The following is a 72,089-nucleotide window of genomic DNA, read 5'->3' on the forward strand; positions in this document are numbered from 1 at the left end:
GTCCGCCCGGAGAGCGGAAGGTCCGAGGTTCGACCCTCGGTCGCGTCATACCAAAAGACGTTAAAAGATGGTACTTGTTGTTACCCTGTTTGGCGCTCGGCATTAAGGACTGGTCAGCTCGGAGTCAGTTTAATGTGTCTGAGTGCATGTTAAACTGCGGCATGGTATCTCAGTCGGCTAGCAGTATAAACTCGGCATCAGTCCTGACTGCCACACACGCACACGTGCATGACGGTCGCTTTATTAGTGCATTGATATTGGAGACGACATAAACCCATTTCACCTCATCTGGTTCAGATGTAGGAAAGGAGTAAGTCGTTGGTTTTTGTTACAACACGTTTGTTTGTTGACAGATTAAACAGGCAGATTTGTAAATGTAGGACAGGTTGTGTCGTTAGTGTTTGTGACATCAAGTTTGATGGTTAACAGATTACACAGGCAGATTGTAAATGTAGGACAGGTTGTGTCGTTAGTGTTTGTGACATCAAGTTTGATGGTTAACAGATTACACAAGCATATTGTAAATGTAGGACAGGTTGTGTCGTTAGTGTTTGTGACATCAAGTTTGATGGTTAACAGATTACACAGGAAGATTGTAAATGTAGGACAGGTTGTGTCGTTAGTGTTTGTGACATCAAGTTTGATGGTTAATAGATTATTCAGGCAAATTGTAAATGTAGGACATGTTTTGTCGTTAGTGTTTGTGACATCAAGTTTGATGGTTAACAGATTACACAGGCAGATTGTAAATGTAGGACAGGTTGTGTCGTTAGTGTTTGTGACATCAAGTTTGTTTGTTGACAGATTGTACCGGCAGATGTGTAGAGTGTAGGAAAGGGGTGTGTCAGTGGTGCTTGGAACAGTGGTACAACCACTCCTGTGAGTATGAGTGTGGTCACTGCAACACCGGGGGATGCAACTGGAGGACAGGGTACTGCAAGACCAGCTGTTCCCCGGAACACTGCGGCCAAGGTTGTTCGTGCAAAGAGGAAATATCGGGTAAACATGAATATCAGTACAATGAGTGAGCTGTATTGGGACATGGTAGCCCAGTCTTAAAGGCGACGGAATAAGCTGTGCGTGGTTGCTCCCCTTTGCGGTGGCAGAATCATACGTTCATATAGGGGAGTCGCTCTGATTAAGATCCTTGGTATGCTAGCACCATTGCCATGCTGGTGGGTTTCATCAAAACTGCGAACTTTTCAAACCTGCATCACTTCGGTCTTTTATAATTACAAAAATGTGTTCGAAGCGGCGAAAATAAAAGTGACAAAACCCTTTCCGTATCCGTAAGAAACATTTGCCCAAACAGAGTCCAGTGTACGATTACAGTGATGATACCAGGTCTTCGCGAAAAGGTGAGCGTATCCCTATCGGTGGTACCCGTCATTAACACAGGAAAAGGCAAGGCTATTGTTCACCTGAAAAAAACCCACAGGAACACATGGTACAAGTCAAAATACGGAATTGTACCGGACATAATTCTTGTTACTGATGCGTCATATTTGTCTACATAAAAACCTGTTGAAAGCTTACTGAGTTAAATTCTGTAGCCTTGATCAAACCCCTGTACTCCCTTACTCTAAGCTATTGTGCGGTTATTTTTATGTCAATCCAATTTCGGGTGTCAGAAGCTTGTGATAATAATGGATAAACTATACGTGTTAAATACGTTTAAAGGGGTGACCAAAGGTTGTTTGACCAAATAGTTCATCTGTTTTCGTCTCGCCTAATTTCCTGGTTCGATTCCTTACATGGTAAATCATATGACTTACATTTATGTTATATGCTATCACTCACTCTCTCCCTCATTGATATTTCTTCATGTTGTTTATAGTTGAATCTATTACACAAATATAAAACCAGCAATGATTATATCAGCAACTGATAGTAAAACAGATAATGTCAATCAAATAAATTATACCAGAGAATAATTATGAAATATTTTCATTTCAGATGCAAACTATCGAAAGAATATAAGTGACAGCATTCCAAATAATATCATCGTTGCATTTGTCATCGGAATCGTATTTCTAGTATTCATTGTGTTCATATTCTGTGGATATAACAAATGCCCAGAAAAAGACGATGTGACGCCGAGGACTAATCGCAATACCACAAGAACAGCGCGTCGTACAACCTCAAGTACAACAGGCAGTCCCTCTGTCATGTCGTGCCCTAGCAACGGTCGTAGTGACGTCACTTCCCCTTTGTATCCTTACGCTCCTGGTTCACAAAGCACATACCGGAGTAATATGGCTTCGGACGTCATGTGTCAACCGTTTGGAACAGCGGGAAGACACACCACTATGACGTTTTCGTCTGATAACCCTCCTCCTCCATACGGGTCTCTTTCCCCAGCTGGAATCCCCCCTCCCACCTCGGAAGGATCAGCACCGCCCACCTACGAATCTCTTTTTCCTGCTAAGAACTTACCAGACCCAAGGTGATCTTAATCTGACTCTGAATGCTTGTCCTCGGAATGTGCTTAACGCTGATTGGTGCAGCTGCAGCTATTCGGATCATCTCGGCGTATACCGCTACCTACTTAATACCTTGGTAGCTGTGGAGTAGTGATGTATTCACTGTAATCCATTTTCCGCCAGATCCCGCCTCATAAAGTTCGTATACATTGTTGACCAATTTTGAAAATTTCCTATTGTATGCTTAACAGGAAATTATGTATACATTTTGTAGATGACCCTTCATCTACAATATGTATACATCATTTCTGTTTATACAGAATACACTTTGCAAAATTTACATCTTGTTACCATTGCCGCCAGATTGTGTTGTGTAATGTGATAGTCACGTGAACGAAACCATGGCTTCCTACCAGTGCTGGCTGAGCTGGGATTCAGGCAATGGGGCTTCAGGTGCACATGCTTCTCATAACCGACATGGGGTTAACGAGATAATGCTGACAATGAACATTTTGTACATTTACGTAATATGTATTGCATTTTTATATGCACAGTTCTACCGATACTACATTTATTGTTCCGAAAGCTGGATTTATATTTGAATCTTACACATTTCGTTGATTAACGTGTATTCTGTAGTTGCGTGATATCGTAAATCGTATGTGATGTATGACAAGTGTGCCATTGTTTAAATTACGTACTTTTACACCTTCCGATGATCTTTACAATCTGAACAATCGTTGAAACTGTTTGTTTCTAGATATGGAAATACAACATTTACATCAGTGTTAGACTGCTAATATACCATGAATACACATAGCGATAGTTGAACTGGTGGGGTAGCAAGATACTTAATAGGAAAGAAACACTCTTGTGGTCATCAATGGGGTGGTTGTCATATCGTTTGGTTGTGGTTTCTGATTTTGTATTTTCAGAACTATTGTATGATATTTGTTTTCATACCATCATAAGTGTGCGTGACACCGAGGGTTTGGGTATTATTTTACAGAAAGAGACATTGTTTTAATTCCCTTGATGTTTTCCATATTCTATTACCAAAGTTAATGTCAAGCTTAGGCTATTGTGGTTATGTCCGAAATAAACATGTAACAGTGATGTCTTGATATACAGCTGTGATATATATCACATATGTTGTGTCTGATACAAATCAGCAATATTGATTTTTATCACATATATGGTACCTGATAAACATAATCAATATTGATGTTTATCACACGTATTGCATGTGTACATTGTGTTTGACGTGCATCAACACACATGATGCAATACAGATGCTTAGTATATGGTGTATATGCTATGCAGCAACACGCCTCATGTGTTTCACATACAGTACATATGCAGGGCATATGTTGTGTTTGATGTGCATTAACACACATGATGTGTTTCATTATCAGTACAGATGCAGAGCATATGTTGCTTATTGTTCTATCTTGCCGTTGGTATATATCACAAACCTACCAAGCTATACATGACCATTCGTTATGAGATCATATGTCTGTACACTTTCCTATCGCGAACACATACATCGCCAATGCTGCCCACGTTCCATCAAGCGTGGTGTTCCTGTAAACTATAATTATCATACCTCGTCTTCGAAAATTATGGTCAGGGTACTGTAGGTATCAGGTAGCAAACGTTGATCTTAGAAGATCCGTGTCACTGTCACTACTCGTGTGATGTACCGTGTAAGATCTCCAATTCAACAGTACTGTATCCTGCATTAATGAGTATAACATAAAATGAATATTTGAGTTGGTGCTATTCCACACACAAGGACTACATATGTCCACGGCCTGCTCCTGGCATAAACCAGAAGGCGGCATTCTAACAAATGTACACCAATCATCCCATTACAACTTCCTATACTTCCCACATTATGAAAGCATAGTCACGTAGTATAAGCATCTGTTTGTTATTATGATTGTGCATTCTCCAAGATTTACGACGCATGTCCATATGAAATTACCCAATGTCTTCATGCTCTTATGTTCAAAACTGTACTTTCCAGGAACGTTGGTATCCCATGTGCTGTGTTCAATGTCTTCCTTCGAATACCAAGCAAGCTGAATGTCAGAGTGGCGTACTCCCACAATGCAGACATGTTTATTGATTCTAAGATGATCCATAGACTTTGTGTTTACGAAATGAATCTGCACATCGGGCATATGCGCATGAACGGCGTACCTTTATTCATAAACCATATTATCGAACTCCCATGTCTGTGTAAAGTCACAGCAAAAAAAGTGAAGGTTTCCGTCTTCCGGAAACCTTCCGGATAGCTTCCCATTTTGGATCCGGCCCGGATACCTTCTGGAAACCTTCCGGAAATCTTTCAGATACCTTCAGCAACCTTCAAATTTCTTGGTATTTTCCGGAATTTTTTTGTATGTGTTTCACAATTAAATGAACAAAATGCACCCCCCAAATATTGACATTTTTTTAAAGGTTTCCGGAAGGTATCCGGAAGACGGAAACCTACACTTTTTTGCTGTGCGTCTATGACTCTCTCCCTGGTGTCACTCGTTCAATACATTCATTATTTCACACCCTCACTTACTCATCATTACCGGCATTTTCTTACCGTACGATATACATGTACGTTACGTCAGTCGCTTGGTGGGTTGGAGTGAACACGATAATACATGTACAGGCAATGGTACACACTATGCGTGTTAATGTAGACTTGTCAATTTCGCCTACCCGTTTTCCTCATTGAATGTGCCAATGAATAATATTTCAAACAAGAAACAACAACAATCATATACTCAAGTTTTTTTGTTTGATGTTTTTATTGTTTACTACTGGTGTTTGAATGGTTTTGTTTATATCTATTGTTTATTTGTCGTTATTTTGGGGATATCCATATTTCCCTTTTTGTTATAATCAGTCAGTGATGTCTACGATCTGTTCTCATTCTGACGAGGGACCAATGTGCACAAAATGATCGATATGATTAAATTGACGTTGCTTAATTATTTATTGTATTTTTAAACGCACTTTTTACATTTATCTTTTGAAATAAAATATTACCAATATTCGTATGCGGTGTTGACTCCCTTTGATTATAAAAAAAATAATGTTATTATATGCTAATTACAGAGAACATAACTCATAATGTTTGACGATGTATTTGAAATGTATTCATATACGTGTTCACAAAACATATTCAACATCGCAGGAAAGATGCTACAAGTATTTAGTTGAAATAATATCCATATGTAGGTGTCTCACATGCAATCACTGACTATACAAAATACCACGAGACACTATTTCATGTTACACCGGTTTTATTATTAAATTCGACTAGCATGTTTCTAAAAATACACATGATGTTATGTTGTGGGTGCTGTTATATCAATATAAAGGAGCATCCCATAGAAGAAACAAACATGTTGTATATAAAGACAAATTAGGAAACTTCCGGGCAAAAGAAAGTATACACTTGAAAATTGGATTTGACCTAAACGTTGCAAGTGTTACTATGATGATGACCGTTGCCCGTTGTGCGACACTCATCGATATGATGCGTGTAATATCGGCTAAAAACAAATTAATTTTTAACACACCACCATCGAATAACCATTTCTTGTTTGTTTCATGTTTAGCCACCATCAAATTGACTTGTTTTTGCCCAGGAGGTTATTATTAATCATTCCAATATATCTTGTAAATTGCAATGTGAACAAATCCTTTTAGAGCTGCAATGTACTGTCGATGATGCGCGCCGGCGAGGATATGGCAAAGTGCATCATATCGCCTTCTGTTTGTCCTAAGCGTTGAATTACCCTACATTATACATTGCAGAATCAAAATGGTAAAAAAAATTCATATCTTATTTACGTTCGAAATATTTGTTAATGCTATACGTGTCCTCTTGTCCGACGCGAAGACACATTGGCAACCATCTTCCACAATAATTTACGCTTAAGTAAGATATTTTGGATATAAACATTATGTTTTTAGATATTGGTATATCGGAAGTGTCAATAGTGATGAAACCTCGATTCAGTAAATATAACACATTAAAAACACATTATGATAATGTTTATTCATTTTGTAAATACAAAAACATCTATACGGGTAGGTCATTTACCGCAGCACTGAGATCCTGGCGTATTGACACACCTGAGAAATATACACATCACTCGTGAAAGCTATGACGCCATGAAACAATTGATCAAGTAACATGCTTCCATGACAACAGAGCTTGCCAGTCTAGCAGAATGCTGCACAATTTCAACTCAAGCAACATGCAATACACAAGAGTACGATATTAATGTCGACATTCCAAATGCCTTTTCGTTCAAATTCGGATCTGATACTTATCAAGAAAATACGCAGTGAAAAGACGAGAAGTTACCCGGCTTCAAATAATGAGATTACAACATACTTACAGTGTGAGATAGAACGCCACAATTAGTTTAGTTAAATAGAAAGCAACTACTCAGGTACAGGGTTTGCAATTATGATAAAAGCATTTAAAAGCATAACTTTTACATTAATTTTGAGATATTTTGCAAAAAGCGAATGTTTTCAACACATCTACGTGACACATTATTCAGAGAGTTGGGTTTAACTCCGCTTTTAACAGCATTCCAATTATATCACGGCGTGTCAGCTTAATGTGGGAGGAAAGCCCGAAGTAATGCAGGTCTCAGACGTTTACCACTTCGGTGAAACTCACGAGCACAGGTTTGGTGCTGACAAACCTAGAAACATAATCGGGGCAAACCGGGATTCGAACCCACAATCATAGGTTTCTGGCGTGCCCAAGGGACGCAACTCTGCACAACGAATCGCGGCGCCTTAGACGACTTGGCCACCCGTGCCCCCACATTCAATAACAGGTTCTGATCCTGTTCGGACGTGCACAAGACAAAACATTAAGAATTTCATGTTAACGAGAAACATGTAAATTCTTTACAAATTAATAATTAAAACATACTCTGCACAGCGAATCGCGGCGCCTTAGACGACCCGTGTCCCCTACACATTATTCAGAATCAGTTTCCTTACACGTTGCATCAATTGAGTCTATTGTACGATCCCGACTGTATCATAAGCATGTGTTCATGTTGTGATATGGTCGTAGAAAGAACATGCTCGGTTGCACCTTCAAAGTTGCAAAAGGTAGACACCAAAGGCTGTTTTGTCACTGATGCGTCAAATTTGGAAATGTCCTTTACATGTCAAATGTCAACAAGCAGACTTTTTGAAAGCTTTAATTAGGCCTTGTAACAACAACTTTTTAGCAAGAGTCGTATACGTATGCCGATCTTTGAAATCTTTGTAGAAAGACCATGCCCGTTGGTACCTCAAAACCTGACATCAAAGGCTGGAGTTGTTGAACTATTCTCGACATGAAGGGAAAGTTGACTATTGGAAAGTTGAAGTCATACAGACTTGTGGATATCTGGTGTAACTCTGAATCGTGATGCTAAATATGGAATCTAGACATGAAATAGATGAGGCGGTTTCAATGTTCTCTTCTATTGCTACTTCAGGTGTGTAAATCAGTGGAAGGGAATGGGCTATTTGACCAATATTAAATGACATCAGATCTTCCATATTTCTGATGTTTTAGTTACACTTCTTGGCCAAAGTCCCGTGTTTTGATTTTGCCAATGCGATCAGAAATACCGATTCATATTCATTCTTTCCTAAATGTCCTATACCCAAATTTCATATAGCTGGTATCTGTGAGGATTTCATTTCATATATTGTTTTCTCAGCAAACTTTAGATGACAGATTTAAAAAAAAATATTTTTGACAAATTGTCCTGAACCTCTGAAGATAGAGGTATATCTTTAATCACCGCGTTTAATGACAAATGTACAATTGATCAAGGAATTACTTAACCAAAATTTGTCCTGTGGGATAATGGTGTACAGAGTTGACAAACCAATAATTCAACTCAATTGAACTTGATTCTTTTCTGACAAGTCTTTGAGTTTTTGAAAATCTACTTATCTACAAACACGGTCTGTGAATATTAAGAAAATTATGAACGGATTCACTGAAAATCAGTGATAGCATCTGGTGTTTGCGAAAAGAGAAAACATGTTCTGCCCAACATAAGATTAACAATCAGTTTACCGTAAACAGAAACCAATGTATTATATGGTTTCTGGCGATAAAGAAGCCTGTCAATAAATTTAAAGGTGCAAATTTCTCTCTTTAAACAGAAATATCAACTTTTGTAAAATAACTTTTTTCGTACCGAACTTCTTGCTCATCAGGTTTTCAAGAACTTCTTATTTAACAGGGATAAAGTTAAAATTAGGTGTTTTAATGAGATCTTATTTGCCATCGAGATGATGTTATATTAGTGTGCGTCAATTACACACATCCTTGCGTTAAAACAGTACTTGAGTGTTCCAAAGAGGCATATGCCTGTCCTCAGTATTACGATAGAACCAGTCCTTCCCACTACATAACGTGGCGGGGGCACGGGTGGCGCAGTCGTCTAAGGCGCGGCAATACGCTGTGCAGAGTTGCGTCCCTTGGGCACGCCAGAAACCTATGATTGTGGGTTCGAATCCAGGTTCGACCCAATTATGTTTCTAGGTTTCTCAGCAACATACCCGTGCTCGTAGGTTTCGCCGAAGTTGTAAACGTCCGAGACCTGCGTCACGTCGGGCTTTCCTCCCACATTCAGCTGACTCGCCGTGATATAATTGGAATACTGTTAAAAGCGGCGTTAAACCCAACTCACTCACTCACATCACATGACACGCCCATAATTGTTGCAGGCATGTCTAGTATCAATTAAGGGTTTGCAAAAATAAATGTGACTGTACAAGGATCAGTTGATGTATCTACCAGACAACTGACAAGATTACAATTAGTTTCAATTTCCTTGAGTAAAGTGGTTCAATGTGCCATCGATCGCGAATGCATTATTCAGGTCGAATGGTTGATCGAATTTTCAATATGCATTTGTGGATAACATGTTTGTGCTGCTTGTCATTGTCACACTTGTAATATAATGCACATTGGTGTAAAGCTCGGCGTATTTGCATTGTCAAAGTAGTGCTGATCATTTATGCATGAAGGCACGGTGCCACTGAGTGCATGTACAATGCAATTAAGGGCATAGTGAAGATAGGTGAACAATGGTCTGTAGTGAGGGAGTGAATGGTTTGCCCTTGCATCTGTTCATGACGGGGGCCACCGGTGGCGCAGGATATGTACACATTTTGCATAAGTTATTGTATTTCGTTTAGTTATTTCCGACTGTGCTTTAGGAGTAAACGTAACTCGCGTTTGAATATAATACTGGTGTGATGGTAACTATTTCAGCTTTTTCATTTGTTTAGAATCGATTTCTTTTTGTAACAACTTCAAACATACTTATACCTTTTGTTCAAGTGTTTGTTCGGGTGAACAATTGCTCTTTCAGTTGTGTGTGATGGGTGTTGCTGGCGGAACAGGATAATTATGCTCACCTTTTCGCGAACACCTGGTGTCACCACAATTTGATATTGATTCATTAACACAATTGACTCCACATTGGACAGACATTTCTTATGTTTATGGAAAAGAAGACCAGCATTTCATATATTGTTTTCTCAGTAAACTTCAGATGACAGAAACGGCTTTTTTCACAGAAATTAGCAAGTTTTAAGCTGTCACAGAGGCTTGTTCATAATCAGGTTTGGACCACACAGACAATCGGTTGACAGCATGAGCATCAACGCAGTAATCGGGACGTGGTGACACTCAGTAAGTATGTGGACTCTGACTGTATTCTGCCCTGTAATCTGGTTAGGACCCGTTTTGTTTGGATTGTGTGTATTTCGTGTTGCAGATATGCGAGTGAGTGACCACGTTGGATTTTACGCCGCTTTTAGCACTATTCCAGCAATATCACTGCGGGGTATGCGAGCTGTAATACACCGAGCTAGTACATTGACGGTTTAACGTCGCGTTCAAGGTTATGGTACGGATGTGGACGCGTGCGCTTGTGTGTGTGTCTGCTTGTGCTAGTCCCGACTAATACCGCTTTTATAGTGATAACCCTCTGAAATACCATGCTGCAGTTTGAACATGAATGCACCACAAAGACTAATCACTAAGAGGATACGGAATCCTTGCTTTATTCAATTACTGCTGGACGCCAGGTTGGGTAACAACGTGTACCATGTTTAAACGTCATTTGTTATGGGGCGGCCGGGGGTCGAACCCCGACCTTCCGATCTCCGAGCAGACGCTCTAACCCCTAGATCATGCCCATGTGTTGTCATTACAGCAAATGTGACATCATCTTTATGAGAGCGAGTTTATGGTCGATGTTAGTTAACGGCAATACCACCAAAGAGGTATTCATACCTGGTGACAGAGTGTGAATTAGGTATACAGTATCCAGACGGGTTAGCTTTTTGTCGGGTGAAAGTTCAAAGTAGCAGAGGACACTGACGTTTACACTGACACTTGACGCACCAAACGAGCACGGGCACAATGCTCACAAGTCAAGGTTCATGATCAGGGCGTCCGCCCACCCCAGCCCCCTCCCTCCCATTAGCGGATCCAGGGCCAAAGCTACATTGATGCCTTCTCTCATTAAAAACACCGAAGGCTTTCCATTACGCGCAGAAGACCAAAACATATATATTCAGCTGAAATCAATGCTAAAATTGAAGGTAATGTTAGTGAACAACTTATAGTAGTGACGGCAACAATTCTTCACCGTTTCAAATGGATGAGATTAATAACTGTCGCGCGTGTATTCATCCTTAATGGACGTATGCTTATTCAATCAGAGTTTGCACAACCAGAAACACAGATTTATAGACCTTTCAATGCAGCAATCACAACATGGTGGAAATCGATAGCCAATCCCAACACCCGCACACAGACGCCACAAACAATATACAATCAAACAGTGTATGGTAAATTCTGTGGCATGCAAGTAATCTGCTTTAGGAATAATGACAAGTAATGGTAGACGTGAATAAACATTAACTACCGTTGTTCGCATGAACAGATACACATCAATCCGGTGTGAGTGAACAACTCAGTGGCTTGTAGTCCAGGTATCAAGGTACGTATCTTTACATCAGTTTGGAAACCGTTATACGCTCTACCTTCATGTGATTAGTAGCGACCCAGATTTGCCTCGAACCCTTGGTCTGTAAGCAGAATACTCATTTTCGTGGATACTCACTTTTTCTTGAACACTATTGATAGCGATTCCTAAACACATGCTTATGATGTAGTCGGAATCGTACAACTGACTCTGCTTTTTGTAGAGATTGCTATGATTATGGTTTGTCGCTTTTATTTATGTGCACTTAATGGTGAACGTCTACGCCATGATATGGATGGGCAAAACACATGACGGGGTTGCACCTTACTTAGCCTATTGCTTATGGATTCTGTTCGTCACTGGCACACGGGGGAAACGTCTCCGGCAATTGGCGTAGTGTGACATTCCCTCCCGTGTGTCCAGCAGTGATTAGGGTGATGCAGTAATGTGAGTCCCAACTATCTAGCAGCTTCAAACATACTTTGTCATCACCAGCTACTTACCTGAGGGTACGTGGAATACATAACTTGCTCGAAACCAATATACGTTTCCATGGCAATGCGATTGAAGTTGAGGTTTATGGGCCTGGACACCCACGAAACTGCTGAGCTATATTCTCGGGTACAATACACGTTCCTATGAAAATATAATTGTTTCACTTTGGTAGCATAATTTAATTTTTTGGGAACAAAATTTCAAATATTTTCCTGCATATTTCAATCCATATTTTTCTTTCGACATTTTGAGTCTTTTCTCGTAATGGTGATCATTTTCTCGCAATTTGAATTATTTAGATTTTTTGCTCATTTCTTTCTTAGAAAGTAATCGACATTACGAGAAAAATACCAGAAATTTTTAAAAAAAATTAATAATTATGCCACCATATAAGCACCTTTGACCGTACCATCCTTATGCAACGTATGCTCTTTATTATGACTCAGACACTAATTGCACAAGACTGCAATGCTGTGGAACTAAGAATGATTTCGATTTTGTAACACACCCATGGGTACTATGTCCTGTAGGCCTTTGGCCTCATCAGCATCATGAAAAATGATTGATTGATTGATTGATTGACTGAAATATCATGACATATTCACTCACCTAGTGCAAGACCACGACCTCAGCTGTTGGCAGGAGTTAAACTCATCTATGCAGGACTTCAAACATGGCACCATGGACTGTCTCAGTGTCTTGTAGCCTGGTAGTGCTAACCCAGGTCTACATCACCATCTCCCGTGGTAAGATAGTACACTTGATACGTGTATAGCAGCTTCCTAATACGAGTTACGTTAAGCGAAAATGAATACTACGAAATACAGAAAGCGTTGTTAACCCGAATTGATTTAACTCGGTATACTGTTTTGAATTTGTTTGTTTTTTAACGCTACACTCAGCAATGTTCTAGCTATATGATGGCGGTCTGTAAATAATCCAGTCTGGACCAGACAATCCAGTGACTAGCATCACAACATCGATATACACGTGCATCAACCAAGTCAGCGAGCCTGTCCATCCGATCTCGTTAGTCGCCTTTTACGACAAACATTGGTTGCTAAAGACCTATTCTTCGGGGGGCTCGATATATAGTAGTGACTGTATTATTTAAGGCTATTTATAAACCCATCACCTTATACATGTAACTCTATTGTGTTCAAGGTTTTGCTTTTGGAATATTTTATTACACGTTAGATTTGGCATGTTACCGCTGGAAATTGAGAAGAGAAGGCATCGCAAAGAAGTGGTAGATTCTGTAAACTATTTAATAATGGTGACATAGAGTGTGAATTTCACATTTTGCTTGTATGTATCCGATAATTTACTATAAGAAATAGTACATTCCTTTGAAGTATTGGAAATGTTCTGATCCATATAAATTTATTCTGTTGATGGCGTCTAAGAATAATGATTTAATGTATGTATAAGCTAGCTTTGCATATCCACGCTTCGTGTAACTATAGAATGTCATTGTTATAGTAAACGTAGAACGAGACTGTTAAATGAATGAAATATGCCAAGGCCCGTGTACCTGATGAATATATATTTTGTTGGTATGCCTGGATCAATAAATTTGATTTACTTGATTAAAAGGCGAAGGGGTAGCTTAAGATAATGAGTCCGATAGTAGCCCGGATTCGATCTGGTACAATGGGTACAATCCATGAAGCCCACTTTTTGTGTCCCTCCCCTTCCCCCTGCGGGAATACAGTAAACTACGGTTATAACGAACTCAAAGGGACTACTGATTTTAGTTCGTTATAACCGTAGTTCGTTATAAGTACATATACAGCATGACTACAGCAAGTAGTCGGGACCAAAAAGTTAGTTCGTTATATCCGTCAGTTCGGTATAAGCGTGTTCGTTATAACCGTAGTTTACTGTATTGCTAAATGAGATGTAAAACCTTACTTACTGACTGAATTCACCATTGACGTCGTTTGTTTCACCTTGAGTTGCAGAGTGTTCTGTGCACTGCCTGTCTTGCAGCTCGGACGGCAGCTGTGTGAGTTGTTTGGCGGGGTACTATGGCGTAAACTGCACCCCCTGCAGCCCTCAGTGCAACAACTCGGTGTGTCTGTTCGAGCTGTGTGCAGAAGGCTGTGTGAAAGGCTTGTACGGCTACACATGTGACAAGGACTGCAGACAGTGCGAGCATGGTTGTGATCAGTGGAGAGGGAAATGTATAGACCAATACAGTGCACCAACTACCCCGTACTTCCTCGCTGGCAAAGAAAGTAAGTTCATTTTGTTGAAAACACCTTTTTAGAGAATTTGATTTCCTCGTGTACCAGGATACATTGACTTACTCTAAACATCAAAACTAGCTTCACGCTGTTTTTACATCAAAGCTGTGGATTTTTTGAATGATTCAAAGATGTAAACAGCATGGTATCAATGTGTAATAGATCCATTATATTTGTTGTTTAACGCCAGACTCAAAATACCACTCTTAAAAGAATACAACATATGCAAGGAGTTAAAATTTAACATGGAAATATAATAAAATTCTGATAAATTACCAATCTCTTCATGCATTACAAAACAGTGGAAACACCTCTAAATGCTAATTTCCAAGACCTTTGTTCTGTGAATCATTTATACTGTCGGGCAAAAGAAAGTATACAACATGTTTAACGGTGGCCCAAAATTAAACAAAAAAGAAAGTGTCCTCCGATGGTTATTCACTTGATTCAGGTATCACGGGCGAAACTATATTCATCATATCCATGAGTATCATACAGCAGGCAGATTATGCTGCAACAATATCAGATCATGAATGAAGACAGTCAAATACTTCTTATTGGTGACTAAGACATGTGTTATCCTGCTAATGCATGTGTTAATGGAGGACATTTCAGCATTTAAAGCATTGACATAAACTATGTCTGATGCAATACCCAAGTTTAACTTATACCATAGGTTATGTTTTGTCAGGTGAACAATTGACTTGCCTTTGCATGTATTTGTGACGAGTGCCAACGGTGGGGTGGAATACACTCACGTTTTCGTGAACAGCTGGTATCATCACTATTGATTGATAAACACATGCATATCATAGGTAAATATAGTACAGTGGGCCCTGTTTTAAGCAGAGATTTTTTATCATTATGGAAATTATGATTTTGTTGCATGTATTGTAGTTTGTGGAAGTGAGACTCTGTGCATGCCAAAATACAATGGTGACTTTAGTGGTCACAGTCTATGATTAAGTATTCACAGATATGTACATGTATGTATGTTTAGCGATAATATATGGCACCCAGATACCCGATGAAGCCCTTTCTACAAAATTGGCAAGCATATGAAATTTAGATTTCGAATAAATGACCAAAATGTTTATCCATATGTTCTAAATATTCGCAAAATATTTCTTCTTTAATTAATCATTCATACAATCAATGAAAATGTATAAGCTGTTTTTTTTAAAGAATACAATGTGAATTTCTGGGCGAAACCAAAAATCACATATAATTAGATAGTGCAACCCTACAGCAAATGTCACAATATCTGTTGAAATAGTTGCCATATGATTAAATATGAGTTGTCAAACATGGCTGCAATGGGATCCATATTCGAAAACGGATCAAAACACTCTGAGCTGGTATTAACTGGAAATACTTTTATATATTATTAGAATAATAAATAAAAGCTACAAAACACATTTTCATAATAATATGCAATCCACGATTGTATTACCACTATATCGCAAACATGTGTTTATGTGTGAATCATTATCAAAGAGTGATGACACCAGATGTTCATAGAAAGGTCAGTGTATTCTGCCCCATTGGTGGCACTTGGAACAAACACATGCAAAGGCAAGGCACTTGTTCACCTTGAAGATCACGGGAACATATGGTTACACCTCTGTTTGAAGTTGTTACGTACAGAAAACGATTCAAAACAAATGAATAAAAGCTGAAATAGTTACAATAGTGCAGTATGATAACTCGAATTAAGTTTTCTCCTAAAGTTGATATTGAAATACGAAATTTAAAGTCTGAAATATTGCTCAAGGAACAATTCTGAAACAAGCTATAACTATCAAAGACTTCAAGCTTTAACTATATGTAAATTAGATGACAATAACAAGAAACCAATCAACCAACCAATCAACCGTGTTTTGTGTCGCTCGGTCCTATTGTTGTCTGAGTAGTTCACAATATCATTAAGTGTAAATCTTATATAGGTCAGTAAGAAGGTTGTTGTTTTGACATAGACAATCTGACCCGATAATCTTTTGACATAAAAATATAAATAGAGTCGATAAAACTTGTTTGCGGAGGAGTTTTAAACTTTATAGCGAGTGTTGTTGTTATCATTTCTTTTATCTATTCATAATCCAAAAATCATTCTTCTAACTCGTTCATTTTGTAAGTAGAAGAGAGATTAGTTGTGTCATTTGATTGTGACGCAATGGCAACAATTGTGACGAAATGGCCTACAAAGCATTGTGATACAATTTCATTGAAGCGATATCCCCTGTGGAATCCAATTTTGGAAGATAAATGCTACTAATCATTATCGTTATTTAAATAACCACAAGACAAGGCCAAAAATACATTATTTCTATTACCAATAGTACTTGTGTTAATGTTGACATTAATACAAACAAAATTTCGCATAGACTTTGTCAGCATCCTCACCTTGCACGTGTGATATTCATCTTCCTCATAAAACATTTTCTTTTCCACAAAATTTTAAAAAATCATAATTCTCTTTGCACATTTTCATATCTAGCTGTTTCAACTGCAATTTAAGGAACATCACATCGGGCAAACAGAATCGCAGATGTGTTCTTGGTGGGAAATGAATGCACAAATACATGTAACTGTCAACGTTTTACAGTGATTAAATTGTTTGTAGTAGGTTGCTTAAAGCATTAACTGATTCGTGACATTCTTGTTGAAGGTTGTCACATAGTCTTTGCTTAAACTAGGAGACAAATATATCGAAATGACCAAAATCTTGACTAATCGAAGCTATAATACGCTGTGATATAACTGAAATAGTGTAAGGAGCGGCGCTAAACACAAGTCACTCTCTTCTGTTTCAGACGTTCCTCTACATGTGAGTTATAAAATCATGATCGGTATTATGTCCATAGCTGGAGCTGGCGTTCTCTGCACCATCTGTGTATTCGTGAAAGAAAAGAGGTTTCGATACACCACCTTCAACACTGTGTTTCGCCGGCGAAGACATCGGCCATTACGCATGAGACGCATCCCAAGAAGTAACAATACCCATGATACATTCATCTCGGAGACCATGTCTAATAGCATAACTGTGTTGTCAACAGACAATATCGCCTCTTGCGACTTTAAAACACAATCACCGACTTCTTCCAATTCTCTCCCAATTAGCACTAAATCTAAAATAGTACCCAATAATAACAAACAGAATGTACACATCCTCATCTCTCCACCATCCCCTTGTAAATCCCCTTTTTCCGAGCAGGTAGACCACCCTCCTCCCTATGTCTCCTTGTTTCCTTGATTGGGTTCAAGGTTACACTATTTGGTACCGTTAGTTCTTCTGTTCCTTGAAATAGAGGCAGACCACATTTCTTCCAAAAGCGGTTTGAATAGGTGCTGATGCTTGTAGCTATGTGCTCTGGTTACCATATTAAAAACCGTCAAGTGCTACTGATTCCCGAAAAAGCAGAGTTGCCTTGTGGGCCTAAACCCTTTCTACAGATCACTGCTTCCTTGTGTTTGTCCTGGTGTCGTGCACTGATTACAAACACTGAAGACCTACATCTCGGTATCAGGGCAACTTCCTCCAGGAAACTGCCCCCCAGACAATTGACACATTGAGGAAACTGCCCCCAGACAATTGACACATTGGGGAAACTGCCCCCAGACAATTGACATATTGAGGAAACTGCCCCCAGACAATTGACATATTGAGGAAACTGCCCCCAGACAATTGACACATTGAGGAAACTGCCCCCAGACAATTGACACATTTGGGAAACTGCCCCCAGACAATTGACACATTTAGGAAACTGCCCCCAGATAATTGACACATTGAGGAAACTGCCCCCAGACAATTGACACATTGGGGAAACTGCCCCTAGAAAATTGACACATTGAAGAAACCGACCTAGACAATTGCCCCATTGAGGAAACTGCCAATAGCCAACGGACCCATTGAGGAAACAACTGTCCCCACTGAGGAAACTGACCTAGACATTTGCCCCATTGAGGAAACTGACCTAGACAATAGTGGGTAAAGATACTGATTTAATTTTTACAAAGATTATGATTTAGATACAAGAAATAACTGATCCTCTGTGCTGTTTTATATAATCTGGCGGTCTCACTTCCTTAATATATTCTGATTGCCACGTGGATTGCACATATTCGTACCGAATACTCACTTTTGGGTATCATATTTACTACCTTAGACTGTTCGTGTACGATTGAATTCTGATTTAGGTCTCAAAGAAATGGCCTACCACTCATGTTCCTTGTAATTGTCTTTGACTAAACATTAAACAAATCCAAAGATAAATTGTCATTACATTTCATTTGTATGGACCCAAACCAGGCAAACTGTTTTAATACCATCCGACCCAAATCAAATTTACAGATGAAAAACAAATCCTGTACAATGCCTTTTTTACCTACCAACCTTATTTATCTCTATCAAAAACGACTCGTGAAGATTCGGGGTAGAATAGGTCTTCAACAGCCAATGCTTGCCGTAAAAGGCGACTATGCTTGTCGTAAAAGGCGACTAACGGAATCGGGTGGTCAGGCTAGCTGACATGGTTGAAGCATGTCATCGATCCCAATTGCGTGGATCGATGATCATGATATCAATCACTGGATTGTCTGGTCCAGACTCGATTATTTACATACCGCCGTCATATAGCTGGAATATTGCTGAGTGCGGCGTACAACAACAAACCAACCAACCAAATCTATCAAAAACCGTACACCAAAAACAACTTTCGCTGAACCTGTGTGTGTGTTTCCTTTTGTATACATTAAATACTGTATGCACTAATGTTGGTAGATGTTTCCTTGTATTTATAATTATCGTTGATTCCGTATATTCACCATGTATGTACGTGTCTTTAAATAGATGTATGTAAATGCATTAAACATTACATTATGTATGGGTGTTCGTGAGCTCGGTGTTTGGAGGAACTTGATACGCCACGGCGTATTTCAGTCTATATTTAATAACTAAAACTACAGGGACCCGGCTGAGTCAACACTTCTGTAATTAATGGGTAATTGATTCCGAAGTGTTCATAAATTTCTGAATATTTCATTTGTTAATGGCGGCATTAATAGGGGTTGATAAAACCCGTTATTAAACTATCATTAACTAATGTTACTTTAACAAGTGTTTAAGTGGGGTGTTCCCGTATCACTTCCTACAATGCCAGCTCGGGAAGAAGCTTGAGTAGCAGCCGTTCTCCCGACTCGAAAGTTTGGTAAGTAATGATTGCCAAATGCATATCAATTTTGACCACACCTGTTTTGGTGGTTTCAGTGAAAACACAATTTTTTACTGCATTTTATGAAGTGCCTATGATAAATGAAACATATTTAGTCTCCATTATGTTATTGGACAGATGGTGTCATAAAGAGTTTGATACAACCAATAAACATGGCATTAGGGTCTATACCGAAACGTCGCCTTCACAGTAATTGAAGTTGTTATCCATGCATTGTGTCTACTTTGTCATCCGTCAACATCTAAGTAATGCCTATCAAACAATTGGATTATCTATATTAATATTTATCTCGACCATGTTGGAATTCTCAATCGCCTCAAATGGATTTGTAACCATCTGTCAATCGGACACAGCTAACACATTATGACCTTGCTTAATGCATAATATAGCTAGATACTGTGCAAGTTGACGGTGATCGGACTGTGACTGTATGTGGATTGGATGTTTATACCACTTGAGTGCGTTGTGTCCATTGTTCCGGCGGATCCTCGTTCTTCGTGAACGACTCCGCACGCGCAACGTGCCGATTTAGACGAATGGGGTTTTGCTTTGTCACGTACCCATGTCCATGCCCAAATCAGTTAGGACACACGCACACACACATACACACACACACCACACACACACGCACATACACACATACGCGCGCGCGCGCTCACACACATACGTACGTACTCACGCACGCACATAACAGAGCGTGGTAACCTGTACTTGTCTACCGGGTTTTTTGCGATGAAGGGTCTGACAGCTGATAGCCTCTCGGGTACAGGCGACGAGTTACCTCTCACTGCATCTTTAGCAGTTGTTCTCAGGGCGGAGGATTGCTAATTGTCGGTGAGTCGGACTCCTAAGGTTGACGTGTGTAGCTTCCGTATCTGTGGGGTAGCTTCTGTCATCTCCGTCTCAGCTTCAAACTCGGAATGGTCATCAACAACACACCTGGCGAGTTGGACTGACCAAATGAATATAACACCCTCACTGTATTCTCACATTGAATAACGCACCTAACACAAGACATGGTTGTTGTTCGCCACAAGACCTGGACAACAATGGGAAATCTGGGACTTCCAACTTCACGTTTCGTTGAGCTTTGTTTCGAGACTTCATCTCGATGGTTTGAGCAATATTCCAGCAATATCACGGTGGGGGACACCAGAAATGAGCTTCACACATGATTGTACCCATGTCGGGAATCGAACCCGGGTCTTCGGCGTGACGAGCTAACGCTTTAACCACAAGGCTACCCGACCGCCCCCTCGATGGTTTGAAAATCGATATGGAAATACAAATGTCATGATTTGTTTAGTAGCAAAACTCAGAAGCAAACGTCATATAACATGGCCAAGACGTTACACTATAGTCACAAGTCACTGAACGAAAGGAAAACAATGGTGAATCGATCACAATCTGTAAACTGTCGGGCAGAAAGAAAGTATACATTTGAAAATTGGACTTGACCAAAACATTACAAACGTTATCAAAACGTTACTAGGCCGAAAAGAGTCCCCGAAACACTGTAAACTTCAGGTCAAAACACACAACTATGATACCCGTATCAAATACATCACCATGGAATAACCATGTCTTGTTTGTTGATTTATAGCCACCATCAAACGTGGATGTATACTTTCTTTTGTCTGTCAAGTTATATAAACAGATCAGCATATCACATAGGTAACACAATATACTGTTTCGGTTAAAGATAATTTGGAAAGATAATGCATTTCTCTCTGCTATAACTTGAAATACTCATTAAAATCAAGGGTTTCATCTTCTTGGTTTATATTATCTCACACCCTCAGGGTTTTACTGTGTTGGAAGCCGCCAACCACGAGAATCAGTTCGATAAGGTCGTTATAGTCGTAGGCAATTGGTGGTAGCCAAATATATATTAGGTAATAACCAACACATGTCTTGTTTGGTTGTGTATGTTATGGACATATAACAAGGGTCTGCCTTCACATTTATAAGAGGGCGAAATACTATAACATCAGTCATCGCACAGCCATAACCCTGTCCAGCAGGATAATACACATGTTCCTTGTGCTGATACAATAACATCATATTCATCTCATCCACTTCCGCTGAAGAGGTTAACAGTGTTGATGTTGTTGGGAATATTATCATCAGCTGATTAACTCAACTTCATGGACGATTCTCACCTCGGTGTTTCTGGTAGGTGGTCTTACATGGATCTTTAGCATGTGAATGTATATGTACCAGTTATATGAGCTTTCTTGCACATGTACAGTGACACCTCATCAATTTTATGTAAGTCAATAGATTCGATAAGAATTATGACTGCATCATAAGGTGTCCTTTCTGAAACGATCTTTTTTTGTTAGGTTCGACTTCGGATGGTTGGGTAGTCATAAGTGCTTATAAATCAACCATCGAAAACCCGGTTTGATCCATGGCATTGATACATTACACAAACCCGTTCTTCGTGTCCCGTCCTGTAATTTGTTTGGAATGTGTTACACGTGGAGTAAATCATTCTAAATCAGTCATTCGTAAATTGCTCCGACAACAATTTCTGTCTCTTATCCGTCATTTAGGCTTCACGTATGGGTCCTTGCCATAGTGAGCATGATGAGCATGTTCCTTGAACATGCATTTTTGTTTTACTACCAAGCAAATATTTCTGATTCAACGGTATTTTACAGATGTGGTAGACCCAGTGTTAATCCATTTTGCTCACATCCGTCATGAAAGATCCGCCACGCACATGCCCGACATTCTTCTAAATCACTTCCGGTTTGAACTCTCTGGCACTAGTTTCACCCTGTCTATCTAACCGGTGAACGTGGATCTACACTTCAAACCGACCTGCCGCAACATGCCGTAAGCAGTGCTGTCTTCGATTCAAACCATCATCTGAAAACAGTAACAGTATAGAACCGTCACCCGAAAACAGTAAAATTACAGTATAAAATGTTCTTATCAAGGACCATACACGCTGTATACTGAACAAAACCGTAAGGGATCATGAATATTGTTTAGATATCCTTTTGTAGTGAAGACTGAGCACACATTTTCATATTTTACATATTTCATAATCGCGAACCTTTCTTGTTCAGAAGCAGTACGTTATTTCACTTTTTGGAACACGTCAATTACTTATTAATAACAATACTCGACAACAGTAAACAATTGATGATTTCATAAATAAGAATGCATTCAAAACGTAATGACAAAATGTTGTTGGTTTTGACAGAACACTGCTGTTTATCGTAACTCTCTACAAGGATCGGCCGCCATCATTACGCGAAGGGAGGATGTTTTTCAACTGGTAAGAAAGTGATCACCTGCTACTTGATCGAGAATGGACCCGGTTTACCAAACTTGTCGTATTGGCTGACTGATTTGAGGATCGACTACCTTCTATGTGCTGCCTGGGTTTCAAAGTGTCATCCCCGGTCAGTTTTAACTAATATTATGAAACAAATGTTGTGCCCAAGGCTTGGGTATTCATAGACGTTCGTAGTATGTTTCGGATATTGCTCACTGCAGAATAAAACACACAACTTAAAGGGCATACAAATCAACACATGTTAAAACCTGCCAATTAAGAATAGTTAATGTAGACGCACGGATGACCCATTGGTCTAAGGCCTCGCCGAACAGAGTTGCGTATATTCTACGTGTAAGGATCCGCTGATCATGTTTTCGAATTACAATTTCGTGCTGATTAGACGTTTGCTTTGTCAGCATTATACCTTTACTCGTGGTTTAATCAAAGTGGCCTTACTCACACATTAAGATGACACACCGTGATTTAAACATGTTTCAATCTGTCGTGAACCCAGCAATCATCCATGTCAAAGACGTTATAGTTTTTGGTAGTTTAGTTTGTATTTACAAGGATTTATGTCCAATGATATATGTATAACATGTAAGAATTGACCTTCACTTTGTGTGAGTTTATTAGAGCATGAGGGGGCCAAACTGTACACAATGTTTGGTCGTCACTCCGTAAAGGTTCATACTCCAGTAAACGCACACAAACTGTTTGCTTGGCATTCTAGAAGTTGGTGAGCAAGTAAGAAAACGTACAACTTTATGGACAAGAACATGTGATTTTTATTGCATATAGCGACGTTTCAATGTAGGTTCTTACACTCCAGCAACATAACGGTGTAAGAATCTACATCGAAACGTCGCTATATGCAATAAACCAGTTGTTATGCATAACGTTGCACGTTTTCTAACTCACACAAAGTGAATGTAAATTCTAATATTTTGTTATAACACTGTTTTGTATACTGAAGACCAAAGACACAATTATTTTGGAACGTGGGACTTCATCTTTATAGTGATAGCCACACAACAATCAGCTGTATCGCGGAATATAATACTAGCATGGAGTTCCTAAAATAAGAGAGGTGACATGAACGTATGTATGCTCAACATGCTCTATAGGAACAACTCTTGTAGTTTCTTTACAACACGTGTATTCACATAATATCCTCATTAGATGAGAAAGGACTGTTATGAACTACGTCAGTGGGTCAGACACAATGACAGCGCGTCGTGAACACATGACATGAGAATTGATTTGATTATTATGAATTGACGTTTGACAACTATGATACCCGTACAAAATACACCATCATCACACCACCAACTTTACTTTTCTTGTTTGTGTCATTTGTATCCACCATCAAACATGGTTATGTCAACATATTGTCGCCGGCGCATTATGTCGACGGGCATAAATTGTCGCGAGCGACAATAAATGTCGAAATTTTACTGCACATATTGTCAGCATTCGTCAGAACGAAAAAAACAACAACAAAACTTTGAGATGACAATGTTGTTCATGATGATGGTCATATTGATCATGATGATCATCATTACATTGATAGAAGAAATGATAGACTTGATTTTTATTCCCCATACATATATAACGACGGGATGATATATAGTCGTCAGTATGTCCGTCTGTCTGTAATCTTCTTTTTTTCCGGAGCATATCTCGAACATTATACAATCTTGCTTCAAGAGACTCAATTTACTGATTGGTCACAATGAGCACTGGTGCATGCTGCTATTTAGAAATTTTCTAAAGTTGCATGTTGGACAGTTTCCATGGAAACGTGATGACCTTTGAAATTCGACGGGTAGAGTCATTTCCGAAGCATGTATATCTATAACTGCACAACCTAGCATATCTTATTATGCTGAAATTACTTTCAGAAAACCTTCCGTACTTGTTATGCCAGTATTGATGCCTTTGAAATATGTAGAGCTTTGATAGAATTATTATTGACCATTTCTGGGCGTTATCCAATACTTAAAATGTGTAGGCCTACATGACACCTTAATAAGGTTAGGTAGCTATCTTCATAATGGCGTCCGCATTAACAATATCCTGAGTCATCTAAAAATCTATCGTATCTAAGTCCTATCAAATCACTGCACCCCAACCATATATTGTCACCAGTCGATATGTGCCCGGCGACAATAGAAGCCGTAACAAGTAGTATACTTTCTTTGGCTCGTAAGTTTAATTCATCCGATCAACGTATTACATAGTTTATACAATGTGTCATATCAGTTAAAAGTTATATGGCAAGATAATGCATTATCAACTGTTATTTCATCTTCAGACTTAGTGATAGTTGATATTATCTCACACCCTAAGGCGTTTACTATGTTTAAAGCTGTTAATCATGCTAATCAGTTCGGCCATGAGTAAAGACAAAACTGTTATAGCCGTAAGCAAAGCGTGATAGCAAGAATCAAAGGTAATGGCGCCGGAAGCCATTTGCATGTGTAACGTTGGTTGGCTGTAAATACAATGACAACATGGACATATAGCCAGGGTCTGCTTTAAAATTCATAAGAAGGCAAGACTCTATAACAGAATCACCACACAACCATACCCCTTTCCAGCAGAATAATACGCAAGCTCCTTGTGCTGATATGGAAACAACATATTCACCTCATCTAGTTCCGCTGATGTTGTTGTTAACTCTGATGTTGTTGGGAATTTCAACGTCGGCTGATTCACTCGCCTTCATGGACGAGTCTCACCTCGGTGTTTCTGGTAGGTGGTATTTTGTTGTGCATGTTTAGCATATATAAACTACCGGGCAAAAGAAACTGACCACTTGCAAATTAAGGTTTATCTGAATAAAAGACGGTACTATAAGGGTGCGATGAATTAGAACGTTATCAAAACACATTCACCAAAACACACCCTGTGCACACAAGACAGTCACCTTTTGTAGGGTTCAGTGAATTTCGTGCAGTCATGAAGTATGGGGAAGCCGGAATTTGGGCAAACACACAGCAGCTTCAACAGGTGTGGCGCAGAATGCATATGCCTGCGACTGACGACATCCGTGAGGAGATGTATTTTGGCGTGCTTTGATGCAGGGGGTGGTCACACACGCTACTAAGGACATGTCTTGTCACATGATTTGAGTTTATGAGCACCGTTTGGATGGACTTTGGCACGTATCAACGTATGTTTTTATTTTGACCCCATGTCTTTTTCGCTCGGCTTTATGGGAAGTGCACTATCGATATGGCTTTGCAATATTGTACGGACATCGAAAAATGATTCCTTTCTTTAAAATAATCATCATAGGTTAACACCTGCGTTTGTTTCTTTTTATGGAGCTCCTGAGCAAGGTGGTAAGTTTCTTTTGCCTGAAAGTTCTGATTGAAAATCTAAAGAAAACAAAATAAATATGTATTGGGAAATCATTAATTGATATTTGTAGTACCCTAGGTCTCTATATTGTAAATTGTCATTTTGGGTGTAACACATAGGGTGTGAATGAGTTGAGTTTAACGCCGCTTTTAACAGTATTACAGTTACATTGTATATCGCAGCGTGTCAGCTTAATGTGGGAGGAAAGCCCGAAATGATGTAGGTCGCAGACGTTTTCCACTTCGGTGAAACCCACGAGCACGGGTATGATGCTTACAAACCTAGAAACATAATCGGGCCGAACTTGGATTCGAGCCCACAATCATAGGTTTTTGGCGTGCCCAAGGGATGCAACTCTGCACAGCGAATCGCGGCGCCTTAGACAACTTGGCCACCCGTATACCCTCTGACACAATGACAGGAACAATGACTTTTTTTAAACATGGGTGCCAGCTTAAGTGATTATTGCATTATATGAACTAATGTTACATATTTTATCAGTGTTTGTGCCTATTGATGACAGATCGGAATCACACTATCTACCAATTGTGTTGAACTACACGTGTATTATGGAAAGAAACAGAAACATGAGCAATATCCGATACGATCAATAGATAAGGAAATTGGTGAAAATACATGAGTTTATAGGAACTTTTATTTCAGAAGAGATTAGAGATTAGAATTAGAAATGGCGAAAAACATGATTGTACAAAATGTTCACAATTCAACAGAATGTTCTGTGGTACATTGATAAAAGCAGGGTAATCACATTTTCCAAAATGGTATTTTCCAACACAATGGTCATTGGTAATAACTCTACCATTATGTAAAAGCGGAGATAGAATCATGTCAGATAGATTAAAGGTCTTATACATATTAGTTATACATATCAGTTTTTAATGGGAGATGTTGGTCATTGGTTCGAGATGAAAGAACGATATCAGAGGAATAAGCTGGTTTTCAATGAAGATATTCAGATCAGACAACATATTTGTGTTAAATGTTTTAATGCAAAAATATTTATCTAAATGAAAAGGGAGATTTCATGTAGCCTTTATTGATTTTAAGAATGCTTTTGATTCATTAGCTAGGAACCGTCTTATGATTTTACTTGAAAAATTAGTTTATCAGGGAAAATATTAAAAGCAATACGCTCAATATACACCTGTTGAAAATTCAATTTAACAGTTACATTATACTCAGTGAAGTGTTTAAATGTAAAACAGGAGTAACACAAGGTTGATCCATAAGCTGTGAAAGCGGACAGATGAACACAGTTACATCCATTCTGCATAGAAATGCTCATTCTGCTTTTCTCAGATGAAATTATACATACGGTAATGTGTTTGGATTATTGAAGCACTTGAAAACATAAAAACCGTTTTGTGAGAAATGGAACCGTTAAATAGATTCAAAATGAATTAAACGTTAGATTAAGAGATTTCAAGAATGGCAAGCAGCGATAAATATAAGCTTGAGATGTGAAACCTATTCATGTTGTGAAATGTATCTAAAACCAAACATTACTTGCTTAATAACAATTCCATGTACACTCGAAGATAACTATGGGGAGGAATATACTAGATGTAGGTTTTTGTTCCCAAAGAAGACAAAATCTGCATGTTTTGAAATTGAAATGTGATTGAAATTGAATTTCATGTCATATTAACATTTTCATTATATAATTTTATAAGAAATCAATATCTTCAAAAAGGTACATTGGTAAGTGTACATTCAATTCAATTCGTACTTTCGTGCCTGAAAACTGAACCTCAGTTGTAGTTGACCTAATGACTTTCTGTAAACTAGCATTGTTATTAGGAAAATTGACACTTTAACGTTTTCATGATATGCCTCTATTACCTAACAACCAAATGTAAAATTATGTACCTTTGTATGTGGGCCAATGGTCTTGAATACATTCAACAGAATGGAATTGAAGAAAAGGGAAATTATTTAAAAAGCATCTTTAATAAATTAGATTCAACGTTACTTCACAGATGTGGTAGACCCAGTGTTAATCCATTCTGCTCACATCCGTCATGAAAGATCCGCCACGCACATGCCTGATATTCTTCACTTCCGGTTTGAACTCTCTGGCACAGACATTTTGCTAAATTTGACACGGAGTGAACGAGACATAGAGAGTTACCCTGTCTATCTGACCGACGAACGTGGATCAACACTTCAAACCGACCTGAAGCAACATGACGTAAGTGCTTCTTCGATTCAAACCGTCATCTGAACACAAGACAAAATCTTATGTGATAAATAGAATGTGTCTTTTCATATCAATATATCGACACGAGTCGATAAAAGTTAAAAAGACCCGAGGTTGAGAAACTATTTATCATCCAACATCATTCTTCCAACTTTTTCAGTTTGTAATCTAACCAGCTTCAGTAGCAGAGAGATGTACTGAACAAAAACGTTGGGGTTCATCGTGAATGTTTGGGAAATAACTGTAGTGAAGACAGAGCACACAATTCCACATCTACATATTTTACATGTCCATATGAAGCCTAACTTCCGTTTTCCGTATATATACATAATTTGTGAAAATAAGTATGCATTCGTAACAGTATGACAAAATGTTGTTGGTTTCGACAGAACACTGCTGTTTATCGTGATTCTGTACAAGGATCGGCCGCCATCATTACGCGGGAGGAGGAGGATGTTTATCATCTGGTAAGAAAGTGATCACGTGCCCAGCTCACCATGCTTGTCGTATTGTCGTATTAGCCGACTGAAAACGTGTGGTTTCTATGTGCGACCTGGGTTTAAATGTGTTACCCTCGACGGTCATTTTGTAACTCGAGTTTTCAGCCATCTGTTGCGCCAAAGGCTTGGTGTTTTTTTAATAGGCCGTCGTATTGTGGCTGGGGTATTGCTGACTGCAGAGGAAATCACACACCTTAAACGGCATACACAACAACATAGGTTAACAACATGAGGAAATGTAGACGCACGGGTGGCCCATTTGTCTAACGCCTTGCAAGTCGCTGTACAGAGTTGCGTTCCTTACATATGTCAGGATCTGCTGTACATGTATTCGAATATCTATATTGCGCTGATTAAATATTTGGTTTGTCAGCATAATACCGGTACCAGTACTCATTGGTTAAAATCAGAGCTGTAAACGTGTGGAAGACTGCTTCTGTTTGTTTTTTCCTCACCTATTAAGATGACACGCCGTGGTACGACAAGAATACTTGTTTAATCTAGGGTGAACCAAGCAATCACCCATCATTGATAAATTTATTGGATTAATAGAAACTTCTTCGAGACTTCGGCTGTTTAGTCTGTATTAAGACAAAGATAATTAAAATTATATATATATATATATATATATATATGTATATATATATATATATATATATATATATATAACATATTGTCATGTTGACTTTATGCTTCTTGAGGCTGGGACGATCCATCACAACGACCAGACGTACAAGATCTGGCCAAAGAAACATCGCGTTTACAAGCGCCAGGCATCCACAAGCAGAAACCAGCACCAGCTGCGCCAGATTGTGTCCTTTGATCTGAAAAACGACACAGTGAACATTCAGCTTGATATTCCTTTCGATGTAGAAGGCATTCCGTCAAATGTAGAAGGCATTCCGTCAAATGTAGAAGGCATTCCGTCAAATGTAGAAGGCATTCCGTCAAATGTACAAGGCATTCCGTCAAATGTGGAAGGCAATCCGTCAAATGTACAAGGTATTCCTTCGAACTTCAAGGCATTGCGTCAAATATACAAATCATTCCGTTACATTTACTAGGCATTACATCAAACGTTTTCGAAACATTGGTTCAAATGAATAAGGCGTTTCTTCAAATTCTGGTCAGAAACCTGATTATACGACAAGTTATTCCATTGTCACTGATAAAGACGTAGTATAACCGACCCAAGTACGTCCCACATGCGGGAATGCTGCTGACTGGCGAAAGAAATATAATCAGACATCCCCTAAGGTATTCTTTATCACATGTGAATACTTACATTATGTTTCAGGCATTACAAACGCGACTGCTCAATATATCATCGAGCTGGCCATATTCCCGGATTTCAGTGACTATACTGTGTAAGTTCTACATGTGTGTTCAAAGACGTCAAACGTTCAGCACGTGTGTGTGTATGTGTGTGTGTTTGTGTGTGTGTGTTTGTGTTTGTGTTTTTGTGTGTGTGTGTGTGTGTGTGTGTGTGTGTGTGCGTGCGTGCGTGCGTGCGTGCGTGCGTGCGTGCGTGCGTGCGCGTGTGTGTGTGTGTACCCTAAACAAAAAGTAAAATTGCTTGACGTTTTTGGTATGGCGTGGCCGGGAATCGACGCTCTATCCACTAAACCACGGAAGCTGTATATATATGACGTACACATGCGACTCATTTACAGATTCCGTATATACAGTTATAAGAGAACCTATGTTATGCAGACATGATAATTGTGTTTCCAGATATTCTAACATGTGCCCATTATTGCAGCTTTCTTGCTTCCGCCGAGGGCAACACGACCGTCACCATCTCCAACATGAGATTGTACTACGCCTTCGTGCAGGAAATGGTAAAACAGCATTGTCATAATATCACGTCTACGTGCTATACGACATCAATGTGTCACAATGTACTTAATTGAAGTGTCACATCAGTTTCCATAACGTCCATGTGTCAGTATTTAAATGTGTAATTCAGTTCAGTATTTTCCAGTACATTAAAAACTACAACATAGTACTACACTTTAATAACAAGCTTTATCAAAAGCTACGTTAGACATGTGAAGGACCTTTTCAAATGTCAAATCATTGACAAAAATTAAATTCCCTATTTTGACTTTGTTCCCGTGTTTGTTAATGACTTGATTTGTATGTGCTTGAGAATGGCGCGAAAGGTTGTGCAAGATACGCTCACCTTTCCGCGAACACCTGCTATCATCTCTATTTAATAAGCTTTATTAAAAGCTACGTCAGACATGTGAAGGACCTTTTCAAATGTCAAATCATTGACAAAAATTAAATTCCCTATTTTGACTTTGTTCCCGTGTTTGTTAATGACTTGATTTGTATGTGCTTGAGAATGGCGCGAAAGGTTGTGCAAGATACGCTCACCTTTCCGCGAACACCTGCTATAATCTCTATTTAATAAGCTTTATTAAAAGCTACGTTAGACATGTGAAGGACCTTTTCAAATGTCAAATCATTGACAAAAATTAAATTCCCTATTTTGACTTTGTTCCCGTGTTTGTTAATGACTTGATTTGTATGTGCTTGAGAATGGCGCGAAAGGTTGTGCAAGATACGCTCACCTTTCCGCGAACACCTGCTATCATCTCTATTTAATAAGCTTTATTAAAAGCTACGTCAGACATGTGAAGGACCTTTTCAAATGTCAAATCATTGACAAAAATTAAATTCCCTATTTTGACTTTGTTCCCGTGTTTGTTAATGACTTGATTTGTATGTGCTTGAGAATGGCGCGAAAGGTTGTGCAAGATACGCTCACCTTTCCGCGAACACCTGCTATCATCTCTATTTAATACTGATTCATATACACATGAAGATGATGTAGTCATAGGTTTACAATCGACTTTGGCTTATGAATATGGAATGGGTTTTATCGCTTCTATTAATTCACTTTTTATCTTTAAGTCTCTAACTTATATAATAAATTACTTAAACATGGCTTGATATTACAGATTCAGCTTCGATATGACACAGTGAACAGACAGGACCCTTCGATCTCAATCACTGTCTGGATAAAGTACATCAACATTGCAAAAGTAAGCAAGGGAACACTTATATCTCTATCACTTTTTGGGTGGGGAAAGTGGGGAAGTAAACTCGTGGTTACAGCGTTCGCTCGTCGCGCCAAAGACCCGGGTTGGACTCCCCACATGAGTGAAATGTGTAAAGTCCATAATTGGTGTTCCCCGCCGTGATATTGCTAGAATATTACTAACAGCAGCGAAAACCAATTGTGGGCTAACTCATTGTACGAACGAGGAACATAAACATTACCACAGTAGACAAGGGAACCCTTCTCTCTCTGTCACTGTCTGGATAAAGTACATGAACATTGCCACAGTAAGCAAGGGGACCACCTGTCTCTGTCACTGTTTGGATTATCATGTATGTATGATCATACACGTGTTCTAAGTTGCTATGTATGTTTCTATCATGTACGTTTTCTACATTTTCTGACTTCAGCATAAACGTGTATGTATGCTATACGTGTCCCACAGTTACTGTGTTTATCATATACGTGTTCCACAGTTACTGTGTTTATCCTAAACGTGTTCCACAGTTACTGTTTATCATATTGGTTTTCCACAGTTACTGTGTTTATCATATACGTGTTCCACAGTTACTGTGTTTATCATATACGTGTTCCACAGTAATTATATTTATCATGTACGTGTTCCACAGTTACTGTGTTTATCATTTACGTGTTCCACAGTTACTATGTTTATCATGTACGTGTTCCACATTTACTGTGTTTATCATATACGTGTTCCACAGTTACTGTGTTTATCATGTACGTGTTCCACAGTTACTGTGTTTATCATATACGTGTTCCACAGTTACTGTGTTTATCATATACGTGTTCCAACGTTTTTGTGTTTATCAAGTACGTGTTCCACAGTTACTGTCACACAGTGTTTATCAAGTACGTGTTCGACCGTTACTGTGTTTATCATATACGTGTTCCACAGTTACTGTGTTTATCAAGTACGTGTTCAGCCGTTACCGTGTTTTTAACATGTACCTGTTCCACAGTTACTGTATTTATAGTGTACTTGTTTTGCAATTACTGTTCCGATATAGAGGACCAATAATCCCACCACCAGGTAAGATCAGCTTCTTTTTTGGCTCTGGCATATATCAAGAGCAGTGTTAAGAAGAGCATGTGTGTGTGTTTTACAGATATTGCAGGTGTCATAAAGACGTTCTACAAGTAACTTATCATTCATAAATCTGTTCTTCGATACTGTATGTGTCATAAACATGTTAAAAGGACATCATAAAACGATCTACAGATAACATAGTATCGGTGGAATCGATATTTATCATGTATACTTTATGTTTAAGCACATACATGCTCTACAATCCTTTACTTTATCCATCATACAGGCATTAGTGTTATGCACTCTTTGTGTATTCCCTGAATAACAACTATCATTATTGTGATCACACAGCGTGTTTATCTGAAGCTGAGGCAATGGCAGAAACAATGGCAATGCTACTACTACTACTACTACTACTACTACTACTACTACCACCACCACCACCACCACTACTACTACTACTACTACTACTTCTACTACTACTATTACTACTACTACTACTACTACTACCACTACTACTACTACCACTACTATTTCTACTGCTACTACTACTACTACTACCACCACCACCACTACTACTACTACTATTTCTACTACTACTACTACTACTACTACTACCACCACTACTACTACTACCACTACTACTACTATTTCTACTACTACTACTACTACTACTACTACCACCACCACCACTACTACTACTACTACTACTACTACCACCACCACCACCACTACTACTACTACTACTACTTCTACTACTACTATTACTACTACTACTACTACTTCGACTACCACTACTACCATTTGGGGGAGGTTTTATTGTGATAACACTTCTACAACGAAGAAGGTTAGTTAATCATTTGTTCTTTCGTTTCTCAAGTCCGCCGCTGAGTCTCCTTGGACCGAAACCACAAAGAACGGAAGCGTTGTACCCGCTCAATCGGCTCTCGTAAATCATGTACAATTCCTTTCTGCTAACGCCCCTATGTCAGCCGACGCCTATATGATCTTCACAAGGTAAGCTACATGCGTTGTATATGTGTGTAATACATGTAAAAGACGTGGTGATCATTAGTCCATGCGGCTTTAAGCAGTGGTACGCCATTGATGAACATGTATCCATCTGAGGGTATCAGCCCAGATCGGTCTTTGGGCGTACTTCCTTAATATTATGTTTCCCTTCAATATTAAGGTCACGTGATAGGCGATCATCAGAACTTGTGTTTAGTATTGAGAGGCCAAGGATAATACACTGCGGGCTAATCTGGGATTCCTACGTGCGATCTTGGACTCAGGCGCGCCACTCCCCAGACGATTCCCCCGAGACAGGAAATGCAACTGAAGTTTGTCGAAGAAGCTTTCCACAACAAAAATTTCATGTTGCAGAAGACAATGACGTAGGTTTGTGTAATGTTCAAATGTTCCTCATCATTGATTTTACATTTCTTGTTGCAGGTATGACTTGACATTTACTGGAATTTCCGTCATAGGTGAGTCAGTTGGATCCAGGAGCTTGGATTTAGTGCAGATTTCTTCTTTTTATATTTCTTCTTCTCTTTGTTCTGCTCCTTCTCTGTCTTCTTCATCTTTTTCTTCTGCTGGGATGATAATATATCGAGGAACCGAAAGTGGTGAGACCAGAGTATTGTATTCTGATCTGAACTGTATCCTGAACTGTAACTGATGCTGCTTGTGATAGAATCTAAATACTGTGTTCTAGGTGTCTCCTGTGATGAGACTATAATTGTACTTATGGGTATCACACGTGTGGAGATATCAATATCGCAAACCCTCGGGATACTCAACGTATCTCGTCAGATGCATTCTAAAAAATATATTCTCGTTGTACAACAGAGTGCTAGACGGTGTTTTATGTTGGTAGTTTTTGCTCCAGGTGTGGCCACCCTTGATACTCTGTGCACAAACATCCCTGTGAGCATCAGCCAAAACATCCAAGGTGGTTCTGTTGGGGCACTTGCTGCTCATGAACTTGGACACATGTAAGTGTTTCTACCCTAAACGGAATATCCCACTACTGTTTGGGAAGTTTTCTTAGAGGGCGAGTAATATGACCTTTATTATTCTTTCGGGAATAAAAAAATACTCTCGGCCTAGCACTGGCATTCAATAGTAAAATAGTAAAATATAATCTAATGTCTTACATCATTTCGACAATTCCTAACAATGGCATATATATTGACTCTTTTGGTTCTTTCTGTTTTAGCTTGGGTTTACGACATGACTCCGACATTGGTTGCAACGACACCGACCGCTTTGTAATGTCAGCTACTAGTGTATTACGACCCCCCTCTCCTCTCGCTCCGTCTAATCTCTGGACCTTCTCGTCATGTTGTGTGGAGACTTTAAAGACAACTCTATCTACTGCTCAGTAAGTAAACTCTCGTCGATTATTGGCGAATTTGAAGGCGGAACGTTTTTACCTTGCTCGGTATGATATAGAGAGGGTGTTTGGGGGTGGGGGATTGGGGGTGGAGAGAGGGGGTTTATGAGGATGGATAATTCTAGAGGGAAATGATATGTGTAAAATGAGAGGATTGAGGAGTTGAGGTGTGATCAGTGACTTTGATACTTCAAGGTGTTTTTAACAAGATCACACATGGATTCGGAGGGGTGTTTAGCATGCTGCATATAAGCTTTTGTGAAGTTCCCAACTGATTTACATATTTGGAAAGTTAATTGGAGGTAAGGCACAGCAGGTAAGCCATATCCTTCCTCTATGGATATTGTCATGCCTGATAAGTACTGAACTATATCACTTGCATTCATATCACCCATGGGATAACCAATTGCAAAGCCTTCATATGTCCTTAAATTGGCGTAAATGTTATCTATCAATTACTCTTTGTTCTGGTATGATGGCACATAAATGCGAGAAATTCCTTTCCATATTCATAAGACATCTGTGATTTAAGCAGAGCCCATTGTACGATTCCGGCTATATCATGATCATGAGTCTTTATGAATCACAGGTTGGTGATAATACGTGCGAAAAGAGGATCGTATCCTGTCCCATCAGTGGCACCCGTTACAAACACATACAAAGTCAAGTCAATTATTCAACTGGAAAAACACACGGGAACACATTGTCAAACTAGGACATTGCATCAGACATATTTTTTGTCACCGATGGGTGAAATTTGGAAATGTACACTTGTCAAGCATAAAAAAGTGAAAGCTTTGCTGAGGCTTTGCATGTTGTAACCTTGATCAAACACCTTTATGGAAGAGGCGTTCTTTGGTGGCGTTCTTCGACATCTTCGGGGAAAAAACATGCCTCGTTGACTTTTGGAAAGTTGAAGTCATCCCATTTGGCATACAGTCATGGGAAGAGAGATTTATTTGTCACTTTGAATCTTTATGCATAGATCTAAATAGGAAACAAGTCTCACTGGTCTACTGTATATCTAGTTAGGTTGGTAATTTGTGGAAGAGATTTTGGCTATTTGGTCCATATTAAACAACATTAGATCATCGATATACATTGAAGCTAATGTTTCATATTCACTTGTTTTGACATTGTTTTAACAAATGTTATTTCAGCGTGCCCATAACACAGTAAATGTGTTTCATTCTGTTTTCCCCCCAGAAGCGCTTGTGCTCTCAACACCTCCATATCCGGTTCTATTCTTTCAACGGACGGACAACGTGCAGGTCAAACGAGTAATAGCGATGAGCAGTGCGTAGCACTACGGGGACCTCAGTCGAGGTTTTGCAGGGTAGGTAAACAGCAAACAGCTGCAGGTGTCACAGCAAACATCGATCACTTTATTATCACAATTGGATTTATACAAATGGTGTGAAAATTATACGTCATGAACTATTTCCCAAAGAAGATAAATGATTTATCACCTTAACTGGCACACCTTGAATATTTTGGTATTTCTGTTAGTTGTAACGAATGGGTGGAATAAAACGCCATGGATAACTGATGATAACTGATATGGTATATGGATTATTGATGTTTTTAGACTATTTTAGTCACTTCCTAAATAATAAACTAAGTTGTTTCGGACGTCATTTCTTGATACTGATAGAATGCATTTGTGTACATAAACGCTCCGTTTTCACGTTTTGTTTTACATAACCATTCCTTGATGGTTGGTTTGTTCTCTACAATTCCAGGCTGTCTCACCTTACGAAAATGGAAACAATTTTGAGTCGATGTGTCGGATTCAGTACTGTTATGGAGGTGGAAACCTGTGCTATGGGATGAGTCCCTTAGAATATACATCATGTGGCGATAAGAAGGTGAAACTGTTATCGTATTTAATCAACTATGTAGCTCGATATCAAGGGATTGAATTCGAGATGTGTCCTGTTATGCAATGAAAGTTAACTACAAGCTTATAAATCTGGAACTATACTTATACGATTCTTGCAATCGCCAAGTGTTTGATGGTGTTTACATTCATATTGATGTTGATAAGAGAATATTAAAATTGTGAAAGGAGGGTTGCACTACATACTTTTGCGGTATACATATCTTACGAAATATGTTTGAACTGTATTAAATACAAATCAAGTATAATAAACATAATTGTGTTCTGGTGGACAAACAATTGACGCACAATGTATTCAGTCAAAAAAATGTTTCTCTAAATTGACGAGCATTCTGCAGTTGACGAAGTAGACCCAATTTATGGATAACAACTTCTTCAATACTGTAAAGGCGATGTTTCGGTATAGATCTTTATACAGCTGTCAAGCAAGACTGAATTAGGACTTACTTATATTGGAGATTTAACGTGCGCTTTCCGACTGCAAGCGTATGTCGCACACGGGCCCGGCCAGGCCATTTAATGTGTTTCCGAAAAGAAGAAAAGTGAGTTTGTGCAACCCAGGAAGGGGCTTTAGGGGCTGCTTATATAGTAAATATGAAATTTTGAGATTTGGAATGAATGCCAAGAGTGGGTGGAGGAAGAACTCAGGTAGCTGTGTGTGTGTTGGGGGGGGTGTGGTTGTTAGAATAGGTAGTTTTGGTTTTAATATTTTATTTGGGGTTTAAATGCGACTAATTAGTCCTGTTTTAATTAGGTATATACCTAAGGATTTAATTTTTCTAATTTATTTTGTGGATTTAGAATTGATTCTAGTGTAAGTGCGGTTTTAAGTTTTAGGGTGGTCTGTAGTGTTGGGAATTAGGAACGTTGTACAGAATATATATAGTAGGTAGCGGATTAACAGTTGAGGATTAACAGTCACAACAATGCATACATGAATGGGATAACATGAGTAGGTAATCACAACAGAAGGATAATACTGTAACAACGTATTGGATAGAGAACACGTAGGTAGAAGCCAATGCCAATTAAACCGGATAAGTTTTCACAGGTGTGGTGATTATTGCTTAATGAGTTCACAGTAGGTGGATTGCATGAAATAGCCTTGATCTCTTTTGATTGATGGCTTGTGGACTGCTTCTGTTCGTTTTTTTTCAGTGAAGGCCCGGGGGTGGTTGGAGAGGATTTCGACGTTTTCCCAGTTAATGTTGTGATTGGGGCAGTTGCTGATATGGTCCGAGATGGCTGATTTACAATGAATGGGAGGTCGATGCGGAAGGGCGCTGATTCGGGTTCAGGGGTCGCAGATCTGGGTGTGGGATGGAGTACAGAGGTGATGACTTTGTCGACGAGATTGGGTGGATAATTGTTGAGGTGGGTGAAGACTTGGCGGAGGTGTTCGATCTCAGGTTTTGGGTCAGCAGAAGAAAGGTTGATGGCTCGTTTGGTGAGGGTAGAGATGATGCCAGTCTTAGTTCAAAGGGATGGTTGGAGTTGAAGTGGATGTACTGTTCGGTGTGGGTGGGCTTCCGGTAGACACTGGTTTGGATTCTGCTTGTAGGGGTTCTGGAGACAAGGACATCCAGGAAGGGTAGTTGGTTGTCCTTTTCTATTTGGACGATGAACATTTTACGGGGATGTTGTTGGTTTCGATGTTGTAATAGCAAGTTTGGGTCTTGGTCTTGGTCTTGTTTTAGGACGACAACTTTTCTGTACCAGGAAATAGGTTGGATGGATGATGTGGTGAGGGCTTGCTGTTCGAAGTAGGTCATGTAGATTTCAGTTAAGATAGGAGAGAGTGGGGATCTCACAGGTAGCCCGTGTATCTGCTAGTAGTACGCGTCCCCCCAGGTGGAGTAGGTAGAGGAGATACAGGCGGTAGTGAGGGCGATGATAGATACTGTGGATAGGCTTCAAGAGGAGTTTCAGTGATGCGACGACGGAGAATTTGCAGTGTGCCATCTATGGTTTTATGTTGGAGAAGGAGTTTGGCGGGTTGTTCCTTCTTGAACTTTACAGTATTAAAGAAATTGTGTCTACTTTGTCATCTGTCAACTCCAAAGTAATGCCTGTAAAACAGTTAGTATGCAGAGAGTGACTTCTGACATTCTTTGTTCAAGCCCACTGGTAACGGCAACCTGTTTTACTGCAGCTATTATCTGCTCTGCATTTTTCTGACTGTTTAAACTTTAAACGTTCTTTTGCAGTGGTGTGAACGTGGTGTGTGTGTCTCCAATGCTGCAGCTCCAGCAAAATCAGGTAATAACTCGATTATGTCTGAGACAAGATACATTAATAGTACACTGTGATAAACATCCATGATATGAAGATGGCATTTTCCTTGTGTACTGGATTGCATCATGTATGCACTGGAAATTACACCTATAAATAAACTTTAAAATAAAAAGCTATCATTTGTCACACATGACTAACTCAGCTAATCTGACATACACCTGCATGATTTTTATATGATCTTCGGAAAGTTGAGAAAATGCGGCCATCTGTTTCAACAATAGCTATATTCTGTTCACTTTACAAGATCGGTACAACATATAGTTTATTTATCTAAAGAATGAAAATTGTTTATGACTTTATTGCCTTCACTGAAGCTATCTTGTTATCGTACGAACACATTTGTAACAATAGCAAATGGACTAAAATGTCCGCCACACAATATCTTAACGAGTTAAATATGTACGTGAAAAATTTGTTTGGATAACGGTGATTAGTTAATTACTTTAATGCGTTTTTTAACTTATACGTTCTTTTATACTGAATCTAGTTTGGGGAATCTAAGTCTTGTTTTAGCTCCATTGAAATAATATCGAAGTTAAGTGAGCCGCTTCCACGTATACAATAGTAATGTGGAACTGAAAATGAGCTTTTTCCACATTTATTAAACAGATGCATATTGCCAAACATACTCTAAATATTCTTATGTTGGTGGGAGTATCCCTATCCTTACGCGTATTCTGATTGACTTGCGCCGTTTCGATACATGACGGCCATCGAACGGGTTGTGAGTCTTCTTGTTCGTGAAGGAGATATGACAGTACGGCTATTTCCTCCTATATGGTTTCACCTAGACTGCAAAGGCAGGTACTTAGTTTGGAACTGCCCGCAGTTATGTGGAAACGCAGCCCCTTCAATATGAAATGTTGAAAGGACGCCATTTATTTACAATGTAAATCTTATCGCCAGAATGTAAAAATAATGATGATCAATTTTCACCATACCTAAATCATAAGAGGTCACCATCTTTGGCTGTCACTACATCAGGATGATAGTGAGATTAAGATATTATCTTTCGGCACCTTGATTTATTATTGCATGTAAACGAGACCCAAATCAGCATTAAAACTACAGCTATGTAGCTATGTCCCTCATGAAGACCCGGGTTAGAATTGGTCTTCAGAAACACATGCTTGTCCTTAGAGCTGACTAGCGGGATCGGGTGGTCAGGCTCGCTGATTTGCTAGATACATGCCTCGCTTTGATCTATACCAATGATGTCACACACTGGATTGTCTGCCCAGGCACGATTATTTTAATACTGCATGTATCCAGCTGGAATATTGCAGAATGCGGCGTTAAACAACAAACAAACCAATATAACCATGTGCATGCTCTCCCCTGCTGAATTTCGCCTACACGTTTGTTTCCACAGCCAAGTGTCCTCAAGGTGATCGTCCGGGGTATGGTTGTCAAGCGTCTAAATGCGCGACCTATGCCGCATTCCAGTTGCTGTTATGTTGTGCCACGTGCGCTGAACAGATTCCTCAGAAAACGACCACAGTGAGATTCGTCCTTTTCCAAACCTTGCCCGGCTTCCAATTATTCGGATAGGCAAACCAATGAACCGGATGAAATACTTGTCTATCTGTCGACTGTATTTAGATATTAATCAAGGAAGTTTTGAAATTCTGCAATGATGTGTGTAACATTTACATATCAACACATTTAACTGTATTTGAAATATTATTAGGTGTTATTATATTTGTATTGCTCTCAGTGGTGTAGATCATGACTTTAACTTCCTCATATTTGTACAACTATTCTTCTGTGTCGTGTAATACAGGCTCCTCATACTTCATATGATTTGTAAATGTCAGATGCAAATGTTCCTGTGAAGTACACAACCACTGGGTTAAAGGATATATCATATGTTATCCCTGTTGTGATGCGTCTTTTATCGGTACAGAATGATGCCAGTGTTACCGTGGTCAGTGATGAATTTCTTAACCTTCGAATTCATGAGTGGGATTTGTTTGTTTGTTACTTGTCGCCAGACTTAGCAATAAAACAGCTGTATGAAGGTGATCTGTGAATAGTCGAGTCTGGACCCGACAATCCAGCGATTGATATTGTGAGCAATAATTCACACCGTTGTGGTACGATGACACGCAATCATAAAGTCACCAAACCTAAATATCCGATCGATTTAGTGATAACTTACAACCAGCATAGGTTGCTGGGGACAAGTTCTAACACGGAATCCCAACGAGGGTAACTTAACGTCACTTTGGAAAGTGAGGTCGGTTGTAATTTTCAAGAATACCTTAACTGATTTATTTATTTCTGTTATTTTGACAGATCAATTGAGAGTATTGATATAATTCCAAAATGCACTGGACAGAGAGGCAGAACAGTGAACAGGAGAATATGTTGTCTGTATTTCATGAAAACTGGAAATTCTGACTTGATGTGTGACACATTTACATATCAACATATCAATTAATATAATATTATGGGTTCAATCGTCTTTTCCTATGTTTGAAGGTCAGGGTTTTGGATAGCACGACACAAGTACAGGAAGTGAGTCTGTTCAAGCTCAATGATTATGAATAAAGACATATACTTCAGAATCATTATTGTATATATAAATTCAATATACACGAACGGAAAAAGGAAACTGTGTTTCATATGAAGTCCAAAGAAAATATATTCATTCTGAAATTACATAATGCATGTTTCAATATTCTTCAGGACATCTCGATTTTAAGTTCGTGATAGACAATTTGCACGTGCATGTTAATGCACGGTGCCCAATTAGGAAGTTTGCGTGTTTGATGGGAGCCAGATACTAACATACGTGGGTTTTTTCATGTGAACAACACACAATGATTGTTTAGCTACCAGGTGTTCATGAAAAGAACAAACTGTTTCATATGAAGTTCGATGAAAATAAATTCATTATGAAATCAAATAATGCATTTTGCAATATTCTTCAGGACATCTCGACTTTAAGATCGTGATAGACAATTTTTACGTGACAATGACACAACTAGACACATCGTTGTTAAAAGCTATTTAAATGGCATACAATATCATGTTCATCCGTTTGTGCAAATGCAGGGTATAAAGTTGCAGCAGGATTATGCCCACCCACATGTTGCACGTGTTGTAATCTACTTTTGGAGCGAATATAACATACCTGTACTGCCATGGGGGAGAATTTGTACGGGAGAGAATTTATACCGGGACACCGGCTGTTTCTCCAGACCCTTCCCACACAGAACATGATGGGAAGAGATTGGCCAACGTCTACGACAGGGCCAGGACCAGTCGGCAACGCTATCTCATTTGGGGTAATCTTTGGTTGACATTTGGAACAACATCCCACAGGCTGTATTAACGCAAATGCTAGTAATATCCAATATTGACATTGTTAATTGAGTTGTTACACCTCTTTTAAGTGGTTGCTATTTTCAATAATATAACATTTACTCCACTTTATATTAGGCAGAGTTACTTCTACCCGTTAGAAAATGTTTCTTCGTAACTAACCCACAAGTTACACAGCTACAAGCATCTACAACTATGGCAATAGAAGGCCTAGTGTTTCCAGTCAAGAGGTATATGTATGTCAATTGACTTTAATTTATTCCAAACTGTTTATTACAACAACTGCTTGATTGGCATTCTTGAAGTTGGTGAGGATGTAAGAAAACGTACAACTTTGTGGATAAAAACGTATGAATTATTACATATAGTGACGTTTCGATGTTGATTCTTACACTTCCTTTCTTGTTATTACAATACTTCTTGCCATTTCTACACAAATGAATGAATAAGGATCTACAGTGTAAATCCAAGATACAAATATTTACATGATCAATGTCCCTATCATGTACGCAGCTGCTGTTTAAAAGGATTAACATACTTAGCACCTGTCTGTGGTGTTTCTTTTGTCGGTACGAATTGATCCTCGTGTTACCATGGTCAGTGTTGGACAAAAAACAAAAAATGCTAAATGAGTGACGTGGATTTAACTCCGCTTTGAATAGATTTGTCAATTTAAATGATCGTTCAAACGATATTTCTAAAATTCTTCAAACGATTCTAAAAAGTCCGAATAGGTTTTAATAGCAAAGACAGTTACTGCAGTTGCATGTATTTCGATCAGTTTGAAAGTCAGTGAGTGAGCGAGTCAGTGACGAGAAAAGCAAATGGTTCAGTATAGAGTTAGGGGTTACCTGTGTAGGATTAGGTTTCAAATGTTCAATTTAGCAATTTTAAATCTTTAGGCAATCCAGCTCAACAATAAAAAAACATATGTTGTTTATCTCCATTCTACCATGAGGAAATACCACATTCAGTTATTGATTAAACTGAGAATGGATGCGGTGATTTGTTTATATATTTTCTTACTAACTGAAACATGAGTATGTTTGAACGGTAGACTTGTTTATCAATACTTTACACATATTTATTTACAGACTTGTTGTAGATTATGTAGTAGTCCCATATGAACAGATTCCTTACTGTAAATACTTTCATCTCTTGTCCAATATAATGAATTAACACAACATTATGCCTTGTGGTTAGATCTCCGGTCAGAGTGCTTTTGAATGGACCATTTGAATTCGACGCAGATCAGACCAGAACGGAAAGGCGGTGTGACACTTCAAAAGTGCCTGGTAACTTTGTTAATGACGGGGATACTTGTGATAAAGCACAACATTGTTTAGCCCCTTTTAGACGGTGCTTTGAATGTAAATGACGTTAATCTGGCCTACGCTGCTATTGCGACTTTAGTTGATAGTGAGATGAGTGATAAACTGCGTAAAGTTGTATACATCGAACCATATGCATAGGGGAGCAAGCACAATAGTAAACAATCGTACTGGAACGATAATCTGCAGTGTATGTTTTCAGTTGTGTGCAAGAAAGGAAAGCCTGGTTGAAATGTAAAGGGAATAAATATGAAAAGAGCAAACTTAAACAAGACTTCTGTGAACAACGAAGATTATTCGACAGAGGTTTGAAGAAATCCATGATAGAATATAAACAGAAGAAGAAGGAAAGGTTATCAAGTTATTAACTGACGGAAACAAAAACATTTGGAGAGAATTGGGGAAAACAGTAATTGGTAATGTGAGAAAGAGTTTTATTCCAATGGAAATTGTTAATACGGATGGAACGGTTCGAGCTGATACAGACACTGTCCTGAGAAAGTTTGAAGAGGACTATGGATTGTCATATAATCCCCAGCAGGAAAATAGTGATTTTGATGAGGGACGTGCACATTTAGCCTTTAATCGAAGATTGTGGATGAGGTGTATTTTATACATGTTCTTAACACCCCAATCACGAGAGATGAGGTGGCGTATGCCATATACAGAGCCAAAGTTGGTAAGGCAACTCCTGTACAGAGTTATCTCTCATAGCTTCGAAAGGGAACTTCAAGTGTACCTTATATCTGAATTTAAGGAAAGATTTAACCAATCCCTCAGGAAGGTCAGGGCAGTGATCCGCGTGACCCAGTGATCATCAGGCCCCTTACCATACACTCCACACCCTCTAAGATGTATGCTGACGTCATCAATCAGAGGCTATGCAAATACCTCGAAGCCCAGGATATCTATAGTATTGTTAATAATAGAACAAATTTAAAACAAATCAACATTCTCATGTTTTATTGATTACAAAAAAGCGTTTGAATAGGAAAGTCCTGTGATTTAAACTCATGGGATATAGTATTTCAGGTAATATTAATTGAGCTGTCATATCCCTGTATGACAATGTTTTTTGCTGTGTCCAAGTCAACTAGTATGAAACTGATATCTTCCTTGTACAGTTCGGTGCCAAACAAGTATGTGTCTTATCGCCCACTGTATTCGCTGCTTCGGAGTTGAAGGAGAGCAATTGTGGGATCCAGATTGACGACATGCACGTTACCGTTCTGCTCTATGCTGATGAAAACTTTTTGCTGAGTAAACGTTGTACATTTCAGGGCGAGAAGCGTGGGTCAACATAGAGAGATTCTTTATTTCCTCCAGAAGTTAATCCGAAAATTATACATAATTAATGAAACGTATTCACACAATCTCATAATACCTAGTACATATATACAATACAAGACAGTAGCACCAGTGTCATGCCATTCACACAGTACAAAAGGTTAGGTCAGATGTCATAATCAAGGTAATAGTCCGGTCAATATAGTGTCAAATCCTACCAAACCCACCACAAATTGCAACAGAAATGATTTCTCCTGTTTCATGTTCAGAAGGCATCCCCTCACAACATATTTAAAATCTAGGAAAATATAAGTTGGGGAAAATTGTTTAGTTTGGGTATGATCTTTTGGGGGTAAATCAATGTAAAATAAAAGAAAGCCCGAAAACTTAGTGTTTCATTTTTCCTTGAACCATATCAAGTTGGATATCAAATGAAAGCTGGCATCACATGCAGTCCTTTTGTATCTATAGTTTGTATCTATTTTGCATAAATGTGAAATAATCGGCCTTTGAAACAAAAACAAAAACAAAATTGGGGGAAAAACACATATATCCATATTTATTCATTTCCATAATTTTTGTAAGTCTTAACTATATTTATTTGATAATATTAAAAATTGTTTATTTGTTTGAAATCATTTCCTTTTTAAATCTTATATGTCAAGAGAGTTCATCAATAAATGTTGACAAAGTTGACAAGTTACACATTAGCGGCCATGTTTACCAAGGAGACATGATAACAAGGTCATCAGTAAAGGCAATGTCAAGAGCACATATCTTTGTAGATACCAGTGTGAAGACTTTGCTGGTAGCGAAGATTTTTCAAGTTCCAATAAACAAGTCTGAACAGAAATTTGAAGGACTAGTCCAAGACATCATGAGAGAACCGGGGGCCACGGGTGGCCCAGTCGTCTAAGGCGCCGCGATTCACTCTGCAGAGTTGCGTCCCTTAGGCACGCCAGAAACCTATGGTTGTGGGTTCGAATCCCGGTTCGCCCCGATTATGGTTCTAGGTTTGTCAGCACCATAGCCGTGCCCATTGGTTTCACCCGAGTGGTAAACGTCTGAGACCTGCATCACCTCGGCCTTTCCTCCCACATTAAGCTGACACGCCGCGATATGACTGGAATACTGTTAAAAGCGGCGTTAAACCCAACTCACACACTCACTCACTCATGAGAGAACCAATGGAGGAAGTGGCAGAAGAACCAGTAGTGAAGCGACAAAGGAACTAGTGGAGGAAGTGACAGAGGAACCAGTGGAGGAAGTGACAGAGGAACACCCAGATTGCTCACCTGACAATGAAGATCTCACAGACATACGTTAGTCGCCACTTTGAGGCATATGAATGTACTGTATCAAGTACTTTTTGTAGCCCTCGTGGTGAGGTGCTAACAAGAGTTGTGTCGTCTGCAAGCAAAACAGTTGGAATATCTAGACCAAATACACAAATACCACTATTTGCTTGTCTAAGGGCTGTGATAAGGTCATTAATAAAGACTAAAAAGAACCAAGCAGAGAGAACTCTTTCTTGTCCGACACCTTGTCTTACATGGTATATATCTGACTGCTCACCCTGATAAGTAACAAAAGCATGGCTATTTGCATAGCTATGGTGTAATAACTTCCATGTATTTCCTCTGATACCCATTTGGTGTAATTTATAAAAAGGCCGTCATGCCATATTCTTTCGAAAGCCTTTTCATTGTCTAAGAAAGCAGCATATACTGTAGAATCTCGCTGTATGTAAAATTGAATACTTTCAATAAGGGTAAAAACGGACATTATTGCCCCATGTTCTTTCCGAAAGCCGAACTGGAGCATGTCAGTGAAATCAGGATTTGTCTTTATCATTTTTAGTTCAAGGCGCTTAACAATAAGTTTTTCAAACAGCTTTCCAATTCAATGCATGAAGGTGAGGTTATACCTCTATAGTTTCGGGGATCCGATTTGTCATTCTTACCCTTGTATATAGGAACGACCATTCCTAGTCTATAATTAAAAGGAATGTATTGTAGTCTTAACATAGCATTAAACAGGGCACACAGATATCTTATCAGGGATTCCCCCCCGTGAATTATATGCTCGTTTGTAACTGTATCAGGCCCAGGGGACTTGTTTCTACTCAGTGTTTTTACAGTTTCATATATTTCTACAGTAGAAAATTGTCTTTCTAATTCCTCATCATGTGTCCCTATCTCTTCGTGAATACGTTCAAGGGAAGAATATATTTCTTTTCGAAAGTGTCTGAGCAATATGGCTGAGCTAGATCAGAGTAATATTTTTCCCACAATCTACAAATGTCCGAGTGTGTTGTGACACTCTCTCCCTCATAGTTGAGTTTTGATATATCTGTAGTTTGTGCACTTTGCTTTCTTACAGTTTTGTAAAAGGAATGTATATCAAGTTCAGATGATTTTTCAATTTCTGTAAGGACTTCCTTCCTTTTACCTTTTTTGGATTTACGATTTTTTTCATTTTTGTAAGATATACGTTCGTTTGAATCTTTATCTCTCGATCTACAATTTTTGAATCCAAGCTGTTCGCGCCACCCTCATACGACAGTGCGCGTTATCAAGACCATCTTGACTCCAAAATGGTTTAAGAAAGGGCTTAAACATACCTTGTGGGATACATTTGTTACCTGCATGTATAAAAATTTCATTTATGATGTCACATTGTTTTTCTAGATTTTGTGAAGGAGTGGGGATCTGGATTGCCATCATATGCACATTTGATATATCTATCAACTTCTGCTTGAAACATAGAAATATTAGCCTTATTTGCTTTTACCAACTTAGGGATAACTCGCTTTATATTTTGATCGGGGCTAGTTAGCCCTTCTTGTGATATAGAAATATGACAAGGAAAGTGATCAGATATTTCATAAGGACAGTTTGCTATAATGTAACAGTCTGTAATGAAGTTCCGTAGCCATGACGGCACAAGAATATAGTCTATAAGGCTTCGTGAGGTGTTATCTTTTGATCTGCATGTATATCCTGGTCCTCCGAATTGTACCATATTTACCGTGTTGCTTCGGAGTTGAAGGAGATCAATTGTGGGATTCAGATTGACGACATGCACGTTACCGTTCTGCTCTATGCTGATGAAAAGGTATCGCTGAGTAAACATTGCACATTTCAGGGCGAGACGCGTGCGTCAACAAACAAACGGGACTTTCTACTGTGATCACGTGGTAATCGCCGACGCTGATAGCTACCGTTACCTCGGGCGATGGTTACATGTCAACTGTGATCTACGTTATGTTGCGAGGGAATTGGTTAATTCTGCTTCCAGAGCACTGCGTTTTCCTGTCACTTTAACGTGTTTACAAGACTGTATGACAGTGTTGTGCAACCTGTTTAATCATATCTAATTCTCTCTACAATGATAAACAATAACATTTTCCTGAATGTCTGAGATGTTTACAAATCTGAGATGTTTACTGTTTCTTGTGAAACCAAGGAGCAAAAAGTCATGTATGCTGCAAGTATAATACATACACCGCGAACTGTGGCGTTCGAGACGACAGGGGCACCTATGCCGCCAAGTTCACACATTGCTAAGATTGTTCATTTTCTCGGGCAAAAGAAGAATCAGTTGCAAATATCGCCGTAACAGAATCCACAGTGCGTAAGAGGCAAACCAGAAATGAAATATATGATGGGTACCTTAGTATTGGATATATTGGGGACTCAAACCTTTAATTTATTTGAAAATTAATCATTGCATTACTAGTCTTTTATGTGATTTGCTCTTTGGTGCAAATCATTTTGTTATAGTTATATTCTACATTTTAGAATCCTGCATTTTACTAGTGAGGCACACGTTTCAAATTTACTGCCTACTTAACCCCCTTGCGTCCATTTCTTTATCCTCTACCGTCTATTTCTGTATCCTTTACTGCCTACTTAATTATCCTCTACATTGTCCTCTACTGTCTACTCCTGTATCCTCTGCTGCCTACTTAATTGTCCTTTACCATCTACTTCTGTATCCTCTTCTGCCTACTTAATTATCCTTTTAAGTCTACTTCTGTATCCTCTACAGTCTACTTCTGTATCCCTCTACTGCCTACTTAATTATCCTCTACTTTTGTATCACTCTAACATCTACTTAATTATCCTCTACCATCTACTTCTGTATCCCGCTACCGTCTACTTCTATATCCGTTTACTGTCCATGTCTGTATCCCTCTACCGTCTAATTCTGTATCCCACTACTGCCTACTTCTGTATCTCACTACCGCCTTCTTCTATATCCCTCTAGCGACTTCTTAATTATTATAAAAGGGCAACACAACAGAACAGTGCCCTTACCAGCAGAATAACACGTATGTTCCTTGCACTGGTACAAAAACAACATACAGTCAAGTCTCGTTTATCCGACACTCGTTAATCCGACAATCGGCTTTATCCGACACAAATGATCGGAACCGATTAAATCAGGGCTGTTTAGACCCGTTAATCCGACAGTCTCGCACTCCGACACACCTGATCACGAACGTTGATAATACCTAATTTCGTTTATCGTTATCGACATACTCGTTAATCCGACATAATCATAAGCAATCAACAATGTCTGATTAACTGAACTTGACTGTATTCACCTCATCTAACTCCGCTGATGATGTTGTTAACTCTGATGTTGCTGGGAATTTCAAAAATAACGTTGCCACTGTAAGTACGGGGTTAGTTTCTTGTATTGTAGTAAATTAAAAGTCAGGATTTAATTTATTAAAAACCCCTCAGACAGGACAATTATGTGGCTGTGTTTTGCAATACAATGAGCCATGACAGATTAATTCTAACCATTGTCATATGAAAGAATCGGGTGTTCCTTTACTTCTGTTGAAAAGGATATATTTTTATTTTAACCAGATTTGTTTTGAGATTATTGCAATGACACGTCACGCGAGGTCGGCGAGATGGTCCCATACAACTCCTAATCAGAGCCATATATTAATCAATTATTTTTCACGAATAAATAAAGCGATAAAACCCCAGAAATAATCGATTATACGATTCCGATCATATCATGAGCTTGTGTTTATGAATCACTATCGACTAGTGATGATACCACTTGTTGGCGTAAAGGTGAGCGTATCCTGTCCCACTGGTGGCACCCGTCACAAACACATGCAGAGGCAAGTCAGATGTTCACCTAAAAAAAACCACTGGAACGTTTCGTACAAGTCTACATAGGGACTTGCATAGGACATAATTTTTGTCACTGATGCGTAAAATTTGGAAATCTCCTCCACATGCCTACCATAAAACTGTTTGAAAGCTTTATTTAGGCTGTTAATGCTGTAACCTTGATCAAACAAATGCTGAGCAATAGGCGCATGACGCTCTTGAAGTTCATTTTCGATTTACCTCAAAAGTTGTTAAATATAGACACCAAAGGTTAAAGCCGCTAGAAAATTGCTTGACAAAAAAAGGATGTTGAAGTCATCCCTCTCCTCATACAGTCTCCTGGAGAGTGTTTTTGTCATTCTGGATCTTTATGCATAGATCTAAATATGAAACCAGGTGAGGCGGTCTCACTGGCCATCTTTATGTACAGTTCAGGTGGGGAAATTATTTGACCATCATTAAATAATATCAGATATACCTGAAGCTTAAGTTCAACTACTTGACCAAATTCATTGTCTTGACTGTGTTTTAACAAATACCCGTAACGTAGTAAAGAACACAAAGAAAATTCATGTGTTCCATTCTGTTTTTCCTCCAGAACTGCATGCGCTCTCAAAACCTCTATATCCGGTTCGACTCATTCAACGGATTGGCCACAATATATGCCAAGGTTTTACTGCACATACGGTATTGTCAGCATTCGTCAGAGTGAAAAAAAGAAACATGGAGATGACAACGTTGCTGATGATGATGGTCATGTTGATCAGGATGGTCATCATTACATTAATTTATAGAAAACACGTTATACAGCGAGTAGCTGCTCTTTACAATGGCTGCAGAGATAAACTTACTTAACAATAAACAATTACTGATTTAAATAAACAAAACAGGATTAATCACATGCTTAGGCTACCTCAATCTGATTAATCTCGGATACAAGTTCTCGCTACCGCTGAGGACATCCCATTACAGGTCGACAGAACGACCTCTGTGAGTTTTGTCCTTATGACTTCTGTGAATAAGATTTTAAAACTCATGCATATCACTGTCCAGTGCATGCATTGGACAAACAGACTGTCTAATGCACGCAGTGGGCAGTAGCACAGATTGGATGTAACATATACATGCAGGGCATGTATAGATACCTTCGAATTCAGAGATGTAACTTCCATTTTTTATTGTTTATTTATTTATTTTGGAAACATGAACAGAAAATATCTTGTAGCAGAATGTTGTAGAAGGAACGTATTTGTATTTAGAAGTTATATAAGTTAAACAGTTTATATTTCTATAATCATATGTATAGTGACATCTTGTCGAAGATTAATATCTTCAGTCATATTTCCATATAAAAAAAGTTTTGAAATCATATCCATTCTCATAGAAGTATTAGCAATAACAATTGCATATAATAACTGTAAACTGAGGGCAAAGGAAAGCTAATGTAAAACATCTTCAAAATGGTGTCCTGAGTCATCTAAATATCTATCATGTCCAAGGCCTTTCAAATCACTGCACCCCCGGCATATATCGTCGCCGGCGATAACATGTGACGATTGGCGAGATTATGAGCCGATATATATGTGCCCGGCGACACTATATGCCGTAACAACAGGTATCCTTCCTTTGCTCGTAAGTTTACTTTAACCGATCAACGTTTTATGTAGATATCGATTATACAATATGCTGTATCAGTTTAAGATTATATGACTGTTATATTTTGAATTAAATCAAGTGCTTCATCTTCAGACTTAGTGATAGTTGATATTATCTCACACCCCAAGGCCTTTACTGTGTTGGAAGCTGGTTAAAACGATAATCAGTTCGGCCGTTGAGTCAAGATAAAGCTGTCACAGCCGCAAGCAAAGCGTGAAAGTAAGAATTAAAGGTAATGGTGCCGGAAGACATGTGCACGAGCACGTTGGTTGGCTGTAAATACAATGACAACATGGACTGCCAGGTCTGCATTCACATTTATAAGAGGGCAACACAATATAACAGAATCAGTCACCGCTCAACTATATCCCTTTCCAGCAGAATAATACGTATGTTCCTTGTGCTGATAGGAAAACAACATATTCACCTCATCTAATTTCGCTGATGATGTTGTTAACTCTGATGTTGTTGGGAATTTCAACGTCGGCTGATTCACTCGCCTTCATGGACGAATCGCACTACGGCGTTTCTGGTAGGTGGTCTTATATTTCTCTTCAGCATGTTTAGCATATATTTTACAATCTGATTGAAAATCTCAAGATAAAAAAGAAAATAGGTATGGGAAATCATTAATTGATATGTGTTATAGACTTGGTCTCTATAATTGTAAATGACTGGAACAATGCCTGTTTTTATAATATGGGTGCCAGCTTAATTGATTATTGCATTATATCAATTAGTGCTACAAGTTTTATCTACGTGTTTGCATATTGATAAAAGATCGGAATCGCACCATTTCCCACTTGTATTGAAATACACATGTATAACAGAAAAAACCCAGAAACATATACAATGTCCCATACGATGAATAGATAAGTCATGTGGATAAAGGAATTTTGTTACAGAAGAGATCTCAGGCAAATTAAAAATAACCGAAAACATGATTGTATAAAACGTTCACAATCTAATAGATATGTTCTGTTATACATTGATATCAGTTTCAACGTTATTTCACAGATGTGGTAGACCCAGTGTTAATCCATTCTGCCCATACACGTCCTGAAAGATCCGCCACGCACATGCCTGATATTCTCCACTTCCGGTTTGAACTCTCTGGCACAGACATTTTGCTAAATTTGACACGGAGTGAACGAGACATAGAGAGTTACCCTGTCTATCTGACCGACGAACGTGGATCAACACTTCAAACCGATTTGCCGTTACATGACGTAAGCAGTGCTGTTTTCGATTCAAAGCGTCATCTGAACACAATATAAAATCGTACGTGATCAATAGAAAATCTCACCCGAGTGTCTTTTCATATTGAATATATCTACACGAGTCGAAAAAAGTTTAAAAGACTCGTGGTTGAGATTCTATTGATCATCCAACATCATTCTTCCAACGTTTTCAGTTTGTAATCTAATCAACAATCAGCAGTGCCTCAAGTGTAAAAACACACACACACACACACACACACACACACACACACACACACACACACACACACACACACACACACACACACACACACACACACACACACACACACACACACACACACACACACACATACATGTACATACAGACACATACATACACATACGTATGTGGACAGAGCAAACTGCAAATAACAATATTCAGAAATAAACTGATGATTTCATAAAATAAGTATGCATTCATAACATAATGACAAAATGTTGTTGGTTTTGACAGAACACGGCTGTTTATCGTAACTCCCTACAAGGATCGGCCGCCATCATTACGCGAAAGGAGGAGGATGTTTATCAACTGGTAAGAAAGTGCTGCTACGTCATCGAGAATGGGCCCAGAATGACTGAAGATCATGCGGTTTCAATGCGCGACCTTGGTTTAAATGTGTCACCCACGAGGGTCAATTTGTAACTCATGTTTTCAACCACCTCTTGTGCCCAAGACTTGTTTTTTTACTATGTACCGTACTGGGGCATTTGTGACTGCAGAGTAAAACAAACACCTTTAAGGAATACACAACAACCTATCTTAGTCATTTCGACTTGGATTGAGGAAATGTAGACGCACGGGTGGCCTATTTGTCTAACGCTTCGCAAGTCACCGTACAGAGTTGCGTTCCTTATATATGTCAGGATCTGCTGTACGTGTATTCCAATATCTATATATCGCTGATTAAATATTTGGTTTGTCAGCATCATACGAGTACTCATTGGTTAAAATCAGAGCTGTAAACGTCTAGGAAGTGCTTCTATTTGTTCTTTCCTCACCCATTACGATGACACGCCTTGATATAACTAGAATACTATTTCAATCTCGCGTTAATCCAGCAACCATCAATCGTTGATAAATTTATTGGATTGATAGAGACTTCGGCGGTTTAGTTTGTATTTAGACAAAGATATGTTAAATGATATATGTATAACATATTGTCATGTTGACTTTATGCTTCTTGAGGCTGGGACGATCCATCACAACAACCAGACGTACAAGATCTGGCCAAAGAAACATCTCGTTTACAAGCGCCAGGCATCCACAAGCAGAAATCAGCACCAAGTGACCAAGATTGTGTCCTTTGATCTGACAAATGACACAGTGGACCTTCAGCTTGAAACTCCTTTCAGTGTTGGAGGCAATCCGGCAAATGTAGAAGGCACTCCGTCAAGCGTACAAGACAGTCCTTCAAATGTACAAGGTATGTCATCGAATGTTTAGGCATTGCGTCAAATATACAAGACATTCCTTCGAATGTATGCCATCGAACGTTCAAGGCATTCCGTTAAATAGACAATGTACAAGGCATTCCATCAAACATTCAAAACATTGCGTCAAACTAACAAGGTTTTACGTCAAACTCCGACAACGGTCAAGTTTATTATACGACAAGTTAATTCATTGTCACTCATATACAGGCAATTAAACCGTCCCAACTACCCCATACTGGCGGGAATGCTGGTGAGTGGCGAAATCGAAATAATCCCACATTCACCTAGGTATTCTTTATCAGGAGATAATAAATACATGTGAATGTTTACATTATGTTACAGGCATTTCAAACGAGCATGTTCAATATACCGTGGAGCTGGCTCTCTTCCCGGATTTCACTGACTATACTTTGTAAGTCCTACATTCCTGTTCAAAGACGTCTAACACTTAGCTACATATAGGAGGTGGGGTTCACTGTGATTTAACGTCGCGTTCAAGATCATTATACTTATAAAGCGACGTGCATGCGTTTGTGTGTGCATGTGCGTGTGTGTGTGTGTGCATGTGCGTGTTCGTGTGCGTGTGCGTGTGCGTGTGCGTGTGCGTGTGCGTGTGAGTGTGTCTGCTGGTACATGTACCAGTTCATAATTTTATGGTGATAGCCCGCTGATATATCGTGCCGCTGTTTAACATGAATATCCCACTCAGACACAGTATACTGACTCCTGGTCGACCAGCCCTTGTGTAATCGCTATATACAAGGCAGGGCAATAACAAGTACAATCTTTTGACATATTGGTGGATGACGTTGCTGGGAATCGAACTTATACATAGTCATTGTGCGACTAATATACAAATTCCGTACATACAGTATAAGATAATCTATGTTATGCAGACATGATAGTTTTGTTTCCAAATATCGTAACATGTGTCCATTATTGCAGCTTCCTTGCTTCCGCCGAGGGCAACACGACCACCACCATCTCCAACATGAGATTGTACTATGCCTTCGTGCAGGAAATGGTAAAACAGTATTGTTACAATATCATGCTACAACACATCATTGTGTCACAATGTACTTAATGAAAAGTCCTGTTTGTCTCCATTATGTCCATGTATCAGCATTTGAAAGTCTCATTAAATATCCAGTTCAGTATTTTGAATACATAAAGACCTTAAATATAGTGCTACATTTTAATAGCAAGCTTTATGAAAATCTAGGCTAGACATGTGGAGGACATTTCCAAATTTCAAATAAGTGACAAAAATGATGTCCGATTCAATTCCCTATTTTGACTTGTGCCAATTGTTACGGTGTTTTTCAGGTGACTTGCCTTTGCATGTGTTTGTGACGGGTGCCAAAGGTTGGACAACATACGCTCACTCTTTTCGCGAACACCTGCTATCATCACTATTCAAAACTGATTCATATATCCATGCTCATGATGTAGTCGGAATTATACAATCGGCTCTGTTTTTGGCTTAGGTATATGGAAAGGGTTTTGTAGCGTCTTTTTATTCACACTTTTTCTCTAGGTTTCTAACTTAAATTACTTAAACATGGCTTGATATTACAGATGCAGATTCGATATGATACAGTGAACGCACAGGACCCTTCAATCTCCATCACTGTCTGGATAAAGTACATCAACATTGCCACGGTAAGCAAGGGAACCCATCTTTCACTGTCACTGTCTGCATAAAGTACATCAGCATTGCCACAATAAGCAATGGAACCACCTGTCTCTATCACTGTCTGGATAAAGAACATCAACATTGCCACAGTAAGCAAGGGAACTCTTCTGTCTCCAAGGAAGGGAACCCACCTTTCTCTGTCACTGTCTGGATAAAGTACATTAACATTGCCACAGTAAGCAAGGGAACCCATCTTTCTCTGTCACTGTCTTCATGAAGTACATCAACATTACCACAATAAGCAAGGGAACTCTTCTATCTCCAAGGAAGGGAACCCACCATTCTCTATCACTGTCTGGATAAAGTACATCAACATTGCCACAATAAGCAAGGGAATCCTTCTTTCTCTATCACTGTCTGCATAAAGTACATCAACATTGCCAAAGTAAGCAAGGGAATCCTTCTTTCTCTGTCACTGTCTGCATAAAGTACATCAACATTGCCACAGTAAGCAAGGGAACCGATCTTTCTCGGTCGCTGTCTGCATAAAGTACATCAACATTGTCTCTGTAAGCAAGGGCATCCTACTATCTCTGTCACTATCTGGATTATCATGTTTGTATGATCATACTTCCTGAAATCATTACTATTTGATAGCGATTCATAAACATATGCTCATGATATAGCCGGAATCGGAAATCGACCCTGCTTTATGCATAGAGTTCTACTTAACATGGAAAGGATTTTGCCGCTTTATTTTCTACAGTTGATGTATGTTTGATCATAAACCCATTCGAAGTTACTTTATCATGTACGTTTTCTATGGTTACTGACTTTAGCATAAACGTGTATATGTATGATATACGTTTCTTCAGTTTCTGAGTTTATTATGTACGTGTTCCGAAGTTATTGTGTTTTTTGTGTACGTGTTCTGCAATTACTGTCCGCTTTACAAGACAAGTAATATTGCCACCAGGTAAGATAGGCTTCTTTTTTGACTGTGGCATATATGAAAAGCAATGTTAGGAAATAAACCTGACTCCTGTATTTATCATGAACAGGTTGTAAATATACTGTATGTATCATAAAATGTTCTACATATACTGTATGTGTCAAGAACACATTCTACATGTAGAGTGTATCTATATATCTTTCGACACATACTATGTGTAACAAACATGTTCAAAATATTTAAAAACGTTCTACAGATAATGTGGCATCAGTAGTTTCGGTATATATCATATATACGTTATGTTTGAAGCTACTACTACTACTTCTACTACTACTTCTACCACTACTACTACTACTACTGCTACTACTACTACTACTACTACTACTACTACTACTACTACTTCTACCACTACTACTACTACTGCTACTACTACTACTACTGCTACTGCTACTACTACTACTGCTACTGCTACTACTACTACTACTTCTACTACTACTTCTACCACTACTACTACTACTACTGCTACTACTACTACTACTACTACTACTACTACTACTGTCTGAGTTAGTTTATATTGTGATAGAATTTCTACAAATCAGAAAGGTAACTAACAATTTTTTTGGTTTCTCAAGTCCGCCGCTGGGTCTCCTTGGACTGAGACCACAAAGAACGGAACCGTTGTACCCGCTGTACCGGCTCTCCTTAATCATGTACAATTCCTCTCTGATAACGCCCCTATGTCAGCCGACGCCTATATGATCTTCACAAGGTAAGCTACATGCGTTGTATATGTGTGTAATACATGTAAAAGACGTGGTGACAATTAGTCCATGCGGCTTTAAGCAGTGCTACGCCATTGATGAACATGTATCCATCTGAGGGTATCAGCCCAGATCGGTCTTTGGCGTACTTCCTTAATATTATGTTTCCCTTCAATATTTAGGTCACGTGATAGGCGAACTTAGTGTTACTTTGAGAGACCCACGATACTAAACTGCTTGCTAATCTGGGATTCCTACGCGTGATCTTGGATTTAGTTTTCCAAAACTAAAATTTATATTACAGAAGGAAATGTCGTGATTGTGTATGTTCAAATGTTCCTCGTCATTGATATTACATTTCTTGTTGCAGGTATGACTTGACATTAAGGGGAAGGCCCGTAATAGGTGAGTCAATTGGATTCAGGAGCTTGGATTTGGTATTGTGCATATTTTATTTTATTTTATTTTATCTTTTCCAGTATTGTATTCCGATGTGAATTGTTACCATGAACTGTAACTGATGAAAATATGAACTAAATACTGTGTTCTAGGTATCTCCTGTGATGAAATTATAATTTATTACTTATGGGTAATACATGCTGGGAGTTATCAATATCGCAAACCAAGTCGGTATACTCAACGTGTAGCGTCAGGTGTATTCTATTCTCGGTGTTAAATGTACACCACAGTGCCAGACAGTGTTTTATGTTTGTTGGTCTGTTCTAGGTGTTGCCGCTATTGATGCTCTGTGCACAAGCCTCTCTGTAAGCATTACCCAAAACATACCTGGTGGTACTGTCGGGAGTACTGCAGCTCATGAACTTGGACACATGTAAGTGTTTTCACTCTTATAGGAATGTTCCTCTACTGTTTGGGAAGTTTTCTTAGAGTAATATGACCTTTATTATTCTTTCGGGGATGAATAGATACTGTGGGCCTGTATTCAGGCAATGGTACAATATAACCTGACGCCCAACACTAAGTATTATATATATATTTATGTCAGCACTACAATTCCTAGCAATGGAATATATGTTGACCTGATTGGTTCTTCCTGTTTTAGTTTGGGTTTACAACATGACTCCGAAATTGGATGCAACGATAACGACCGCTTTGTAATGGCTGCTTCATTAGATATCCCCTCTCCACAAGCTCCATCTAATCCCTGGACCTTCTCGTCATGTTCTGTGGAAACTTTAAAGACTACTCTATCTACTTCCCGGTAAGTAAACTCTCATCTGTTATTGACGAATTTGAAGGCAGAACGTTTTAACCTTGCTTAATATGACATAGAGAAGGGGTTTGGTGTAGGGGATTGGGGGTGGAGAGAGGGGGTTTATGAGGATAGATAATTCTAATGGGCAATGATGTGTGTAAAGGAGAGGATTGAGGAGATGAGGTGTGGCCAGTGACCTTGATACTTCAAAGTGTTTTTACAAGATCACACATGGATTCGGAGGGGTGTTTAGCATGCTGCATATAAGCTTTTATGTCTGATACATCTATTCATATACAGTGCTATATCACGTGATGACATTCTTTGTAAATTTCAGAAACAAGTTCGTTTATGTAAAAGAATGAATAAGACTGGGCTTAAGATAAGACGCAACCTTGACGAACATCACTGGAAGTAGTAAAACAAGGAGTTATCCCCTATTCAGTTTTTAACATGCTTTGACTGAGGAATGCATACGTTTAGGAAATGTTGAGAGTTTTCCACGACATCCTTTTGTGATCAATAGGTACAGGAGTTTTTTTTATATCAACGTAATCAAAAGCTTTGCCGAAAATCAACAATAAGAACGACCTCTAGGTTTACATAAATATTTGGAGCAAAATGACTTTAGAACAAAGATATTGCCAACTGTAGAATACTCAGAGCGAAACCCTGCTTGAGCTACAGTGAGTGAGTGAGTTAAAATTTTACATCGCATCGGCAGTATTGCAGCCATATCGCGATGAGAACAAGGTACATGTAGGTACTATGATTCTTGAGCTACAGATATCATATCATTTACTTCAAGCCAAATTCTATGTCGTTTTTCAACAATAAATGGAAATAGTTTTCCCATGACATTCAAAACAGATATACCTCTGTAATTGTTTAGTTGACTGACATTTCCTGATTTGTATAAAGACGTTATCATTCAAATAGTCCATGCATCTGGGGAAAATACCCGTATAAAGGATGTTATTGAATAAAAGCAACAAATATGGAATTAGGAAATCTGATATTTTGTGAAATTGTCCTGGGACTCAATCAACGCCTGACGCTTTACCATTTTAAGGCTTTTTAATGCTTCCCTCAATTCTTGTTCTGTGATCTCACCAGATAACATTTCTTCCGTGAAAGAAAGTTCAGTACATTCATCACAGATATGAGTATCTAAATATCAGATATTGATAGATCAAAATCTGTTTGGGCCGTCATGCACATCGGATACAATAAATTCTGAAAATAGGAAAGCCATACATTAGGAGTTATAGAACTGTCTGCTGATTTTTTGCGTAACGACTTCTTAAGTATTTTCCAAAACGTTTTACAATATCGATAATGCGCTGCTAACTTAATTTCTTCTCTCAATTTTTTGTCATACGATTTTTCTAACGTTCAAAAATCTTTCTAAATTCTGATTTTGCAGTTACATATTTGTGCAAGTTCAAATCACACTTATGATTTCTGAAGTTGTTGAGACATAAATACTTTCTAGATTTCATATTCTTACACTCACTGTCAAACCAGGCTGGCTGAGATACACGACAGTTTCTGGACCAAGAAACAAACAGCACTAGCACTTGTAGCACAACATATCACAATGTCAGTGAGCTTAGTAAGTGCTATCCTTCAAAATGACTGCAAACTCACTAAACATTTCTCCACATATCGTATTACCGAGAAGGAGGTGGTAGGAAACAACTTGCTCAGGACTTAACTTGTTGATTTATCATATACTGAACAACAAAAGTTCCTGTGACATTGAATAAGATTTAATGCAAAGTTATGTTTTTTACCAAATCTGAAACAATTTCGGTTTGCAACAGATAAAAGACTCCTGTAAGTGTTCAAATGGTTTTTAATTTACAGAAAATGCGTTATTTCATATACAAAAAAACATGAAAATGTCAATTTACAAATCAATAGCATGTGTGTCCACGTCTGGTTGCGATGCAAGCAACATATCCTCGTCTAATGGAAAGGACCAGGCGTCGCACAAAGTCCTGTGGGATATCTGTCCATATCTGCTGGAGCATGTTTCGAAGTTCCTGGAGTGTCTGTGGAACATGTGGTTGACGTCGAAGGCGCCGAACCATCTCCTTCCACATGCGCTCGATTGCAGTCACTGTTGCTGGCTGGAGTCGATTTCGCATGTGTGTTGTTCGAATCCAGTTGTCGTGTCGACTATTGGTTACGCGTAGCCTGCCACAACATCACGTTGACTTGATTCAACTTCAAGCATACCAATGGCTCGCAGACGCTCATTTTCGGACAGGCGTGGCATTTCGTAATGTTGAATAATTGCGTAATTCTGTTGTTTTTCAGCACAATTGTTGTCAGCACGATGCTAAACAACGCACATGAAATCCCGTTAATGCACATGTTTTTATACCCATTCTTTGGTAGTGAAATGCAACTTTTGCCCGGAATGCATGCTTTTCTGTAGCAGTTGCGTTTTGTGACTTGATTCCATACATGTACTACAATATTGGAAACCAAACTTTACTTGTTAGAAAAATACGCTAAAATATTGGTGTCACAGGAACTTAAGTTGAGTATTCATATCGCATCATCAGTCATATTTTCCAAGAGACAAATAATATCAACAGTTTTACAAACATTCAGCTTTTGATCTCAAGCCGTGTCTAAGTACAGATTCCAGTTGTGATGTCCTCATCGTCGGCTTGACCATTCCTGGCTGAAGCACTGGCTTTAGTTTGATATTATCTGTTATGAGACTTAGCAGTACTGTCAAGCACTCTATCTGTTGATGCTGCAACTGTCACATTATTAACCGTACCTGATGTATCGATAACATTTGTAGTAATTTTTGTACACTTGTCAGAAGTACCAACAAAACTGTGACCTAGGAATGTAAGGTATGCGTTTTTCTTATCGTGGTGATGTTTACCAGTATTACTCTGATTATGACTGCAGCCATGGCCACACCCCTAATCTCCCTCAGCCTGGGTATCACTCGCTGCTGAAGCTAATTCTGCGATAGACTGTCTGCACCCAGTGACGTCTTTGTCCAACTTTACAGAGACCCTCCTGTTCCTTATCCAACACAAACACAGATACCTAGACCCCAAGCTTATCATAACTCAGATAGGCAGTTTTACCATCGTCTCTGGCCTGCTTCATAAAGGAAAACAATTCAGATCGTACATTTAGAACTCTCCGTGTAAAATCAACAGCTACTCTAAAGTAATTCTTCAGGTTTAACTCTTCTTTGCAACACCAAAAACCTCAGAATTATCCCTGTAAAAAGAAAATATCACTATTATGGGCCTGTTTGTTGACTTTGGGTGTAATCTGTGTGCTCTTTCAATGTTGATAGATTCAGAAAAGTCAAGATGGAGTGTTGAGGCCATAAAATCGCTAACTGCCTTCTCACTCTCTACCCAAATCTTACCTCTCTTGTCGGGTATCCCGTCAAAAATCAAATTATATCCCCATACCTGCTATTTGCGATCACCATATACTTGTACAACATATGCACCTTCGTTTGTTTGGAAGACTTTTCTTCTTTTCCCACAAATTCAGATTTGTTTAGGGGTGTGTTTCATTCTGTTTTCCCTCCAGAAGCGCCTGTGCTCTCAACACCTCTATATCCGGTTCTATTCTTTCAACGGACGGACGACGTGCAGGTCAAACGAGTAATAGCGATGAGCAGTGCGTAGCACTACGGGGACCTCAGTCGTGGTTTTGCAGGGTAGGTAAACAGCTGCAGGTGTCACAGCAAACATTGATAACTTTATTATCACAATTCGACTTTTTCAAATGGTGTGAAAAAAATACGTCATGAACTATTTCCCAAGGAGGATAAACGATTCATTGCCTTAACTGGCCCACCTTGAATATTTTGGTATTTCTTTTAGTTGTAACGAATGGTGGAATATAACGCCATGGATAACTGATATGGTATGTAGATTATTTATGCTTTTAGACTATTTTAGATATTTCCTAAATAATAAACTGCGGATGCCAGTTCTTAATACTGATAGAATGCATTTGTGTACATAAACGCTCCTGTTTCGCGTTTTGTTTTACATAACCATTCCTTGAAAGTTGGTTTGTTCTCTACAATTCCAGGCTGTCTCATTTTACGAAAATGGAAACAATTTTGAGTCGATCTGTCGGGTTCAGTTCTGTTTTGGAGGTGGAAACCTGTGCTACGGGAGGATTCCCTCAGAATATACATCATGTGGCAATAAGAAGGTGAACACTGTTATTGTATTTTATCAACTATTCAGCTCGATATCAAGGGATTGAATTTGAGATGTTGTGTCCTGTCATGCAATGGAAGTTGACTAGAAGCTTATAAATGAGAAACTATTATAATTATACGATTCTTGCAATCGCCAAGTGTTTGATGGTGTTTACATTGTCATTCATATTGATGTTGATAATAGAATATTAAAATTGTGAAAGGAAGATTGCACTACCTACGTTTGCGGTATATATATCTTACGAAATATGTTAAATTAAATTCAAATCAAGTGTAATCAACATAAATGTGTTCCAGTGGACAAACAAATGACACATGTCTTCAGTCAAATCACTGTTTCTCTTAGTTTACGATCATTCTGCAGTTGACAAAGCAGACACAATTTATGGATAACTGTAAAGGCGACGTTTCGGTATAGTGTTGTGAAGCAGGAGTGAATTAGGAACATTGTACAAAATATATATAGGAGGGAATGGGATAACATGAATAGGTAATGACAACAGAAGGATAATACCGTCACAACATATTGGATAGAGTACACATACATGTATGTGGAAGCCAATAAGACATAAAGCCAATTACAGCGGATAATTTTTTTCATATGGTGTGGTGATTATTGCTTAATGAGTTCATAGTAGGCGGATTGGATGAAATAGCCTTGATCTCTGTTGATTGATGGCTTGTGGACTGCTTCTGTTAGTTTTCTTTTAGTGAAGGAGCGGAGGTTGTTGGAGAGGATTCGACGTTTTCCAAGTTAATGTTGTGATTGGGACAAATGCTGATATGGTCCGAGCTGGCTGATGGACTGTCTTATTTAATGGTCGAGGTTTTGTTCTCTTTGATTCTGGTGTTGTTTGGGCGGGATGTTTCACCTGCATAGGACTGTCCTCAGTTACAGTCAATTTTATAAACTACACCTTTAGGCTGTTGAGGTTGGGTTGAGTTTCTGCCGTTTGCTCTTAGTAGGGTATTAAGGGAAGGTGTTTGCTCTTGAGGAGGCGGCTGGTGGTGTGGGAGGCTCTTCCTGTGAATGGGAGGGCGATGGGGAAAGGCGCTGATTCGCGTTCAGGGGTCTCAGACAAGGGTGTGGGATGGAGTACAGAGGAGATGACTTTGTCGATGAGATTGGATGGATAATTGTTAAGGTGGATGAAGACTTGAAGGAGGTGTTCGATCTCAGGTTTGGGGTGAGCAGAAGAAAGGTTGATGGCTCGTTTCGTGAGGGTAGAGATGATGCCAGTCTTAGCTTTAAGGGAATGGTTGGAGTTGAAGTGGATGTACTGGTCCGTGTGGGTGGGCTTCCGGTAGATACTGGTTTGAATGTTGTTTGTAGGGGTCCTGGAGACAAGGACATCCAGGAAGGGTAGATGGTTGTTCTTTTCTATTTTGATGGTGAACTCTACACGGGGATGTTGTTGGTTTCGATGTTGTAGTAACAAGTTTGGTCTCGGTCTTGTTTCAGGATGACAAAGGTGTCGTCAACTTTTCTGTACCATCAAAGAGGTTGGATTGGTGATGTGGTGAGGGTTGGCTGTTCGAAGTAGGTCATGTAGATTTCAGTTGGGATAGAAGTGAGTGAGTTGGGTGTAGCGCCGCTTTTAACAGTATTCAAGTTATATAAGTGTCAACTGAATGTGGGAGGAAAGCCCGAAGTGATGCAAGCCTAAGACGTTTACCACTTCGGTGAAACCCACGAGCACGGGTATGGTGCTGACAAACCAAGAAACATAATCGGAGCAAACCGGGATATGAACCCACAATCATAGGTTTCTGGCTTGCCCAAGGGACGCAACTCTTAGACGACTGGGCCATCCGTGCCCCCAATTAGGGTAGGGGAGAGTGGGGATCCCATCGGTAGGCCGTGTATCTGTTAGTAGTACTCCCCCGCCCCCGCCCCCTAGGTGAAGTAGGTAGTGGAGATGATAGATTCTGTGGATAGGCTACTTTCAAGAGGAGTTTCACTGATGCGACGGCGGAGAATTTGCAGAGTGGCATCTATGGATACGTTGGTGAAGAGGTCTTACTGATGATTTGATCTGGGTCGGAGATGTTTTTGTGTTTGAAACAGAAGTCCGTGGGGTCAGAGATGAATTAGTCAGCTGATTTTCAAAGGGGTCAAGGGTTCTGGTGAGGTGAGGTGAGGCTGTGTTGTAAAAGACAATGTCTCGCGAACAAACAAGGAGACGGGCTTTAGGAGGGTTCCTGTGGATTTTGATGGTGGCTCTGGCATAGGGTAGGATGGTGGTCATTGACGGAGAGTTGGTGGTGAAGTACTTAACTAATTTAAAGTTGTCTTTCAGTTGTTTGAGGAGGGTTTTATGTTGGCGAAGGAGTTCGGCAGGTTAGACCTTCTTGAACTTTACAGTATTAAAGAAGTTGTGTCTACTTTGTCATCTGCTCTGCTCTGCATTTTTCTGAAGCAACCTAACGTTATGGTTGACGTGGCACGTTGACTGTTTAAACTTTAAACGTTCTTTTGCAGTGGTGTGAACGTGGGGTGTGTGTCTCCAATGCTGCAGCTCCAGCAAAATCAGGTAATAACTGGATTATGTCTGAGACAAGATTCATTAATAGTGCACTGTGATAAACATCCATGATATGAAGATGGCACTTTCCTTGTGTACTGGATTGCATCATGTATGCACTGGAAATTACACCTATAAATAAACTTTAAAATAAAAGCTATCATTTGTCACACGTGTCTAACTCAGCTAATCTGACCTTACACCTGCATGATTTTTATATGATCTTCGGAAAGTTGAGAAAATGCGGTCATCTGTTTCAACAATAGCTATATTCTGTTCACTTTACAAGATCGGTACAACATATAGTTTATTTATCTAAAGAATGAAAATTGCTTATGTCTTTATTGCCTTCACTGAAGCTTAGCTATCATGTTATCGTACGAACAAATTTGTAACAATAGCAAATGGACTAAAATGTCCGCAACACAATATCATAAAAATAATATCATTTTTAACTTATACATTCTTATTAAACTGGATCTGGTTTGGGGAATCCAAGTCTAGTAAAATCTCTATTGAAATGATATCGCAGTCAAGTGAACCGCTTCCACGTTTATAACAGTAGGGTGGAACTGACAATGAGCTGTTTCCACATTTATTTAACAGATGCATATTGCCAAAAATACTCTTAATATTCTTATGTTGGTGGGAGTATCCCTATCCTTACGCGTATTCTGATTGGCTTGCGCCGTTTCGATACAATTTGGCCATCGAACGGGGTGTGAGTCTTCTTGTTGGTGAAGGAAAGATGACAGTAGCGACGAATATGAAATAAGTCCCACAGAAACGTTCCGAATATATCTGTCGTCTCTACTCCCATACGTCTGACATTGTAATATCACCTTTTGTCGTCTTTAAGGTCGATAACGGTCATTTCTTCCTCTATGGTATCACCTAGACTGCAAAGACAGGTACTTAGTTTGGAACTGCCCGCAGTTATGTGGAAACGCAGCTCTTTCAATATGAAATGTTGAAAGGACGCCATTTATTGACAGTGGAAATGAGAATGTAACATATATTGATGATCAATTTTCACCATGCCTAAATCATAAGAGGTCACTATCATGGGTGTCACTACATCAGGATGCTGGTGAGATTAATATATTATCTTTTGGCACCTTGATTTATTATTACATGTAAACGAGACCCAAGTCTAGCGGGGTCGATGGTCAGGCGGTCTCGTGGGTCTATGCTCATGATGTCAAACACTGAATTGTCTCCCCAGGCACGATTATTTTAAGACCGTTTGTATCTAGCTAGAATATTGCAGAATGCTGCGTTAAACAACAAACAAACCAATATATCCATGTGCATGCTCTCCCCTGCTGAATTTTGCCTACACGTTTGTTTCCACAGCCAAGTGTCCTCAAGGTGATCGTCCGGGGTATGGTTGTCAAGCGTCTAAATGCGCGACCTATGCAGCATTCGAGCTGCTGTTTTGTTGTGCCACGTGCGCTGAACAGATTCCTCAGAAAACTACCACAGTGAGATTCGTCGTCTTCCAAACCTTGCCAGGGATCCAATTATTTGGTTAGGCAAACCAATTAATCGGATGACATACTTCAGTCAATCTGTAGACTGTATTTAGATATTAATCAAGGAAGTTTTGAAATTCTGCCATGATGTGTGACACATTTAACTGTATTTGAAATATTATTAGGTGTTATTATATTTGTATTGCTCTCAGTGGTGTAGATAATGTCATGACTTTAACTTCCTCATATTTGTACAACTATTCTTCTGTGTCGTGTAATACAGGCTCCTCATACTTCATATGATTTGTAAATGTCAGATGCAAATGTTTCTGTGAAGTACACAAGCACAGGGTTAAAGGATTAATCATATGTTATCCCTGTTGTGATGAGTCTTTTATCGGTACAGAATGATGCCAGTGTTACCGTGGTCAGTGTTGAATTTCTTAACCTTCGAATTCATGAGTGAGTGGGACTTGTTTGTTTCTTACTTGTCGCCACACTCAGCAATAAAACAGCTGTATGGTGGTGGTATGTGAATAGACAAATATGGATCCGACAATCCAGAGATTGATATTGTGAGCAACAATTCACACCTTTGTGGTATGATGACACGCAATCACGAAGTCACCAAACCTAAATAGTCGATCGATTAAGTCATATCTTACAACCAGCATGGGTTGATGGGGACAAATTCTAAGCCAGAAACCAAACGAGGGTAACTTAACGTCACTTTGGAAAGTGAGGTCGGCTGTAATTTTAAAGAACAACTTAACTGATTTATTTATTTCTGTTATTTTGACAGATCAGTTGAGAGTATTGATATAATTCCAACATCTCTTGATGTGTGACACATTTATATATCAACATATTATTTAATATAATATTATGGGTTCAATTATCTTTTCGTATGTTTGAAGGTCAGTGTTTTGGATAGCACGACACAAGTACAAGAAGTGATTTTGTCCAAGCTCAGGGATTATGAATAAAGACATATACTTCAGAATCATTATTGTATATATAAATTCAATATATACTAACGGAAAAGGGAAACTGTGTTTCATATGAAGTTCAATGGAAATAAATTCATTCTGAAATTACATAATGCATTTTTTAATATTCTTCAAGACATCTCGACTTTAAGTTCGTGATAGACAAATGGCACGTGCAGGTTAATGCACGGCGCACAGTTTGGAAGTTTGCGTGTTTGATGGGAGCCAGATACTAACATACGTGTTTTTTCCATGGGAACAACACAAAATGATTGTTTACCTACCAAGTGCTCATGAAAAGAACAAGTACTTTCGTTTAACCGTTAATAACGCTTATGCAATGCCGCGGCTTGACGAAAAATCACGTCTACGCGTTGTGGGTACATTGCAACAGGATTAGCCGAAACGAAGTTGCCAGACATTTGAATGTTCATCGAAACTCAACACCACCTTGGAGACTTCCACGTCACCGTCAGACACGCCTATCTTGGTGCAGACATCATTTGAGGTTCTGAAAGCAAGACTGGGACAGTATGATTTTCACAGAATTGTCCAGGTTTCATCTGGACGGCTCTCTGGGTCAACATGCGTCCAGGAGAACCTTTTAGCGACGTTTCGTAACTCAACGTCGTCAATTTGGGGGTGGAAGTGTAATGGCATGGGGAGGCATCACAACAACACAACTCAACTCTTCGTTGTTAATAACAATTTGAATGGCGTACGCTACCGGGACAACATCATTCCAGATCATGTTCTTCCGTTTGGGCAAATGCTGGGTGTAAAATCAAGTTGCAGCATGATAATGCCCACCCACATATTGCACGTATTGTAATGGATTTTTTTTTTTTTTGGGGGGGGGGGGGGAGAGACATAACAGACTTGCACTGCCATTGCCTTCTATTTCTACAGACCCTTCCCACAAAAAACATGTCTGGGATGAAATTGACCGACCAGGCGGTAACGCTAGTTCAGTTTGGGAAAATCTTTGGTTGACATTTGGAACAGCATCCCACGGGCTGTTTTCAATCAACTGGTGTCTCCAATGCGCCGCCGTTGTCGAGCCTGTATCAACGCAGATACGATATTGACATTGTTAACTTGGTTCATACACCACACCTCTTTAGGTGGTTGTTATTTTCAATAACATCACATTTACACCACTTTATATTGGTCGCAGTTACTTCCTCCCGTGAGTATATGTAGAAATGGCAACATACATTTCTTCGTAACTGACACACAAGTTACACAGCTACACGCATTGACAACTATGGCAAAGAAGGCATCAGCAAGTGATAAAGATCTGAGACGTTTACCTTTCTTGTGAAACCATTCTGCATGTATAATACATGCACAGCGAATTGCGGCGAGACAACAGGGGCACCCCCGCCGCCAGATTTAGCGTTTGATTGTTAACACATTGCTAAGCGTGTTCATCGGTTCAGGTGAAGAGGATAATCAGTTGCAAGTATCGCCGAAACAGAATCCAGAGTGCTTAAAAGGCAGACCAGTGGTGAAAAATATATGAACGGATCACTCAATAAATGATGTAAACATTGGTTGTCCTTGGAGTACCTTAACATTGCATATATTGGGGATTGAAACCTTTAACTAGTTTGAAAACTAATCATTCCATTGTTAGTCCTTCATGTGTATGACTGTTTTGTGTAAATCATTTTGTTTTAGTTATATTCTACATGTTTGAATCCTGCATTTTGCATAGTGAGGCACGCGTTTCAAATTTACTGCCTACCTCATTATACCCTTCCGTCTATTTCTTTATCCACCCACCGTCTATTTGATTATCCTCTACCGTCTACTTCTGTATCCCTCTGCCGTCTACATCCGTATCCCGCTACCGTCTACTTCTGTATCCCTCTGCCGTCTACTTCTGTATCCCACTACCTTCTACTTCTGTATCCCTCTGCCGTCTACTTCTGTATCCCACTATCTTCTACTTCTGTATCCCTCTGCCATCTACTTCTGTATCCCACTATCTTCTACTTCTGTATTCCTCTGCCGTCTACATCTGTACCCCACTATCGTCTACTTCTGTATCCCTCTGCCGTCTACTTCAGATAACTCTGTATCCCTCTACCGTCTACTTCTGTATCCCTATACCATCTACTTCTGTATCCCGCTATCTTCTACTTTTGTATCCCGCTATCTTCTACTTCTGTATCCCTTTACCGTCTACCTGTGTATCTTCTACATCGGCACCGTTATATAACCGTATATTAAAAGTCCGAAAGACTTCAACCAATCATATTCCATTACACGCTCCTATCCCTTTTACAATTTTTCATGAATAATGTTAGTGGTGAAATATCACCTATGCGCTATGCGAGCGTCAGGTCTCCAGCATATGCTGGTCCGATCCGTGGTCAGGGTCGATGATGCTATGTTACTGAATGTTTTTGAGTTTGGCGTTGAACAAGAAAACAAAAGACAAAAAGGTCGGAAACCATATAGTCCAAAAAATATAGTATTTACTAGCTTCAGCAAGATTTACCATGAACGTACGATATACCTGCAAATCGCAAGCGCGACAGTGATGTTAGCCGTTGCTGTTACTGCCGTACGTGTGTTAATACTCTTGTTCATGTGCACACGCATCCTGTCTGTATTTATAAATGAACAAAGTGTTTGACCGCCTAATCACTTGATTAATGATACACATATGCAGTTCTAGATATGTCTTTATTTATAATAAAAAATAAATCAAGTCCCAAAATCATTAAGCCTATCGGTTCAATATGTCTGAATGCCCCAAAATATAGATCAGCAATGATTCAAACCTAGCATGAAAGTATGAACAAATTTCGAACGGAAAGTACTGTCCCCGCCGCGACAGTAGTGCCAGGTGTTGTCGCTGCTGTTGTAGATGTTGCTGTAGAAGTCGTTATAACAGTTGTTGCACTTGCTGTCGCAGTGGCAGTTGTCACAGTGGTTGCTGCCGCAGTGGCAGTTGTCACAGTGGTTGTTGTCGCAATGGTTGTTGTCGCGGTGGTTGCTGTTGTAGTGGTTGATATGGCAGTGGTCGTGGCAACTGTTGGCACGACTCCGCATGTTTGACAGCACCTCACTGGCTCCGTTGCACAAAGGGCTAGAGTGCAGGCGACACCTGGATCATCGCCCTGAGGGCAATTGACTGGAAAGCGTGACATGAAGATAGGATTATTCGTTTTGTTTGAAACACTAGGACGTGATAGAAGGGAGTAATGTTAGATCTAAAAGTTAGTTCATAAATATAACGAGTTCTCCATTTAAGATGGCGGCGCCCAGCGAGTAATCGCATTCGATGTCGCCAGGGTATCAG

The 72,089-nt window shown here is 39.2% G+C and overlaps 5 protein-coding genes across 5 annotated transcripts in view; 4 read left to right on the forward strand and 1 right to left on the reverse strand.

The window, feature by feature from the left end:
• Positions 1-5,435, forward strand: part of LOC139462327 (uncharacterized) — a 7,546-nt gene extending 2,111 nt beyond the window's left edge. Inside the window, exons 3-4 of the mRNA XM_071243969.1 lie at positions 805-999; positions 1,957-5,435. Of these exons, the coding sequence (XP_071100070.1) occupies positions 805-999; positions 1,957-2,450 (689 nt within the window). The 3' untranslated portion in view covers positions 2,451-5,435. The remainder of the gene's footprint in view (positions 1-804; positions 1,000-1,956) is intronic.
• A 7,206-nt stretch (positions 5,436-12,641) lies between these two features.
• LOC139462333 (uncharacterized) lies at positions 12,642-17,470 on the forward strand. The gene is made up of 3 exons (XM_071243983.1): positions 12,642-12,714; positions 13,933-14,208; positions 17,031-17,470. The coding sequence occupies exons 1-3, from the start codon at positions 12,642-12,644 to the stop codon at positions 17,468-17,470; spliced, it is 789 nt and encodes a 262-aa protein (XP_071100084.1).
• A 7,942-nt stretch (positions 17,471-25,412) lies between these two features.
• LOC139462340 (A disintegrin and metalloproteinase with thrombospondin motifs 20-like) lies at positions 25,413-41,098 on the forward strand. The gene is made up of 15 exons (XM_071243994.1): positions 25,413-25,500; positions 28,113-28,324; positions 28,723-28,800; positions 29,535-29,772; positions 30,131-30,200; positions 30,596-30,674; positions 31,803-31,886; positions 33,832-33,968; positions 34,407-34,441; positions 34,846-34,951; positions 35,176-35,340; positions 36,559-36,688; positions 37,095-37,220; positions 39,460-39,511; positions 40,920-41,098. Exons 1-15 carry the CDS (start codon positions 25,413-25,415, stop codon positions 41,096-41,098), a joined length of 1,779 nt encoding a protein of 592 aa, XP_071100095.1.
• Positions 41,099-52,736: 11,638 nt separating this feature from the next.
• Positions 52,737-67,844, forward strand: LOC139462348 (A disintegrin and metalloproteinase with thrombospondin motifs 20-like). The gene is made up of 15 exons (XM_071244007.1): positions 52,737-52,824; positions 53,310-53,521; positions 54,009-54,086; positions 54,741-54,978; positions 55,331-55,400; positions 55,934-56,012; positions 56,567-56,650; positions 58,209-58,345; positions 58,708-58,742; positions 59,064-59,169; positions 59,401-59,559; positions 63,139-63,268; positions 63,649-63,774; positions 66,267-66,318; positions 67,666-67,844. Exons 1-15 carry the CDS (start codon positions 52,737-52,739, stop codon positions 67,842-67,844), a joined length of 1,773 nt encoding a protein of 590 aa, XP_071100108.1.
• Positions 67,845-71,466: 3,622 nt separating this feature from the next.
• LOC139462357 (uncharacterized) overlaps positions 71,467-72,089 on the reverse strand; it is a 26,849-nt gene continuing 26,226 nt past the window's right edge. The window contains exon 15 of the mRNA XM_071244020.1: positions 71,467-71,921. Coding sequence (XP_071100121.1) covers positions 71,569-71,921 — 353 coding nt within the window. The 3' untranslated portion in view covers positions 71,467-71,568. The remainder of the gene's footprint in view (positions 71,922-72,089) is intronic.

Source organism: Haliotis cracherodii, unplaced genomic scaffold (assembly GCF_022045235.1).
Source record: "Haliotis cracherodii isolate W230 unplaced genomic scaffold, xgHalCrac1.p SCAF_1, whole genome shotgun sequence".
Taxonomy (NCBI): Eukaryota; Metazoa; Mollusca; class Gastropoda; order Lepetellida; family Haliotidae; genus Haliotis; species Haliotis cracherodii.

Excerpts from the sequence above, each read along its gene's own strand:
- LOC139462333 (XM_071243983.1), top strand. The coding sequence starts at position 12,642 with ATGGCACCATGGACTGTCTCAGTGTCTTGTAGCCTGGTAGTGCTAACC. Across the intron at positions 12,715-13,932 it reads CTACATCACCATCTCCCGTG|AGTGTTCTGTGCACTGCCTG; the intron begins GTAAGATAGTAC and ends CTTGAGTTGCAG. Across the intron at positions 14,209-17,030 it reads CTTCCTCGCTGGCAAAGAAA|ACGTTCCTCTACATGTGAGT; the intron begins GTAAGTTCATTT and ends CTTCTGTTTCAG.
- LOC139462340 (XM_071243994.1), top strand. The coding sequence starts at position 25,413 with ATGTTGTTGTTAACTCTGATGTTGTTGGGAATTTCAACGTCGGCTGAT. Across the intron at positions 31,887-33,831 it reads AGTACATCAACATTGCAAAA|TCCGCCGCTGAGTCTCCTTG; the intron begins GTAAGCAAGGGA and ends TCGTTTCTCAAG. Across the intron at positions 39,512-40,919 it reads TGCAGCTCCAGCAAAATCAG|CCAAGTGTCCTCAAGGTGAT; the intron begins GTAATAACTCGA and ends TTGTTTCCACAG.
- LOC139462348 (XM_071244007.1), top strand. The coding sequence starts at position 52,737 with ATGATGTTGTTAACTCTGATGTTGTTGGGAATTTCAACGTCGGCTGAT. Across the intron at positions 55,401-55,933 it reads GATTTCACTGACTATACTTT|CTTCCTTGCTTCCGCCGAGG; the intron begins GTAAGTCCTACA and ends CCATTATTGCAG. Across the intron at positions 59,560-63,138 it reads ACTACTCTATCTACTTCCCG|AAGCGCCTGTGCTCTCAACA; the intron begins GTAAGTAAACTC and ends TTTTCCCTCCAG.